The sequence below is a fragment of the Parasteatoda tepidariorum genome, chromosome 9 (assembly GCF_982258835.1).
Source record: "Parasteatoda tepidariorum strain Cologne lab strain chromosome 9, Ptep-v5.0, whole genome shotgun sequence".
Taxonomy (NCBI): domain Eukaryota; kingdom Metazoa; phylum Arthropoda; class Arachnida; order Araneae; family Theridiidae; genus Parasteatoda; species Parasteatoda tepidariorum.
Genome location: NC_141763.1, coordinates 100,859,459 through 100,931,547, shown reverse-complemented (window position 1 = coordinate 100,931,547; position 72,089 = coordinate 100,859,459). Strand labels below are relative to the sequence as shown.

At 31.1% G+C, this 72,089-nt stretch overlaps 2 protein-coding genes across 6 annotated transcripts; one reads left to right on the top strand and one right to left on the bottom strand.

Moving 5' to 3' along the window:
• Window positions 1-29,746: 29,746 nt before the first annotated feature.
• LOC107454274 (uncharacterized) lies at window positions 29,747-51,387 on the bottom strand. 5 transcript variants are annotated; one of them, XM_087152510.1, is made up of 3 exons: window positions 51,222-51,387; window positions 48,625-48,698; window positions 29,747-30,420 (listed from the first exon to the last, which is right to left on the bottom strand). In XM_087152510.1, exon 3 carries the CDS (start codon window positions 30,405-30,407, stop codon window positions 29,802-29,804), a length of 606 nt encoding a protein of 201 aa, XP_087008636.1. In that variant the 5' UTR covers window positions 30,408-30,420; window positions 48,625-48,698; window positions 51,222-51,387; the 3' UTR covers window positions 29,747-29,801. The 5 variants fall into 5 exon arrangements, with proteins under 5 accessions (XP_087008636.1, XP_087008634.1, XP_015926891.3 ...); XM_087152508.1 differs by lacking the exon at window positions 48,625-48,698 and having other exon boundaries at window positions 51,222-51,380; XM_016071405.4 differs by lacking the exons at window positions 48,625-48,698; window positions 51,222-51,387 and adding an exon at window positions 45,900-46,034.
• Window positions 51,355-70,900, top strand: eIF3h (eukaryotic translation initiation factor 3 subunit h). Its single transcript, XM_043043774.3, has 7 exons — window positions 51,355-51,630; window positions 56,223-56,379; window positions 61,333-61,500; window positions 65,437-65,536; window positions 66,181-66,330; window positions 67,560-67,695; window positions 70,644-70,900. The coding sequence occupies exons 1-7, from the start codon at window positions 51,451-51,453 to the stop codon at window positions 70,851-70,853; spliced, it is 1,101 nt and encodes a 366-aa protein (XP_042899708.1). The 5' UTR covers window positions 51,355-51,450; the 3' UTR covers window positions 70,854-70,900.
• Window positions 70,901-72,089: the final 1,189 nt, after the last annotated feature.

Below are 72,089 nucleotides of genomic sequence, written 5' to 3'. Positions count from 1 at the left end.
CTCTTGGACACGGGTTCAACGCGCTACCAACCAGGTTATTCCGGTTACATATTACATATAGTAATTACATATAGTAATTTCGCAATAATAGTAATATAGTCAATAGTACATTTTTGTCGATAATCGAAACAAATTTAGATTGATGTTTACTATTTTCATTTTAGTGTTGTTTTTAGGTTGAGTTAGAGTTTCCTTCTCCAATTGTTCCGAGATTGATGACAACTGAAATATCCTCCTTTTTTAATATGGTATTTGAATATTTTATATAAATATATTTTTATTTATCTTACGTTTTTTTACATTTATATTTTTTTAATTGACTGTAGAGAAATTAGCTGCATGGTAAGATTCTCTATTCATAAAAAAAAAATAAAAAAAAAATTTAAAAAAAAAAAAGCATTTTGATAAAAGCTCCATTTTGATACATTAAGATCTCCGCTGTGTCGTAGAATTTTGAAATGTTTGCAGACTTTTGATAATTGGACCCTTTGAAGCAGAATTTTTATTTTTAGAAAACACATTTTTAGAAACAAGTACTTTTCAAACTTCTTTTTTTTCCAAAATAACACTACGTAATTGTTTAAGATAAAAACTTAAGAGAGAAATTAAGTTACTGAGGAGTTTTGATCTGCAATCTGCGCCCAAGATTGCAAATTCATTGCTGCTGATCTATAAATCTTACACTTCATATCCTGTCTCGTTTTTAAAGTTTGGCATCAGTCTCCACGCGGGACGCACGATGTTGTTGTTGGCGTTTGCCATAAGGCAGAGGGGGTGCGATTGTTCTTGTTTTCCAGTGGCGCCATCTATGGCCAAGAATTCGACTTCTGCCACACCCGCACGTCACACCCGTTTATAGGGTGGACCCATTCTTACATCCATTCATTCATCCACAGATCGTAATTTTGACCTGAATCAGAGAACGATCAGCCTCCAATTCAGTACCCCCAGAGGTATTAATTTGTTATGGGAACATGGAGGAATTTGAGACTCGACAGATTTAACGTGCACCAGTCACCATTTTACTACACGGGGAGTCTTCGGCTGGCAGAGATCGAACCCACGACCACTTGGACATGGGTCCAAAGCCCAACCAACCCGGCTATCGCTGCCCAGGGCTAAAGAGAATAGAAAGGCTAGTTCACTCCGCTCTTAGAGCTGAAGCTACGAATTCCCTCCTCATGACGTCACTGTGTCCACAGATCTCGGAAGATCGCACGCAAAGATATTATGATAACTTTGCATATTTCTCTTTGTAAAAATAAGTTAGACTTTTTCTGGTTATTAGCTTTCAAACTTTACGTAACTAACACATTATTTCCATTCATAAACATAGTTTAAAAAAACTTTCTTGGCCATTATATTAAAAAAACACCATTTTAAACTTATAGAAATATTTTACTAGTTGGCGAAAATGATACTATAAATACTTTATTTTAAAAAGTTCAGTTTTAACTTTAATTATTAAGAAAAATGAAAGCATATATCGACACTTTTTTATCTACATATTCTTTCATAACAATAAGTTGAGTTAAATTTAGAATCTCCGATTTTAAAATATGCCGTTAATAGCAATTTGTTCATACTTAATCATTAGGACCTTAAACGCTAATACTGAAGCAAAATAATAATTTTGGTTCATAATGACATTAGAAATTTTACAATTGTTTATAGATATTTAAATTTAAGATGATATAATTTATAGATATTTAAATTCAAGAGAATATAATTTTTAAAAGAATCATAAATATTTAGAATAACTTCATTAAAAAAATAAGTTATGAAATTAGGAGAATTTCAACTGTACACTATATATTTTATTTATACTTTTTACTTACGTTTTAATTTTCTTTGACTTTATCCATTTATTAATTTTTTTCACATGCCTTTCTTTTTGAAGTAACAAGGCGTTTTCTATTTAGATAACGAATTTTTATAAAAGCTCTTAACGATAGAAAAAACGTATTATTGTTTTATGTTAACAGTGTCATTTCGGAGACCATTCTTTACATAGTTGTTCACTTACTTTAGGGAACAAGCGGAAAATTATATTTTTTCCTTTTGTTTTTCTATCAGATTTTTCGCAAGTTGCAATCGCGCAAACTGGCATTTCGATAATAGTTTTAAATTCTTGTAAATTCACTGCAAAAACTGAGGAAGTCATTATAGAAAATAACAAATGTCTTAGAATATGTCACAACAAGAAATACTCCAATATTAGTTAGAGCTAGTAAGGCCGAACGCTCTGTTCTTGAAGTAAAAATGCGAGCTTTGCGCCAAAGTGACGTCACTAGAGAAAATCGGAGGATTGGCGCGGCGAGAGTTACTTCAAAGGAGTGAACCAGCCCTTCTATTCTCTTTAGCCCTGATCCCGGCCTCGGGACGCACGATTCCATCTGCCAATGATCCCCATCCTTAAGCCATTTTGACTTCTCCCCTCATTCTCGGAAAAACGATTCTAAGCAATGACGTCAAAAACAAAATAAGTTTATGCGCATGTGCCCCTTTTGGGAAAACGCACAATGCTGATATGAATTGAAATATGTTGATGGATGCTGAAATTACTATGCCATTTGCATGAAACCACTCTCTTCTTATATATGAAGATATATATATGAGTGATTCTAGCGAAATATGACAATTCACTGTCCCTTGCTCCAAGATCCAATACTATAATACTAAAAGAACTTTTTTTTAAAAAATTAATAAATAGCATTGCTGTTAGCATTTTAAAATGACTTTGCACTAGCATTGACTGTTTTGTATAGTTAAAAAATTTAATTGAACTTCAAAATGTCATTTCCCTGAAATGTCCCAAACAATGTTTCCAATAATAACTAGCTTCAAAACTTCCCATAAATTTTTCAATACCTAATTTTTTTTTATCTCAACCGGTGTAAGCATTTCTAGAATATACTCAGAGGGTATTATTTACAAAAACTAGATGCCCTCCTATATGAACATGTCTTGTTGCGTGAATAAAGAACCAATTTTCTTGTTCAAAGTCTGTTTCAGAAATTTTTTTAAGATGAGTAGGTTTTTGTGTTGTCATTTTCCTGGCTTCTTGAAATCGTTAATAACATAAGCTACATAGATTTATCTGAGTTATTTTAAGAAATCCTGTTGTTTTCTGCAGAATATAAACGTCTTAGGCCAAAATATTAAATTAAGATATAGTTATACGTTATAAAATGACGATTTTGTTATTATCCTGGCTGTCATTTTGCTGACTTATGAATGCCAGAACATTGAAATGTTACCAGAATTTTTTTTAACTGCTAATACTGTAAGGAGGGAAAGCAAATATTAACCTAATACCAAGTTTATGTATGATTGTAATATACTTGAGTGTAATCAAAGTTATTTATTTATATAACGATTGATTATTATACACAAATTTCTTCTGTACATATCAGCAACAAAAAAAATTTTTTTCTTCCTACAGTGGATAAAAAGAATTAATTTAAGCAATTTATGGTCCATCTAACATAATGGCCTAAGTTGAGTTACTTACTAAAAACTTAAAATGACTGTTTTTAAACTTCTAAGCTAATATGTAATTAACTGGCATTCAAGATTTGGTGAATTTCTATTTTATTTTTTCTCTCGAGCGAATGTCAATAAACTACACTGCTGCCTGTGAGCTATTCATAAGTGTAACTAAAGAAGTATACAAAAAATTTTTTAGATTATTTTGAAGACTTTAAATTTGAAGAAATGTTTTGATCCGAATTGTTTAGAAAGAATCATCCATATATATATATATATATATATATATATATATATATATATATCCATATATATATATATATATATATATATATATATATATATATATATATATATATATATATATATATATATATATATATATATATATATATATATATATATATATATATATATATATATATATATATATATATATATATATATATATATATATATATATATATGACTGATATGATAATATGTGATGATATATGTATGACATACAATCTTTTAACTGTTTGAATGGGTTTCACATTTAAAGAATATTTATTTGTATTACATAAACTTATGTCCATACTAAATAAAATTCTGCACGGTATCTCGAGAGTTTAGGGACCAATCTCAATGTTCTCTTAATTTTGAACACTGATGCACTCTACACAATTCCTTTTACTACGTAGGATAATTGGAGCATTCCAGACCTTTTCTGCCTTTTTTTTTGCACTCTTAGTATCTATTAATCTGCACAATTAGTAGTAAACCATAATAGTTTTTCATTATCAATTCAATTCAATTAGGGCTGATACTATTAGTGAAATAACATCTACTAAAGGAAGTGTAATTAGCTGCGGCTATGTAAGAAAAATAATCCAATACAATATTCTAAAATCTCGAATTGTTTATAAATTTAACAATAAATTCGACAAAACATCATAATATATCTGCAAACAATTGAGATGGGTACCAAGCGTGCATGTTACTGAATAAAAGCTATTAAATAGCACTTAGGATATTAACATTTAACTATATGGACATCTAATAAAAAAAGAAAGGACACTTTTTGTCACTTTTAACTTATTTTATAATACTTACGAAAAGAAAACTTTCAATGATTTAAATTGTACAGCAAATTAAATCCTTTGAATAATAAGCATTAAATCGAAATTCTTTGTGGTGTCTATTTGGTATAAGCTCTCGTCTTATTCGATGTCTAAGTGTTTAAATAATCAAATTATAAGTGGAAATTTAAGACACATCGTGAATTTTAAGATCAGATAGATCATAAATCGTGAAATTTCTTTTACCGATAGATACATAAATAATCTGAATTCCCTTCACAGAGAATCGTAATTTAGTTATGAGAGAACTGAATATTTTGAGAATGGAATCTTAAATAAATTACTAAAAAGCTGTCATATTATTTAAACAAGGTATTTTCTCAAAAGAAAACTGCTTTTTTAAATGATCAAAAAAAAAACCTACTCCAGTCTAGTGATTGGAAATATATTTCATAAACTTTTTTAAAATTCTACCAATGTTAAGAGTACCGCTACCAATTTTCAACTCAGTACCCTTGCAGTTCTGAACACAATCCAGGAGACAAGGGAATTCCTGGATCAAGAATTGGAACAAATTTGCTTTCGTCGCGGACTTCAACGGCAAAAGGACTCTAACCCATGATCCGTCTATCACTGAGGATATTTCACGTCAGCACTGTCGTCGGTGTAAGACGGATGCGGAATTCGTATCAAACAACCACTGCTAGGATTCGAACCCGGTTCACCTTATTGGAAGGCGAGTGCTTTATTTTCTGAGCCACCGCGGGTCTCTTTTGTTCATTGATACTTTCATCGAAAATCAAAATTTATTTCCTCTATAATTGAGTATTTATTTCCGAAAGAATTCTTAATACATTACTGAAGAGCATTAGTATTAACTTTATCCAAACTATTTTTCCGAAACTTAAAATTGCAATGATTAACAAACCTCTACTTCAAACATATATTTGGAAATTTTTCATAAACTTTTTAAAAACTTTCGGAATTGTAGCCTTAGATGACGTGACATTAAAACATAATGTTTTGCAGAAAGTGTGCAATTCATTTTCTGCAGTTCTTTTTTTATTCTGGATAGTGATCTCTACATACATTACAATTTCTGCGTCACTGGTCATCTTTCACACTAACTTAGTTTTTGGTGTAATGGTCAGCTTTCTATTGATCATCGTTGTTATTTTAGCCATCATTTTTCGTTTCATTGTGAAAAAGGTGTTAAAGAAAGTTCAAATGATCAAGAGAATGAGTGGAGACATGCATTTAAACCATTATTGCAGGAAATCGAGTCAATTAGTGATTGTTTTATTCGTTTTATTTTCCATCCATTACATGGCTCATCTGTCCCTAGACTCGGCTTACGAAATTAATACTTTTGCACCATTGAAATTACTTTTCATCGGTCAAAGAAATTCATCCTTTTTTGACAAGCCCAACTTTAAAATTGTAGGAAATGTTTTTATTTGTTCGACTTATGCCTTTTTTCATCTTTTGCCATTTGTGGCTGGTGCCATCTGCCACTTAACGCAGTTGGAGAATTTAAACCTCATTCAATCTTTCAACAACAAAATTAAATCAGACCTTAGAAACTGTTTAACATGCGAAAAAGTAACATCAATCGTCAACATCTATGGACGAACAACAAATGCTGTGAAACAAGTTAATGATTTACTTGCAACTTTAATTGTGTGCTTGATTGGATATTGGTTTATGTCCATTTGTTTCTTCTTAAATTTACTTTTAAATTATTGTAGTACTACTTACCAATACGTGACGTATTCAATAAGTTTGGCCGTTTTATCGTGCCAATTAATAAGTTTCATTAATGCTTGTGTCAAAACTGGTAATGAAATCCTAAACATTCGGGAAGTTATAGATCGTGAGATGAGACAAAATAAAGATTTTCTGACGAAAGTATCTGGACTCTCATTTACGCATTCAGAATTCAAACGTTTAAGTAAAAATGTTTCTGTTACCCCATTGGGTCTTTTCAAGTTGAAAAACAGTTTCATTCCTGGATTCTTTGGATTAATTATGACATATAATATCATTCTCTTACAATTTCATGAAACCTCGGAAAAACACTGAGTGGAATGGAAGTTATCCTTACTTATAGAAAAATTGAACCCCCCCCCCTCCGCTACAAGTAGAACAAATTCTACAGTAAATACTTTAAAGTTACATCAAGAGTTACTCTGAGAGAGTCAGACAACAGCAAGAATTTCTAAAAACAATAGCCAGAAATTCACAAAACGGTAAAAAAATTACGAAAATTATTAAAAATTCAAAAGTAACAAAGTGAAGAAGGAAAGAAATAGTAATAATAAGATAGTGAGAAATTAAAAAATGTCGCCAGATATAAATCTTAACAAATATATGGAGTTTTTTATAAGATTTGATATAAGATTACCGTTATATACTGCAAACAAGCAAAATTTTTAAGTGATTTTTTTTTTTTTAAATATCTTTTTTTAGAAAGAAAAAAATATTATATATGAATAGAAAAACCCACGGAATTAGTTAGAGAAGCAACATATTATATTCTGCCCCATATTATTGAAAACTGTGACTTCTTCACGGATCATTGGTTAGAGTCCCTTTGCTGTCGGGTTAACCGTGAGAGATCTTCGCGTTCCTCTTCCGTCAAAAATTCTTCCACGAAGGATAGTTTGTCCCAATGCTTGATCCAGGAGTTGTCTTCTGCGTTGGATTTAAAATCACAAGTTTACCGTATTCACTTATAGAGAAAATTGGTATTGTTTTCTGGTCTAGACAGTGTTCGACAACACTAAATCGGGTCTGTAGTTCAACGAAAATACTTTTGATATGTATGCTATAATACTTTGTTTCTTATCAAGCATAGATAAGTGATTACAAATATTTATAGATAAATCCAGAAAAGTTTTTGAATCTCACAAAATATACTAAAATGATGAGATTGTTTCCTATTTTGTACTGGGTAAATTTCTATCTAATTTGTTATGGACGTAGGCAATATAATACAATTAAAGTAATCTTTCAACATTTACAATACAGATACGTGATTGAATGTAAAACTCATCTTGTTCAAAAGGAGTCAAAAATTCGAACCAAAAGAAAGAGCGTCTCAGACTTGCTCTAGGGGATAAAAGTCTGGAAAATTACCTGAAGGTAAAAATTATCATTTTCCGGAAAAGTTTTGAACAGATGATGTCTAGGAAGCATTGATGTAATCTCGCCGATTGTGCCTCCAAACAGCCCGCACAGCACTTCAAGGCTTTATTCCTGTATTTCAAACCAGTCATAGTCATATTTCTTTTATACGTAACTGCGAGTGCGACCCATCAACAAAAAGCTGCCCAGACCATTAAATCTCAGCTGGCATAATGATATATATCTTATAAACTGGAGGGCACGAAGTGTTTTCCTGCCTATCATCCATTAATAATTGAATATCAAATAGAACATGAATTATTAGAACCAAGAAATCCTTCGATGTGACAGCGGTTTTTTTCTAGTCTAGACAAGCTTTTTTTAATGCTCGCATAGATAGATTTGAAATTCTTATTGATTCTTATAGATTTGAAACACAAAGGAGTTTTACGTACTTGGAATCAATTATCACTATTGATAACAGAGTTTCTCTTGAAATAATAAAAAAAAGAACAAGCAATCTGGCAAGTCTATAAATTGAAAAGATTTACTTAATGCAGGTTTATTTCGAGAAAAAGTTCTTAATTTACAAAACTCTTGTCAGGTCGGTGGTCGTTGTTGGAACAACACACCTCAAGAGGAACGTTCTGTATTTCCACTAGCAATAAGGGACAGAAATGTCACTCCTAGTCAGACAGCTAAAGATCTTACAACCACTACCCGTATGCATAATTCTGCCAGAACCATCTCACAACGATAAAATCACGTTGGTTTGCATACACGGAAAAAACCTGCTCTGTGCATCCCGCTTTAACCACGCCATCGTCAAGAAAGATAACGTCAACGAATGGGTTTGGGCACAACCATCTACTCTGACCAATCCCAGTTCACTATGACGAGTGATTCTGACTAACAGAGAGGAGGAAACACATCAATAGGTTCATAAACGTGATCGGTATGGCCAATATGAGCAGACATCGTGCACAATGGATGAACATTGCTTCATATCTTTGAGTGAGGTAACGTTACATTGCGATGAGATTATTCCGGATCATCTTTGTCTTTTTAGGGCTGAAATAGGTCCAGACTCTCTGTTTATGAACGACAATATGCTACCGTACTAGTGAGCTGAGGTATCGGACACACTAGAAAGTAAAAATATTGACCGTATGCTGTGTATTCCTCGGACCTGAATCCTACAGAATATGCCTAGGATGCAGACATGTTTCACAAAGAACTCACCATCTCCAAAACTCGTAAGAGCTGAAAACCGCCTTAAGAGAGGAGTGGGAGGACTCTTCGATAGTTTAATGGACAGCATGAATACAAAATCTGCAATATCCGTCAGACATCTAACTGAGGTTCTGTTTTATTCTGGCAAACGAAGACTCACTTTTTCATGGCTGTTTGGAAATCATCTAATGAGCATCTTTTTTACTATCAACTTTATTATTTTTCGGTAGGTCGATATCTGAACAATTTTGCTTATTAGCAAAATCACATTGTCTCTACTAAATATGAACTTAGTTTCATTTCATCAATCAACGTTTATTTTTTATTATTTCGAAACTGTTCCTTTGCGTCAAGCAGTGTAATTCTAAATCTCAAATCTAGATCTTCTCAATTTAAATTTCACTTTAGTTTGTTTATTTTTTTTTTCATTTTTTTTTTTAGATTTGCGATAAAATTTGAAACGGAACTGGAGAAATTAAAGAAAAGCTGGTTTGAAGAATTGCGCAAAATGGTGATTCTTTAAAATGATGCATGCAAACAACTCAGTCAAAAACTTTCTAGGTTTTTTCATTTAGATTTTTTCAAGTGGGCAGTCGATCTGAAAAACTCGACTTAAACTTAGTGAGTTTCTGTTGTTAGTGGAGCGTTTCTACTGAATTGTAGAAATTCTCTGTTTTTTCCGAAAGTATCCGATATAATTCCTCTTCAATCATAAAAATGTCTTAAAAAAATCACTGTTATGTAGAAAAAATACTCAAACAAAAAAGGAATCTTGACTTAATAAACAAATTCTACGCAATCCCCAAAATACATAAGAATTATCCTGAAACCTAAATATTTCTATCACCACCTCTTTAGCATCAATCGTAATACAAAAAATATTTCCTTAACCAAACAATCAATCAAAAGAATAAGCGACACAGAAACGCTCGTTTATTATTCGTTCATTAGTCAAACCCAGTACACTCGTGTTATATAAAAACAAACCAAAATTGTTATCAGAATACAGGAAAAAACATAAGATAAAGCTTTTTGCGCCATCTGGCGGAAGATTTTTAAATTAAAAGCAAAATGTTTGGAAGAAAATATTTATGACCTGTTGCATAAATTGCTGTAAGAATGGGTTTTTTTTCTATTCGTTACCATCCGGCAGATAAAAAATTTCAAAACGAACCGATTAGTATAGGAGGCCATGTATATTGCGGAATTCACGAAGACCTTGGAAACATGGCATTTTGGTACTATTTACAGAAAATAAGATTAGGATGTTTCCTTCGAAATACCAAAACCATGTGTAGTTTTTCTTCTTTAATCTTTCTTTTACTTAACATAAAATAAGAAAAAAAACATCGAAAAATTTCTTATCGTTCTTTAGTGACGGAAGTGCTAGGAAAAAGACGACTTATGAAGGAGATAGAATGAATAGCGAAAAGTGTTTTGGAAGAAAGAAAATCAATTTATTTTTTAAAAGGTTAATTGGTATCCAGACTAAGAGTGCTCTACTTTCTACGTCATGATGAGAATTAAATATAATTGAATCATATTTCCAACATTTGTAAAAAAAAAAATTCAGAAAAGCTGTAATTTCGGCCGTTGAATTCTGTTTCAAGGCTTACATAAAAACATTTCTGATTTTTCTTGAAAAGCTCTTAATATCTGTAAATGCAACGAAAAGAAAAACTTCGTTTACAAGAAACTGAACATTCTAGTTAGTTGTTCATAGAATTATTTTTGCTTTATTTTCACAGTATTTTCTTTTTCTCACTTTCTTTTTAAAATTAAAACATTTACTCTACTATAGTTCCGAAGCAGTAAAAAACCAAATTTGATTTGATTTGAGACAAACACGAAGACTTTATTTCATAATGTCAATTGGAATTACCATTATGTTTGCAAATTTATCATTAAATTCATCAATAATATAAAGTGAATGTAATACATCTGTTAATAATTGAGAAAGGCACTAATAGTACAGAGTTCTGATCAATAGCTATTAAATAGCACTTACAATATTAAATTTCAAGTATAAGAACCATTTTAACTATCACGCAATTTTCAATTTACTATTTAGGATACATCTAATAATAAAGACCAAAGACATGTTTTAAATTTTAATTATTATACAATGCTTATGAAAAGAAAACCTTTAAAGATTTTAATTTTATGACGAATTCTGTCGCATTAAAAGCAACACGACTCCTTGAAAATTATTGGTATCAGCTTTTGTCTCGCTCAGCAATATAGTTGCTAAACAATACAGTCTGAATTATGCACAAAATTCTGGGACCTACATGATAGTTCATGAAACGTGAATTTTCTTTCATGAATACTTAGATAATCTTAGTTTCGGTCATAGAAAATCAAAATTTATTTCTTCGAGAATTGAATGTTTTTCCCCCTGAAGAATTCTTAATACATTACTGAAGAACGCTAGCATTCATCAAACTATTCTAAAAACCAAAATTGCAATGGTTAACAAACTAGTTCTTCATTCGAACAATTGGACATTTTTCATAAACGTTTTGAAAGTTTTTGGAATTGTAGCCTTCGACGACGTGACTTTGAAATATAATGTTTTACAGAAAGTATGCCATTCATTTTCTGCGGTTCTTTTTCTATTCTGGATAGTGTCCTCTACATACGTTGCAATTTCTATATCACTCGTCTTTTTCAAAATAAACTTCATTTTTGGTGTCATGAACATCATTGAGATAATCATTGATATCATTTTAACAATAATCCTTCGTTTCATTCTGAAAAATGTGCGAAAGAAAGTGAAAATTTTCAACCAAATTAGAGACGACTGGCACCCGAAGCATGATGGCAGGAAATCGAATAGATTAGGGTTTGTTTTATTCATTTTGCTTTTCATTCATTACATTGCGCAACTGACACGAGACATGACGGACAAAATTGATGTTTTGGTGCCATTGGAATTTGTTTTCGGTCATCAGAGAACTTCATACGTTTTTAACGAGACTTGCATTAAAATTGCGAGAAATATTTTTGTTTGGTCAGCTTATGGCTTTTTTCATATATTACCATTCACAGCTGGTGTCATCTGCTACTTAGCACAGTTGGAGAACTTAAACCTTATTCAATCTTACAACAACACAGCTGAGGTAGTTGTTAGAAATAGAATAACATCTAAAAATCTAACAGCAGTTGTCAATAAATATGAGCGAATAACAAATGCTGTGAAACAAGTCAATGATTTGCTTGCAACTTTGATTGTGTGCTTGGTTGGATATTGGTTTATGTCTATTTGTTTCTACCTTTATTTCCTTTTAAATTTTTGTACTGCTACTTTCCAGTACGTGACGTATACAATCAGTCTGGCTGTTGTATCATGCCAATTAATAAGTTTCGTTCAGGTTTGTGAAAAAATTGAGAATGAAATCCTGAACATGCGAGCAGTTATTGATTTTAAAATGGAACAAAATGAAGATTATCTGACGAAAGTTGCTGGACTTTAATTTACGGATTCATCGTTTAGACGTTTCAAAAAAAATGTTTCTGTTACCCCATAGGGTCTTTTCAAGTTGAACAACAGTTTCATTCCTGGATTCTTTGGATTAATTATGACATATAATATCATTCTTTTACAATTTCATGAAAGCTCAGAGAAAGCTCTTGTGACAAAATTGTTAATGAAATCCTAAACATTCGGGAAGTTATAGATCATGAATTGAGGCTAAATAAAGATTTTCTTACGAAAGCTGCTGGACTCTCATTTTACGCATTCAAAATTCGAGAGTTTTAGAAATAATGTTTCTGCTACTCCATTGGCTCTTTTTAAATTGAATAAAAGTTTCATTCCGGATTAATTACAACGTATAATATTATTCTTTTGAAATTTTATAAGAGCTAAGAAGAACAGCAAACCTAATTGACTTAATAACATAAAAATTACACTAAACACTACATGTAAAGCAAGTTTTACAATAAAACAGCTAGAATTATACTAAGAAATCCAGGAAAAAGCAAGAACTATATTAAGCAATTCAAACAGCAAGAAATCCGCAAAGCAGCAAAAGAATTACAAAAAGAACTTTCTTGCAACTTAAATCGTATGTTGGATTGGATATTGGCTTATGTTCATTTGTTTCTTCTTGAATTTACTTTTAAATTATTGTAATACTACTTACCAATACGAGACGTATTCAATAAGTTTGACCGTCGTATCGTGCCAATTAATAAGTTTCTTTAATGCTTTTGGCAAAATTGGTAATGAAATCCTACACATTCAGGAAGTTATAGATGTGGCAAAATAAAGATTTTCTGACGAAAGTTGCTGGACTCTCTCATTCACACATTCCACATTCAAACGCTTCAATAAAAATAATTCTGTTGTCCTATTGGGTCCTTTTAAGTTGAATAACAGTTTCATTGCAGAAATCTTTGAATTAATTACAATTTATAATATCATCATTTTTTTTATAATTTCTTGAAATCTCGTTTTAAGAGAGGCAGGGTCCTTAAATCAATTTAATACTAATCCATAAACTTAATTTAAGGTTTATGGATTCGTATCGGATTCATTTAGTAATATAAGAATCACAGGTATAAAATATAAAAGTAGCATATGCTTACAACCAACATTTTCCTTAAAATCTTTAGTCTGATAATGGTTTGTATAACATTCTTATAAAAGTTTTTACAAATTAAATTGCGAAAATCATTATCATTGAAATTAAATGTCATTGAATCCTCTTTTGCTATTATACTATAGATTGGTGCTCCAATTCAGTTTATATATTTTTCGTACAAAATATCTCCTTTTCCAATTAATTATAATGACTGAAATATTACAGTCCCTCCCAAATATCGGATAAGTCACAGCTAAAATAGATTAGTACTTATTTTTAAACCGATTCTCGTTGTTAATGCTGTAACGTTATAAAGTTTCTTTTATTTCTTATTCAGACTCATCCACAAGTCACAGAAGATGCAAATATCTCATTTTTATTTCACAATTTTGATCTTCTTGAAATTTCACTCTCACTAACTGGTACTGAGTAACTACCACTACTATTGTTAAACATCAATTCATTAGCATATAAGACATGCTAACTCGAATCAATCTTGAGATACTCTTTGATAGATGAAGGTTGGTGTAGTGCAGGGATGACGAACCAATGGCACGCGTGCCATTTATGGCACGAGACACAATATTTTGGGCAAGACACCGATCACAATTGTTATTACACTATGAATTGTTATTACCAAAATATCATTACACTAGGAAGCATATGTAACTATTAAATTAAAATTCGCAAAAAACAAACAAAATAATAAACAATTATTAATAAAAAAATTAACAATTAATGCTAAAAAAAACAATTAATAACCATAAAAAGCAAGCTAACAATAAATAACTAGCAAAAAAAATTAACAGTCCCGCTTAATCTAACATCTTACAACCTAATATAAGTTATTTGTCATCGAATCTGCAACAACAGAAGTCACACTGATGTTACTTTAAGTTGTTTTAAGACATGGCGAAATGTATTTTTTTTTTTCAATGTAAATAAAGAGTTTTGAGTAGATAGTATTTAGTATTATTAATTTCCCAATAATCACGAAGTGAAAATTATTTGACGGCACGTCTATGACCTCATTAAACAATTTTTTAGAAAAAATGGCACGTTGGTGTATAAAGGTTCGCCACTCCTGGTGTAGTGTGTCTACCACTACAAAAATACAATTCCAATTCCCTAGTATATTAGATATGTTAACTCGATTCTATACTGGGGTACCTTTTCATGGATGAAGGTTGACATGGGAGAAAACTACTAGCTCCGCATGGGTGACCCGGACGTGATGTGAACACACCAACCTTGACAGAAACGCCCACTTCGATGGTAGTCCACATTGAACAGTTGACTTGCTACTTTTGACTGCGACAGTATTCACTTTCTCGCTCTGTTGCTTCTCAGTCTCGATCACACACAACGTACAATGTATACACTCGACTGCTAAAGGTAACACAGGAGCGATCACACGGTGATCTTAATACAGCTCTCCCGGCTTCTCACAAAGCATCAATGAATCAACTAGTGGTGTCACAGGTAAAATTCTGTTGGGGGTGGTAATGTAGTGTATCTACCACCACAAAAATGCAATTCCAATTCTCTAGTATATAAGACGTGTTAAATCGATTCTATGTTGGGGTATCTTTTCATAGATGAAGGTTGACATTGTCGGTTTCTACTCTCCCCACAACTGCCATAATACACATTGTTATTGCACCTGCAGAGACGACAGGGAGATCATATTAAACTCTCTTTAAGCAATTTTGGACTGCCTTGCTGTCTGACGACCTTAAATTTTTATTTTCCTCTTTTTTACCTTACTTCCATGCAATTTCACTCGATTTGGTTCACTCTATTTCTTGAGAAACTCTGAGCAGGAAATTCTTAATTTCCGTTACACGCATCTGATTGAAACTTTGCTAACAACAACAGTTATTTATTTGAAACTTTACTCGCATAGCTGTTTAAATATTCCAAAACTTAAATAAATTTATCAGATATTTATTTGCAATGTAAATATTTGTGTCACCAGGTGGCTCTATTCCTGCTCGCTAAACTCAAAGATGATGCTTTTCAAGTACTCAAGATTGTGAGAAGCAAATTAAGTAACGTTTATAATATATCAATGTATGACAAAAATGAGATTCGAGCCAAAAATTCAAGATCATATGTCAATGGACACTTCAATAAGACAGTTCAAAAAGTCATTCAGTATCCTTGGAGTAATATGAGTTAACCTCGCAACGAACTCTCATATTATTATTTATGAGAATATTTAAAATTTATAAGGCAATACAAAACTCAAATGCAATCCATCCCGCACTGGACTGCACGTAAAGACACTGTTCTCGGTGGAACACCGAAGTCAAGCATCACTGGCTGCGGTCAGTAACTGGGTAGGTGTCCATTTAGATCAGCCTGCGTAGGGACAGAAGTTGGACGGTATCGGTTCTCATTAAACTGCTCTACCGTAAAGTCCTCGATTTCACACGCAGGTCATCAGGCTTCCGAAGAAGAGGAGCCATCCCCTCTGCAGAGGATCAAAATGGCGATGGCATTTCTTCGGATCCTCTTCAGGAATGTTTTCCAGACCGTCGCCAATAGCCCATTGTGGAGCTCTAATGCTACGTAAATAAACTACCTACCTACCTCAAATGCAACCCGAAATGTTGTTTCCGGGAATCAGTTAGGAGATCACAAAAATTGTCCAGAAAATCAATTGCAGAGTACTCAGGGATGACAGCCTTATGTGCACTAGAGTCATATATAACGAACTCATGCAAGCTCTCCTCAACAAAGGGTATCTTAGTTTCGAGCCCAACTGTTTAAAAGAGGGTGAATGAGGTTGATATTTGCCAGGTGACAAATGCTCTTCAAAAATAAAGCATTATTAAATAAAATTAGGATAATTATATATTTTAAAAACAAAATGATTCTTGACTTTTTAAAAATATCGATTTTGTTGGGGGACAAAAAGGGCAATGGTGAAAGAGAAATAACCACGAAAAATGTAATCAGAGTAAAAATGAAAAAAAGATTTGTTACTATTGAAAACAGAAGAGAGTGCAAAACTTCAAATTTATTGAAAATTTGAAAATTGAATATTAAGAGATATCTCGCTACTAAAAAGGCAAAAATAAATAAATAAAATCAGAGAATATTACAAAAATGATATATAATGCAGTCGCAGTAGACAGTATTCATGAAAATTAACTCACTGAAATGCATTTAAAATCATTAATTTGCTTATTCATTTCTCTGCATTTTACACGTTTTTAATAATTCATTTCAAAAAATACTTATCGTGGAACTAACTATATTAATGATTGCATATAAACATCGAAAGATGAAATGTTACCTTTTATAATACTTATACAATTTTTAGAAGTCGATAGAATTTCCCTTAAATGCTAATCAATAGTGATGCAATGCTTTTATAATAATTGATTTCGATGTAGACGCTATATTGATAAGCACATAAAAATACATTATGATAGTAGACATTAGATTACTGTCAGGAATAGACTGATGTTTTAGACTTTCTCTTTAGAATTCTATATTTTCTTAAAGTATTTAAATTGTATTAGAGAGAAAGTTATCTTAAGAATAACAAATTGAATATGTATTGTCTTTAACTTTAAAAAACTGATTACATATTTAAGTCTTTTAACAAAAAGGAAACTTTGTGAAGTTTTATTTGTGAGAAATGTTACCTTACCCTTATCCAAGAAAAACTTGACTGAAGGCATTGATATTCACCATTTTCTCTCAAATCAGGCCCTTATCCTAATTCAAGTTTCACTGAAATATTAATTTAAATCATTGATATTATCTCGCATCCTTATTGACAGATCAAATAATAGCTTGAAAAATATTATTTGTATTTATTTAGTTTTTCGTGAGAAAAAAAAAATGATTTCTGCTTCGACTCAACCAACTTTACTTCAATCAAATGACTGGAAATTTTTACTTGCCTTTCTAAAGTTATTCGGCATTGTGGTATCAAAAAAGGTGAATTCAAAGAACAGTTTTGTGAAAAAAATGGTCAACAAGTTTCCTGCAATACTTTATAAACTGTGGCTTGTTACATCAGTTGCTGTTGCTGTTCCAACAGAGCCATTATTTTTTAAGCACAACTTTATTTTTGGTGTAATGCATGTCATAGATTTTCTTACGGCCCTTGCTCTTAGCATCATTCTACGTATTGTGCTGAGAGAAGTGATTGAAAAAGTGGAGTTAATTAGGCAAATGAATAAGTTCCATTTAAAAGCATACAGCATAATGCGTAACAAAAAACTGATATTAGTATTCGTTTTACTTATGTTTCATTACATTATTTGTGTTGCTGGAATCACATTTGCATTTGACTTTGAGAGGTTTCTGAGAGAGACTTTCAAGGAACTGACAGATCCCGTCATATATGCAGTTAAAATAACAAGAAATATTTTGGTTTGCACTTCTTTCGCGTTCTTCACCTATCTGCCATCCATAGCCGCTGCTATTTGCTATTTAGCGCAAGTAGAAAACTATGCAGCTATCTATTCCTACAATTGCGCAGTTAAAGCTGATGTAAAAGATGAGATAGAAACAGCAAAACTTAAAAAATGTATTGATGGTTATGACCGACGGACAAACGCCGTAAAGAAAGTCAATGATTTGCTCCAATCTTTGGTGGCATGCTTGATTGTATATTGGTTCATCAATATATGTTTTGCACTGTATCTAGCATTGAATCCTAAGACAAACATTTGGAAGTTAGCAAGCTTTTTAATCACTGGGATCGTTTTCTTTTATCAGCTTTGTTCCTTCGTTAATGCTTGCGTTAAAACTGAAAAAGAAATTCGAGAAATGGAAGAACATCTAGCTTTGAAAATAGTGCAAAATGGTGAGACAATAGCTGATAAACTTTCACTACTGCATGTAACATTTGAGCGCTTTAATAAAAATGTTTCTGTTGAGCCATTTGAGCTTCTTAAAGTTGAAAAAAGTTTAATACTTGGATTGTTTGGTTTAGCTATGACTTATATTCTTATTCTCCTGCAGTACAAATAAATTTTTCTAGAAAAATTGAAAAATCACATTTGGCATTGATTCCTGAAGTAGATGCAAAGTTTGAAAGCTACTTAAGCACTGTAGATGTTTTTTCTTATCAGTTTATTGTTTTTGCTAATGATTGCAATAAAGCTGGAGAAGAAATTCTGATAATTCTGGAAATTAAAGAACATCTAGCTCTGAAAATAATGCAAAACTCTGAGATGGTAACAGATAAACTTTCATTTTACTTTATTTTATTACCGCCGTTGAAGATCCGACTCAAATTTGAGTTTACGGTTACCAATGTTCAATGCCGTTGCCTTGTCATTTTGAATCCAATCCAGAAGACAATGGAACTCCAGGATCAGTACCCCCAGAGGTGTTGATTTGTTATGGGAACTTAAAAAACTTCGTGATCTCGACAAATTTAACTTGCACCAGTCACGATTTAATACACTGTGATTCTTCGGCCTGCTGGATTCCAACTCCCGTTTTCTCGAACACGAGTCCAACGCCCTACCAACCAGGCTATCCCGGCCTGATAGACTTTCATTATTGCGTATAGCATTTGAGCACTTAAAGTGTTTCTGTTGTATCATTAAATCTTGTTAGCTTATGGAAGGGCTGTGGATTTGAATGCTAACTGCAAAGTAAACAAAATAATGCAAAAATTAATCTGGTGCAGTCGTATAAAGTAACCCAGTTTCAATTCCTCAAAATTCACTTTTTTTCCATTTGTCTTTCAGAACATAAATTAACAAGTTCTAAAACTTAACAAATATGTGTAGAAACTAGATCTAATATTGTACAGTGAGTAAAAAATACTATTTCAGATTATTCTTTATTACATCTATTCCTATTCTCCGAAAAGAATTGTTAAAAAATACTTTTTTAATAACATTCTACCCACCGATTATTTGGCAAAAGGGACAAATATTCGTGACATCCCTAATTAAAATAAACATTGAAAATATTTTAAACATTGCAAAACCCGCACTATTTAGGGCGGTAAACAATATCAAAATCAGTATTTTAGTTCATCTACTAAAGAACAAAGAATGATAAAATACGTATGCAACAAGGCTTTTCACAGGGGAAGAACACTTTTAGCATCCAGAGAATGTTTTCAATCAAACGAATGTTCACTAAAGCGAATGTTTTTACCATATTTCTTTTATTTTTTAATGAACTATGATAATATTTCATAATAACTTACGCTAATTTGTTTAAAAAAATAAAGGAAACATACTGGTTTTCAATTTGTAGTCTCTTAGTCGATTGAATAATCCCTGATAAACACTGATTTTAATTTAGTTATATTAGGGTTAAATAAATTTAACGTCAAAATCGATTCAGGATGTCGAACCCGTATTGAAAATAATTAATTAATTATTCGGACGTAATTAGACTTTTTTAAATAAACAATAATTAGGTTACAAAATTTAATTTCAAGTTGAGTGTAAATTTTTATATTTTATATATCTGTAACTGTGAATACAATTAAATAATATACGGTGAGGTTTAAAATCAAAATATGATTATATAATATACAAAGATTCGAAACCCAGAAAGCAAAATTAAAGGACAACCAATGGGTGCCGTAAGGATTTTGAGAGATTTAGCACTTTCACTTCACGCTCACGTGTGTGTGTTCCGCGCAAACTTTGTAAGAGAACCGAGATTGTTCCGAAAGAACAGCACTGCACATAATATACTTATTAAAACTATTGAAACGTCTGAAAGCCAATGGTAAATTGCTCATTCTTTCTAATGGTTGAAGAAAGGTTTTTGAAGGAATCGAACCCTTTACGGCATGCACTCCAAAGAAATTGATAGATTGACATTAGAAAGATTTAGAAACTTCATAACGCAGTATTATGCATGTTCACGTACGTGTGTTATACCCCAGCTCTTTAAAGTACCGGAAATGTTCTGTAAAAACTGAGCTGTACAGAAAATTTATAGATGACTCTGTAAGATGCTAGGTGAAATTGCTAAATCTGTCTATTCATTAAAAAAATTAAGCATGATTTCAGAATAATCAAATCCGCTCTCACTTATTCTCCAGAGTGATAGGACATTAAGAAGATTTAGAGCTTTCGGGAAACATAACTTAAGAATATTCCGCAAAAGTTCTTCAGAAACTGCTTCATTTTAATCACGCATAGAAGTTCAAGAAAAAGAATAAGAATCGCAACAATAATTGTATTTCCCGAAGGATATTATTATTTATTTTTTTCTAGCTGGATCTTTTTTATTTCACAATTTATTTTATTTCATTTCAATCAATACATTAATTAAGATTAAAAAAAATTGCATTTAATTTATCTTATCTGAATGAATGTCAACAAACAAAAGTAAAACGAAACCCAATATCGAACAAATATTGCACCAAAATCGTCTGTTTATGGCTGACAAACCGCGTGATAATCAACTATTCTCAAACTTACATAAACCACTTGAGATTTTTAATGCGCCTATCAGAGGAAAGATAAACCTCTTGTCAACTTCACAAAACAAACAAAAACGCAACCCTTTTCATATAACAAATTATTTTCATATCTTATCCATTTTGCCTGAAACAAAAAGAAACAACAAAAGTAAATCAACTATCTCTTTAAAATTGCACATCTTTGTTACAAAATTTTTTTTTAAAAAAATAAATAAAAAAAAAAACGACAAGTGACGTAAAATCAGTTATAGCCAATGGGAGATGATTGAAAGATTAAATTGTAATTTGAGTGCGGTTTTTATTTATCACAACGTTTAGGTATTTATGTGAGGTTCGATCAAATGACATTAGACAAATGCCAATCATAACATGAAGTCTGCGTGGGGTCAGGGCGTCACCATGTCGCCGACCTCCACCTATTATCTATAAATTTGTTCATGTTCGTAGAAACAACGCTAAAGAATTCAGGGGCATTGATAGCTGTAGAAAGATTAAAAATCGCTGAGTAAATATTATAGTTTTTACGTCTGATATTACTTTTTGCGACATTAGCGATGTCGTTGTTTTGTATTAAGACAAAAATATGTCTCCAAAAAAGTATTTGATTTTTCAGTTTTTATAATTTGCTGAAAAAATACAATTGAAATTTATCTCAGCTACTGGATTGTAGTTTATATATCGGCAAATTACAAAAGCTAACATGAAGAATTATACGAATACTAGAATTGCGTGAGAACGTCAAATCATACTACTGATAGAGCTGCAAGAAAACATCAAACCATACTAAAATTAATAACATCAAATAATAATAAAATTACATGAAAACATCAAATCATTCTTTTGCAAGATTTGATTATGAGAATCCCAAATGATTCGGAATTCTGACCCCCAAAATATAGTAGCCGCAGTCTTGAAGCAAATGGACCCACCGGAATAATAAATCTTCACGTTCTAGGACTCATTCTTAATGGTTCGAGAGGGCGACGTCAAATATACTCATTAATTAGAGTAAATGATGTTTTAAGTTAGGAAATTTAGTGACAAAAACATACTCTCTCTGATTAAACATACCTTTTTAGACGGATTCGGATTTGTAACCCCCAAAATGTAGTAGTTTCAAACTGGAAATATTGCTTTGATAATTTGTTCAAGAGCGCGGTTTAAAGTTTGGATCCTTTAATGTTAACTTCAGTTTTTGCGCATTTCACTATGTCCCAAAAGGTTTTTTTAAGCGATTTTAAAAATTGTTGCATACAATTATAAAATTTATTAACAGTTACAGTTTTTGCGCATTTCACTATGTCCCAAAAAGTTTTTTTAAGCGATTTTAAAAACAGTTGCACACAATTATAAAATGTATTAACAGTTACAGTTTTTGCGCATTTCACTATGTCCCAAAAAGTTTTTTTAAACGATATTAAAAATTGCTGCATAAAATTATAAAATTTGTTTTTCTAAAGATAATTCCATGCAAAATATAACTTTTAGTAAATATTTATTACATTTTATTATTTTATTTAATGATAGTCGAAAAACTTTAGGAATGTAAAGTACAGTTTTTTCAACATTTGATACAATTTTAAATGGCAAAATATAGAATTTGCGCAAAATCGACCAAATAGTTCCTGAGAAATAAATAAAACTCATGTTTTTTTTAAATTGTGTGCCCTACATCCATAATTTCATAGTGTCTACTTTTTGTAACTTAAAATTCATAACTATAAAAGCAAAAGTAAATTTAAGTCGTAGAGAAAAGAATGTTTCGAGTAGATTTGTGATTAACAATAATTAATTAGCTGTGTGAAAGGTTACCTATTGTGCGACTTTGAGAAGAACTCCTCCAGACTATAAGTCTGGTGCTGTCTGCTGCTATGGTAACAAGCTGAAGCACATTTCTAATGTGGGTGCAGTGGAGGAATGAAGGTGTCGATTGGTTCACTCACGCTGACCTATGTCAAGATCAAGACAAAACTACTCACCCTACACCCCTAATTGAAGTGACTTTTTCTCGTAACCATGGTACCCGCCACGACGCGCGACTGGTGTCTGGAGGAGTTCTCAAAAATCTTCTGTAGAGCGAAACTAAAGTCTTAGTGGAAAGTTTGCTTTCAGCTCTGCAGAAAAAAGAAAACATAGGCAGTCAGACAGCAGCCATATGTGGCAAATTTGTTAAAATGTAAATTAGTATTCGTTTCTAAAGCGCAAATTAAAAATTTGTGAATGGAAAAATCATTAAGAATTTTAGCCATAATATTGAAATTTTATATTTTAAGCCGATGGACACACTCTTTTTCTCAAATAGAGAAATTAGCGTTTTTCTAAACCTAGATTTTCACTTAAAAGCATCTTCGGAAAAAAAATAAATCAAAAGTAGAAATTTAAAAGTCTCTCTACATTTGCTTACAATATACACGATCGGGAAGAAAGTGACGGGACAACTGTAAAGTTTGGTGGAGGAGGATTGATGGTATGGGGCTGGCCCACTGGTGAAGGTTGATGGTATGATGAATGCCGATGGATAATGTGATATTCTCGACAATCATGTTCTTCCTGCCTTGTGGGCAACGTACGGTATGGATGATTGCTTGCATCAAGACGACAACGCAAGATTCCATGTTGCAAGGAGGACTCTTGATTGGTATGTGAACAGCAACATTAAACGCATGGAGTGGCCGACGCAGAGCCCTGATCTTAACCCAATTGAACATCTCTGAGACGAATTGGCCGTCGGTTGAGAGCCTGCACCCCACTCCCCAAAAGCAAACATGAACTATGGAACTTCCTGTTAAACATTTGGAAGGAAATTCCTCTTGCCACTATGGCTAATTTAGTGGAAAGCATTCCCAGAAGGGTTGCAGCTGTGATCGCAGCCCTACCTCCTATTAATTTTAATAAATATGGGTTTATGTCGTTATAGTGTCATGTCCCGTCACTTTCTTCCAAATAGTGTATATTAACATCGAATCCCTTGATTAAAATAACACTTTTTTGACCGTAAAATTATACTATGTAACAATAAAAAAAAACGAATTTTAGAATTTAATGGGCTTACCATTTTGAAGTTTGTGCAAAAATGGGCATGATATCTTTAGATAGAAATACGTGATTGCAACTAGCTTCCCCGAAACATATTCTGGTTCACCTTGGACTTTCTAAGGTGGATCTTACATCAGATCCTCTTTTTGTTGCAGATTTTTTTGCTGTCAGTCACGTCCAACAGCTCTCTGACACATGTCAGATGAAGAGGAAAAGCATCAACAACAAGAATTTGAAAACATAGAATCGGAAGTAAGTTCTCCCATTAAAACTCGAACTGAGTGTTAACCATCGAGTCTAAGAACTTGGAACTCACAAAGCAAAATTGAAGCTTGTATGGAAGAATGTTAACGCGAAAGAAAAGCCTTCGAGCATTCAGATGCTACGAAAGCAACGGAATGGGTCAGCAAGAAAGTATACCTAGTCGACTTTGATTAATTCTACTTCATTTACATCACACAATGGGCTATTTTATTTTATTTTATAATCATCGTTGAACAGCCGACCCAGATTTGAGTTTACGACTACCATGTTCAACTCCGTAGCCTTGTCATTTTGAATCCGATCCAAAAGACAAGGAAACTTTTGGATCAGTGCCTCCAGAGGAATTGATTTGGAACTTGAAGGACTTTGTTACCCCGACAGATTTAACAAGCGCAAGTCACTATTTAATTTTTACTCCCGTTCTCACGAACATGAGTTCAACGCCCCACCAGCCAGCAATGATATCCCTGCTCCCTGCCCACAATGTGCTATCGGTGACGGTTAGGGAAACATCCCTCAGGGTGTTCCGAAGAAATACTATGGCAAATTTGTTCCTCCCTAAAATGGAAGAATTTTCTCCTCTGGTAGCCCGACGAGCAGCCCTGGAAGTTGATATCCTTGCGATAGAACAGTTCAAAGAGGACCGGTACCACGCACTCTCGGTCCCTATGCAAGGCTGATCAAAGTGGTCACCCACCCGCTTACTGGCAGCAGTCAGTGCTGCTTGATCACGGTGTTCTACTGGGAACCGTGTCCTTGCGAACAGTCCACCTCGAGACTTATCAAGAAAGCGTGACTTTGTGAACTGCTATCATCTGTGGCATCGCAGGCAGGATTGCAAAGAAATTAGATCCTGCGTGAACTGTGTTATTTGAAAAATTCGGATCAAGATGAGCTTCAGTGCTTTGAGAAGAACGTGTCCCTGCAACCAACGAGCCTTGTACCGAATCTAAAGAAGAACGGTATATTCTGCAGACTGTTGAACCTAGTCATCCATCTGACTCAGCATCGTCCTTTGATTCTAAGAATGCTCCAGGCTATTTACCAGTCTGGTTTAAAACACTTTTATTTCCAATTTTGATGACTTTTTGTACATTTATTACTTATTGTAACATTTTATTGTATTGTACATTTTATTTATTGTAGCATTGTAGTTGTAGCATTTTATGACTTATTGTAAAATTTTATTTGTTCGAGAGTAAAGCTTTTTAATAAGAAGATCGTTAGATAGTTGTTGTTGTAGTAGTTCATTTACGTCACACTAGAGCTGCACAATGGGCTATTGGTGATGGTCTGGGGAGCATCCCTGAGGATGATCCGAAGACATGCCATCACAATTTTGATCCTCTGCAGAGGGGACAAAGATCGTTGATTAATAAAAAGTTAGTTTTAATAAGAAGATAGTGGTCGTCTCACAGCTGTCGACCTGCTCCTCAACCAATCATCTTTCTGCGATGGGTACTGCAGCTCTGTGGCTTTGCATTTTGTGCTTGGTCACGGACACCCTCTGCCCATCCACTCATCTTGTGGTGCGCGATTCAGGGTCTTAGTTCATCAGTTGCCCCCTCCTCAACGCATCACATACTTACGAATGGTTCAAGTAGTATCACCCACCAAACGCTCTGTAGTATGGGGGGGAACGGGTTCGAATCCCCACAGTGACCATGAATGAACCGGGGTTCGATCCTCGACTCCACTAACACCCAACAAGTGCATGCAATATGCGTGCTCATAAAATCTTTGAAATCGAAAGTTCTGTGGTCGATCGCTAAGCAGTGACATGGGTAAAGGGATCTGAAGAAAATTTCCTTCCCCTTCAGATCTAATGTGATAGTATGTCTTCATCCTCATGGATTTTTCTCAGACCGTCTCCAATAACCCATTGTGCAGCTTCAGTGCGATGTATATAAGTATTACCTATCTACTTGACAAAGACTTTTGAATCATACTTATGTTATCGATCACACTTGTCTGCAAGTATGCATACCTATAGCAAATACTAGCCAATATATCGCAAGGTCAGAGGCACGTAATGAAATTCAAATGAATCACAATTGAGAAAGAAGGGAATCGAAACCAGTTTGATTATCAGGTGAGAGTTAAAGATGTTTTCAATGGTCATTTTTTCTCTCTCTTTTTGAATATACATTTGAGACTCCGACTTTGCATATATTTTTACTTGAAAATGGCAGTGAATTCAAAATATCCTGCATAATTTTTAAAAATGTAAGTATTTGTTGGTTAAACTAAAACAATTAAGTATTTTTCCATTTTGCCGGCGTAGACGATGTAGTTGCCAATGCAAAACCAAAGCATCCAAAGTCACCGGCAAGCAAACTCAAATTTTTCTCTTTGGGAGGGGAAATGTCTATAAAATAAATAAATGAAAAAAAATTCTAAAATAAGTAAATAAATAAAATAACTGAATTTACTTGCGCAGGCGAAATGAAAAAGTACCAACAATTGCATAACAGCTAGAACGGCAACGTTTAAATTGCTTGACAAGTAAAAATGATAAAAAATTTAATTTATATAATTTAAAAATTGATTTTTGAGATATTTTCCAAGAAAATAGGATTTACAATGGATATATAATATTTTGCATACTTAGATACATTAACAGAGAAATGCGCTTTGCTATCAGAAAAGCCTAATGTTCTAAAACTTTTCTTCACAAATACATATTAGAAACACTCTTCTATACATAATGTTATGTGCTGCTAAAATGAGATAGAACATTGCTGAACTAATCACGTCTACGAATATAATAATGGTAGTGTTTTGAAATTACGATCTGTAATTAAAAACAGGAAACTGAAAAGAATGGTGGCGACATCTGGAAGTTGATAGTGGAAATTTAACTACAAAATATACCTTGGTTAAAAATTTAATACTTTTCGTTAAATGTATTCCAGATTTCACGAATAATAAAGAAAAAGAATGTTTTCATACTTATAAAGGTTTGTTTTACCTCAGTTATAAATAGTAGTTTAAAATTTCCTTTCGTAATAGGTTTTATTTAACACATATTTTCTATTTCTTATGTAAAGTTATGAATGCAAAAACCTATATAGTGGCGACATCTAGAAACTTAAAATCGAACTTGAAATGCAAAAAACTACACCTGCTGTTACATAGAATCATAAAAACTAAAGAAAATGTTATAAACTTCATGAACATTTTGTATTATTTTCAAAATTTGAATAATTTAGGAGAATAAATTATAGTATTTTTAAATTATCGTTTAATTTCATTACCTTTAATAAATCTGGTGGCAACACTAGACTTTAAATATTATTGAAAAATACAAAGAGGATAACCATGGAGATGTCTCCATAAAACTTAGGCTGTTTTAACATAGGAACGTTTTTCTTTTTTCATATATATATAACCGTTGTTGAACAACCGACACAATTTTTGGGGTTTACTATTACTAATGCTCAACTTCGTAGCCTTGCCATTTTAAATCCTATCCAGAGGACAAAGGAACTCTTGGATCAAGTATTGGGAGAAATTTGACCTCGTGAAGGACTTTTTGATGAAGCTAACCCACATTTGCGTTACATGGAGAGGAAATCCACGTAAACCTATCACGGTTACTCTGATGACAAGGGGACTCTGACCCATGATCCGTCTACCACTATGGGCGTTTTACGTCAACACTGTGGTTGGAGCGAGCCGTGTGCGGAATTAGCATAGACCAGCCGTCGCTGGGATTCGAACCCGGTGTACCTCATTGAGCGAAGAATGCTCTGAGCCATCATGGCTCATACAGTTGTAGAAAAACTTTTTCATGAAATTTAATTATAAATAATATTTTTTCATGAACAATTACTATTTACATCCACGCCACTACTTACATAATTAGAACTGCATTCATTTAATGTAAAAAAATGGAAATATGATAATTACCTTTTATAAAAACTACGTTAAGTAATAATTCATAATTTACAAGAGGAAGAAACGAAAATCTGATCGAATCACCAGTGGAAAAAGTAGGAAGCGAAAACCATTAAAACCGCTTTAATTCCCTGATGAAATTCGATTTCTTACATCGACTTTCAACTCCTCTCTGTTTCACACGGCAATAAAGTAGGTTTTTATACTTTCTATTTAATGCAAGATTATGAAACAACAAGCAGACAAGTCCAGACAAGCAGACAACACAAGTCCTTCCACTCTATACTGCTTCCCCATAGGATTGTACTGTTCCATATCTCTTTGATGGAGAAGAAAAGTGTATGTATATTCGATTTTAGAAATTGAAAATGAAATATTATCTTTCATATAACAAAATGTATTTAAGAGCATTTCAACCTCACGCTTAGTATTAATATTTTACGCATTATTGTATTCATTCTTTTTTCTTTAGTAGTTGGTATAATTTATATCCGTAGGTGGCAATGAATTTCACAAAATTTAAGTAAGAAAACCTGTCAGTTAACGAAATACTGGGTAATGGCCCTTTATATATATATTTTTTTTTTAAAAAAAGAGCGCAAGAAATACAAGGTGAGTAGACTCCTATCAAATGGCATGTTACCTTAAAAATCATCATTGTAGGGAAAACCGGTCAAGAACATACCGGGAAACTGTCCTTAAAGAACATCAGTGTCAAGAATATAGGGTAAGAACACGCATATTAGGCACTTAATTTAAAAAAAATATCAGTCGTGGGAATACGGGGGATTTCTTTTTTGTTCGATGAGTGATTTCTAGTCAATGTAAATAGGTAGAGACAGGTTTATGTAAATAGGTTTTTTTTCTTCTTTTTTTTAAAAAAAAAAACCAACCCGGGTAGGTTATATTGGACTTTTTACGATATTACCTTGTTTAACACTTTCGAGATGTAATTTTTAATTTAAAACAGGGCAATTTCAATTTTAAAAAAACTTATATAATTAGGTTATGTGTTAAAATAAAAAAAATTAATTTTAATGTAGTGCCATCTTTTCATGCTATATATAATAAAAAGACTCTTGAATTAATTCTTTCCTTGTGTAAAAATAAAATCATAACATCGGGATCAGAGAAATACGCTGTTTTCTGTTTTATTTATTTATTATTAAACATTCATAACTTATATCTTCATTTTTTAGTTATAAAGTAAGGCTTTTGCAGGTCAACTAATTACAGAACTACTATTCATTTAGCAATTTTCTTAGTAGTTTTAGGAATTACTCTTTAGGCTGTATATTTATAGTTAGTTTTGATTGGAAAATTCTAGAATCAATATATTGCAGATAAATATGAAATCCCTTAAATTTATTTCTCTTTTATCTAATTCTTTATTAATCTATTTTGATTAGGTTTACAAAAAAGCCCATTTGAGCCCGGGTTTTATTGGGTGGTTTTTTAAGAGAACCCACACGGGTTTCTTCGGGTTTGTGGGTGGATCAAAAACCCTGGGTAGAGATTTCCCGCACACACTAAACAATCCTAGAAGTTACGACTTCATCGAATACGCTACTAAACCACGGTTTATGCATGTCAAAAAAATCAAGAATGAAAAGAAAAACGATAGAAAGCAAATTTTTTATCTTTCAAAGCACTCATTATATTTTTTTATTACTAAATAACATCCGAATCGTCATCTTCATCCGCGTCACCCCAGTCTTCATCAGAAGAACAGTTCTCTGGACAGAATTCTTTTCGCTTCATTAATTCGTGCATATTGTCCAACAACCAGGCCTTGTAAGCGCAAACCTGGGAAATGGAACAGGGCAAATTCCTTTGATGAAATCCGCATGAATCACGAACGTGATACTTCACAAGTTCCGTGTATTTGGGACATCCGAAATCTTCGATGTTCTTGAATGGAATCTTCAGTCGTTCCAGAATGTCTCGCTTGGTCCTACCACCCCCTTTATAAGCAACGACACACTTGTCTTGACTTTTGCATTTTTCGTACACTTCCGTGACCTTTGCATCCAGAAGATCTAAACTAATTGTATTTTCTCCTCTGGCCGGACAGAAGGAAAGTCCGTGAAGTTTGTTTTCAGTGAATCGAATGGTGGAGCTCTCTTTTGGAGTCAAGCCTGTTGAAAAGGGGCGCAAATTAAATCGATTCACACCAATTTTACCAGTATCTATATTTATCCATCCGAATTCACGCACCAGGAACTTGTTGTCGAAGTTGAAGCCTTCAAAATTGACTATACAGCATATCTTGTCCATTATGTATCAATAACTGAAGGAAAAAATATAATAAATTGAATTAAATAAATTTAAGGCACTAAAATAATTACTTTACAGTTAAAAGAATCCAAATTTGTTACGCTATGAAGAAAATATATTAGGAGGACCGGAAAGTAAAGTCGTTACGGTGCATTAAACATTCGTTAGTTTCAAAAACCAATTTATTTTTTTTTTATTTAAGATCCATTTTCAATCCGGCATTGAAAGGTTGTTGCTAACGAGGGTGAATACATTGCTGATAAGAAATAAAATCTTGATAACAAATATCAAATGAACTGAAAGAAACGACATTACTTTCCGGTCCCCCTAATACAAAATTGGATTAAAATTCACGGTAATCACTCGTTTCGCTGAGTTTTAAAAACCTACTACCGCAGTCCCTACAGTAGGAACCCTTGCAACTTACCACAACACTTGCAATACCCATAACCTTTATTCGTTAAGCATTACTGGAATCAAAAATCGTTTTACAATTTTCGGTCGGCCAAGCACAAATCCCGTATATATATATTCCTATATTGGTTGGTTCTAATGCCACTTGCCACACCGGCAAACCTGCTTGGTGAAACCGAGCAACTTTAAGGCAGAGCGAGCGTTTCTTGTTTTTAAGTGGCGCCATCTATGACCAAAAATGCGACATCTGCTACACCATACGTCGCACCCGCTTATAGGGCAGACCCATCATACACCCACAGATCATAATTTTGACCTGAATCAGAGAACGATCGATCTCCAATCCAGTACCCCCAGAGGTTTTGATTTGTTATAGGAATACGGACTTTTGCGACTCGACAGATTTAACTTGCATCAGTCACTTTACTACACGGGGAGTTTTCGGCCGGTGGGGTTCGAACCCACGAACTATCGGACATGGGTCCAGCGCCCTACTGACCAGCCTATCCCGGCCACGTATATATATATAAATTTCTTGAACTTTTTATTTTCGCGACAAAGATCCAAATTATTTATTGACATATTTCCCTTACACCTGTCTAACTAGAGAGTTTCCCCATTTCTTTAGTCTCCCGAAACGGGAAGAACCAAATTCTCACATTATTAAAGAAGCTTCTAGTTTTCATGTTATATTATTGACCAGATGGTGTGATTTGAAAAATATTAAGAGATCCAACTATGTCGGAATCCGAAGAAAAAAATGAAGACGATGTATAAAGATCAAATAATGCTGGACGAATGGCAGTTACTTACTTTTTGCTCGACAGTCAATAGTGACATAATTATTTATTACAGAATAAACAAAACGCATAATCTACAAAAATGCAAAGTTTCTAGATTTTTAAGAGCCAGCATGGTATGAAATGGCAATAAGTTCAACATTGTTGTGGTTTTGTTAGAATAACAGGCAAAACCTGTGGTTTTTTTTTCTCTTGACGCCTTGACAGTGAACAGTTCAGGATATGTAGCTCCCTGCTTATGAATAAATTAGAGCTTTATTAATAATCTGAGCCGAGCCCCTGTGGCTCACGGGATAGAGTACTCGCATCCCAATGAGGTGATCCAGGTTCGAATCCCAGCAATAGCTGGTAGATTTAAATTCTGTACCCGGCTCGCACCAACCTCTACTCTCACGTAAAATATTCTCAATGATAGACGAATCATGGGTTAAAATTTCATTAAAGAAGTCCTCTACGAAATCTAGCTTGCCCCGGTGAAGTTCCGTTGACTTCGGGGTTACGTTCAAAAATTACAAGGCTACGTAAGTTGAATACTGATGGCCGTAAAAGCAAAAATCGACTGCTCAAAGCCAGTTATAAAGTCTTCAGTGTCTCGCTTGAAAACAAGTTTCGTCTCAAATCTAAGATCTTGCTCTTCTTCCTAAATATCTAAGGTAAAGCCTTAGTGGCTCGGGGAATAGAGCGTTTGCCTTCCAATGAGGTGAGCCGTATCGAAACCCAGCCATGACTGGTCGATACGAATTCCGCATCCGGCTCGCACCCACCACAGTGCTGACGTTAAATATCCTTAGTGGTAGACGAATCATGGGTTAGAGTACTCTTGCCTTCAGGTTAACAGTCGAAAGTTTTCGTGGATTTCTTCTCCATGTAACAAAAATGCTGTTAGTTCCATCAAAAAGTCCTCCACGAAGGCAAATTTCTCCCAATACTTTATCCATGAGTTCCTCAGTCTTCTGGATTAGGTACAAAATTACAAGACCGGGGAGTTTAACATTAGTAGTCGTAAACCCCCCACCCCCAAAAAAAATTGGGTCGGCTGTTCAAGGATTGTTATAAAATAAAACATATGATAGAAGTAAACCCTTATGTTCTTTCGAAGCGAACGATTCCTACTAAACTATCTTGATAAATCTCATCCATTTCACGAAATGTCAAGTCACATTCATTTCACATGGTTGATTTTCATGCAATTATAAATGAACCTTTTTTATTCATGCGGTGTAATTTTTTCATGACTGTAAAATTTCTTGCAGTACCATTCAAATCTTACTGAAAACATCTTTCTCTTCTTGTTCAACTTTGCTTATTTATCAGTTTTCTTTCTCTCATCTTCATCGGGGATGACATTTGCTAATTGCCATTTATCCGCAGGTCAGACACTATTTAGACAGCAACAGTAGTTTGACTGAACACCCTCTGGACGGGAAATCTGCTGGATTGAGGCAGATAGGAACCCATGGCTTTAGTCCAGTCAACTTCCGAATTTGTCGTTCTCGATGGTTCTCAAAAGTCGACCATCTCTTTAGATTCGGTTTAAAACAATAGTAAAATCTGACCTGAACATTTTCCTAGACTAGGCCACAGAAGTAATCCAATCTTCGTCTGGTTGCAGCTCTAACCGAGGGATAGTTACAGTTTTCACAGGCCTTACCCTTGCCAAAAGATGATCATCAGTCGTGGTTTGCACTCGAACATAAACAGCCGCAGAATAACCCTGATGAATGGCATCGTAAAACGGGTGTACACTAAATTTCCTATCCACATCTCATGAGAACCATCTTGGAATGGATATTTCTTACGGGAAACCGAGTCCAATGTACCATGGAGAAACTTCCTTATCCCAAGAAAGACTCTTTTTCCATTACTTCTGCAGAAAAAGTTTGGAAAATAAAAAAAAACTGAAGAAACTAACCCGAATGAATCAAAAGCCTCATGGGCGACGGAAAAAATAGTTCACCTGTAATCGTCATAAATTTTAAATTCTCCAGCCAGACAGGAAGAGGGGGATGACCTACTGACCACGGAAGAGTAACTACATAACCATCCTACTTCCTTTAAAGTGATGATGTTTAAATAAGATTGTTCTTAAGTTAGAAATTTTTTTTCTACCATAGAATTTTATCGCAGGGTGAGAAATACCAATCACATCAATGTCCCACATCTCGGAAATGCTTGTTTCTTTAGAAGTAATGTCACCAGTATGAATTTTCCTGTAATATCTGCACCAATTAATACTTTTACGGGACCTGGAGTATTTTCGATATCATAAATAGAAAATTTTATACCTTTTAGTCCATTCATCCAATGCACATTCCTTGTACACCTAGAACTTCAAAATTGTAAAGAAATTTAACCTTGCAAGCTTCCTAATCCTTTTTTTTATAACAGTTATGTTTTCTTCGCGAGATTTCTTGCCGCCAAATAAAAAATGAGAAACAGCTTCTTCGTAATAGGACTAAATCTCATAATTAAAACCGTTGGATTCAGAACGTGTGACTTCTGGCTTCCAGAGTCAATTAAAGGTCAAACATTAGAAACTGAATAAGGTTCTTTTAATTTTACTACCAAAGTTTGAAGAAGTACTTTTGGTAAGTGGGACAAACTGGATAAATTAACAGACGATACAGAAGAATCTCCTTCATTAACACCAGCTACATTTTTTTCCACTGCCAGACTCCTTATTTGAATATACTTGTGGGCACATAAGTGTAACGCGTCTTTTAAAGGGCAAAATACTCTGCACAAAAACCTTTCATTGTTCCCTACGGTGATCCTTGATCATCCCTTAAAATAGCAACCTTTCTCTTTGAGAATTACTCAAGTTCATTTTCGGAGGATTAAAATGGCTCACGAATTCATGCTGCTTCGGATATAAGGTTCTGGTAGTTAACATACTGGTATAGCTCGTTCACCAGGAGTAGGCACTTGGCTCCGCCTTCGTCACGTGGTATGCGACGATACTATTTCGCTATTTTTGGGAGAAGGTTGTGAGCAATCCTGATCAATCTTGCTATTTGGCGATCGTTAGGCAAAAATATTTATTTCGCAAACTTTTTAACAATAAATACTTCATAAATTTGATGATATTTTGCACCATTTTTTATGATATTTCTTTCTTTTGAGAGAATACTTTGTCCTTTATGAGTCATTTCGCTGGGAGAACAACAGTTTTTAAATTTAAACTATATTTAATTAGCTAGAGTAACAAAATGTATAATAGTCGATAATAAAGCAAAGTAAGTGACTGAAAAATAATTCACTTTTTGTGTTTGGCGCAAATTAAGGGTTGTCTCAATTTCAACAACGGAGATGTTTCTCTTCTAACTCCCGCGCTGAAATGAACTCTGCGTCCCAGGAGGTGGAGCCAAGTCTCAACTTCTGGTGAACGAACTATAGCTGTCGGCATAGAATCAGGAGCTGAACAGAATTGCTTTTTAGATATGGGTTTGAGTTCAAAACAATACATAACCAGGCTTATTCTTTCCCCAGACTCAACTTACGATTTCAAGAATGAGAAAAGACTTTCCAGACGTTTTTTGGGGTCAATTAAGGCTATAAATTGCGAAGTTTTTGAAAAGGCTACTAAGAAATCGTCTGGTCAGCAAGATTTCACCTGCTTACCCCTCATTTTTCTTTCATCACAGGAAGAATTTCTAATGTTCTAATATGCGACAATCAAATAAAATTGTCTTGAGTCTTTCAGTTAAAGCATTTTTCAAAACTAATAGCGGCAACTCTCTTAAATTTAACTGTAGATTGAATCAAATATTCGTCAGCTCAATCAATGTTTTCATCTGAATCAATCTTTTGTAGCCAATCCTTGACATTTCCATCAAATCGTCTTAACTCTAGTTTTGTAAATCTTCTTTTACTATAATTATTGACACTAAATCATCATAACAGGAATGAACCATTCTTTCACCAACAATCTCCGATATTTCTAGAAAAGTATTGAAACAGTTATCAACAGAAGTTCTAAATTTTGGCATTCAACTCGAGCAGTTTGTCATTCTTATTTAAAATAAAAACGAAATCCTCAATTTTGCTTTTTTTGATTTCATTATCCGAATTCAAAATTTCATCAACACACTTCGTAAAAGCATTTCTTGTTAACCTTCGTCGAGTTTTCGTTATGTTCCAATTCCTCTAAAATCTGGCCTTCAATCATATAGGTCACCGATTTGGAAGAGTCCTCCAGTCCTGGACGCCAAAATTTTAATTTATTATGTAGAGAACACACCGACGCTATCCTAAATTACACACTCTTAATGCAACTGTGGGCCATTAAACAATACCAACTTGGTTATTTCAATTACATAAAGTTTCAGGCGTGTGTGCTCAAAATAGGCTTATAAACCTTTGTCAAGTAGAATACCAACCTTCATCTATCAAAAGGTAACTCAAGATTGAATCATGTCGTCGCTTTGAAACTAAACCGTGGTAACACAAAAAAGCAAGTCTCTCAGGAGAGCGATTTCTAACTTTTCAGGAATTTCCTCCGCAGGTTGACTCGCAGCTATGGCGACTATTGCAAAATAGTTTACATTAAAAAAAACTGCTTCTTTACATTTTTCAATGAGCCAGGCCTGATTCTTGTAGCATTTTTAATTTTGTGATAATTTCGAAATAAGTTAAGGAACTTTGAGTTGCAACCCTTTTCTTTAAAACTTTTATTAAAAGTGGAGAGTTATTGCAAAATACAACGATGTTCTTCAAAATATCAACCCGAATATTGCATATTTCATTTCAAATTTTGACATGCAACAGTGTTGGAAAAAAATCGCTCTCCTGAAAAACTTGCTTTTTTGAGTTACCACGGTTTAGTTTCAAAGCGACGTTATCTCCTCCAAGGTTTTGTTGCAACTGGCACACTATTCCCTAAAACCAAGATGGCGAATCGCGCCAATGCGATAACGATTTATCTGCTCTCTAAATTAATTTTATGGAACTATGAAGATAACACATTGTTTTTCTAATAGGGTGATTTTTTGTACACAAAATGATCCAAATATCTCATTTTTCGATTTTTTTTTTTTTTTTGAGTTACTAGGGTTTAGTTTCAAAGCGACGATGTCTTTATATACTAGTGAATTGATGTTTTATACGGTAGTTACGCCACATAACAGCCTTTATATATGTCAGAGGTTATTGTAATTCTAGCTGTCAATTTCACATACTACCGTTTTAGCCGATCTTTTTTAAATTTGCTTTCTAGCCATTGTGATGTTTTTGTCACTTTTACTGTGCTTTATTGTTTTAACTATTATAAACTTTGATATCTTTTAACTCTAACTATAAAGGTCCTTTGACCTATAGTTTTAAATCCGTTCAATTTTTTCATGGGTTATTATGTGTTGTGTCAGTAATTCATTCTTATATAGTGATCCTTTGACCCTGTTGAGTAACTTTTAGATGGCAATACGCACAATTAGTGAATATGTCAAACTGTTTTATGTTTTCTTATACAATCTTACGCCTGCCATGTGCATGGGCTGTTGCCATGTATTTTATGTATTGTAATGATTTTTAGATTTTAATAAACCCGTATGCCCTAAATTAGGGCAGGTCGGTGTAAAATTTTCATGTCAGATGTTATAGACTTTCATTTTCATAAAAGTAACTTCACTGAACAAAAACACTAAGCATTCCAAATTTTTCTACATTAAAAAAAAAAAAAAAATTATGCAGTTTCAAAAGCACTAACTTTTGCACAACGTAGAATCAACACATGTTAACGGGAAAGAAATATATATACCATCCTTTTTTAAAAAAACAAATTTACTTAACTTTTATTTTAGCTTTTGGTATTAAGTTATAACCTCGCCAATTTGAGCGATTTCTCACTTGAAAAAAAAAAAAAAAAAAAGATATAAAACAGACGTTGTTCTATTAACATAAAATTTTGACGAATTGAGTTAGGGTTTCTAAATATCATTTACCAAGTAAGCTTACAAAAAAAGGGTATAAATTTGGAACAATAAAAATTTTAAATAAAAACTATAATCAAATATTCACTAACATTAATGGAAAAAAATAACTGAATCAAAACAAAAAATATTGAAATTACAAATACCTCTTTTTTTTCCAGCCAGTACTGAAATTCAAAGCATTAACTAATAAACAAAATTGACCTTTTTAATGTTCCTGCTGATGAGATCTAAAAATATCTGATATTTTTTGTTTATCTCATGATTATCTGATCCAATAATTTTGATTGGAAAAGACTCTGGGGGTTAGCCTATTAAATATGAACGTTTACCGTACAAATTGATTTACTCCGTAAAAAACGTAGAAAATGCGATGAAATAATGCTTTTTTTAAAATTCTTTTTGTAAAGTCAATTTTTATTTACAAATTGAATCGTTTAGAGGCATTAATCTTTACAATTGGAGAGATTTATTATAAATATAAAAAGCTACGAATGCATCACGTAGTTTATATATAGAAATTTAAAACAGATGTTATTAAAATATAATTTTGACAAATTCAGTTGGAATATCTAAGTATCATTTACTAAATAAGCTAATCGAAACCAGCTAATAGTTTAAAACTAATTAAAAACCTAGTTACTTAAATAATTAATTTACTAATTTCAAACACTAAAATAACAAATTAGTTTTTAAATGCATTTAACGAAAGTGTTTCTAATAGCGTTACAAATAATCATTAGCTTAGCTAATTAATCTCTACGTTTTTAAGCGTGGAGAAGCGTTTGCGTTTCTGAGATATTTAAATAAGACTTTTTTCATTAGTTGCCAAATACGATTCACTATGAAATTATGGAAAAAAAATATATTTAAAATCTTTTCTCGCGCATGCGCAGTGCAAAAGAATTACTTTAAATACTCACATCTTGCGTAGTTTTAAGCGAACTTCTTAAAATTTTAAAACAAAATTTTTGTATTTAATTTTAAATTGCTCCAAAAACTTGTTTAAATAATTTTACTGAATATTTTTAGAGTTGCAGCAAAATAAAACGAAAGACAAAAAAAAAAAATTTCTTTTTTAGAAAAAAAATATCGATATCTCTGAATATTTAAGCTAGGCTTACGAAATTTTAGCAGTAATTGCAAATAAAAACCAAATTAATTTAAACATGTTACAAGCTTATTGCTTGATTTTCTGGCATGGGGTGTTCAAAAAAGTTGTCTTCTTTCATTATTTATTGCCGGTCCCTCAAACCTCTGAAAGCTTTAAACCTTATTGCTAAGTTTGAAAAATCATATGAACTAAGCAACTCTGAAGTTACAAAATAATCCTTAGAGTATTTCTTGAAAAAAGTTTAAAAATGTGAAAAAGTGAAACTTTTATCATTGTAGGGCATTGTGTGTGTATATAGTATTATACGGATACCCAAGTTATCGCTAGAGAGGCTAAAATATTCCAAACTTATACTTATGTTGGTGTTAATGTGATTTAATGGCTGTTGGACAGATTTTGAATTACTACTTAACTTCTATACATAGAGACAATAATTGTTACATCAATTCTTCATTAGATGGACATTTCTTAAAAATTCCAAGCGGGCAGCAGTTTACATTAAAACTAAAGCGATGGAGATTATTCTAAACTGATGTTTGAGCTATTCTAAGCAATAGTTTTCCAGTAATGTCAGAAATAAATAGTTTAACAAATAGTTTTCTAACCCTAAATTCAAGTACAAATGCCTAAACTCATAAATAAAAGCTATTTTCGTTTTTCTATTAAAAATAATCAATCGGGAGAAACACAGATATAATTAGGAATAAATATTACCTAATGTATGCAATTATTTTTCTGTCTTGCATGAAAAAGAAATAAAAACATCGATTACTCACGCATAAATTTCGACTACTGTCAGAACACTATTAGTTATTAAGAACTGATATTGAGCAAATGTTTGTACATGGTTATTTATGTAAAAAAAAATTTTAAAAAATTAACAAATAAAAAGTGAAAGGGTAGAAACTAAAATGAAACTTTTATTTCGATAAGATAGAGTTTATGTTATAAACTATGGCCAATTGGCATAAATTATTATAACAGATGAAAATGCCTTCCATTTTTCTCATTGTTCTTAATTTAGATAGCTTATCTTAAAGAACTGTTAGGAACCTAAACTGAAAAGATAAAACTAAGTTGCTTCGTTAACATTCTCAACATCGCTGAAATGAAACCTTTTTCTAAACAATAAAATAAATTAATTTTAACGTATTTGTTTTAAGGCTCCGTCCTCTCTCTTTTTTTTTAATTAATGTACGTCAATATTTTCCACAAAACATTTTGTTAATATATTAATCATAAATAAATAGACGAATACCTAGGTTTGAAAAATACTCATTTGCATTTGAAAAAAAAAATGAACCTAAGGAATACAGATTGAGATTCAATAAGAAATAATTTTATTTGTTGAAGAGACAAAACCATTCAAATAGTGGACGGTTTTTATAGTTCTCGATTAAGTTTTTTTATTTTTAAAAATTTCACAATAAATGTTAAGATTTATATCTTGTCACATGAAATCTCACACTTTTTTGCTACTTTTGATTGACAACTACTTAAGCGCGAGATTATGAAATAAAATAAAGATCTCATAAGGGAAAAATATATTTTCAACAACAATGAATAAATAGTCAATATTTAAAACAAACAACAAAAAATCACGGAAAATCACTTAAATTTGCAATAACTTTCGAACAAATTGGAATTTCGAAATAAAATTCGCGTTAAGTTCTCAAATAAAAATGGCTCTTTCAGCACACCGAATTTGCATCTGAGCAAGCTACAGATCAACTTAACATGGTATTTTTTTTTACCTACAGGTTTAGAGGTTGAATAATTCGTGAACTATTTGTCGAAACTTAATTTTTTTTTATTCTATTGAACTGCTTGTACATTATTCTACACATCTTTGTAATTTTAATTTCTAAATCGATGCAGTTTTTACACACCAAAACTAAATGTAACGTTTAAGTTAAACACCCAAAACATCGGCGGCCCTTGCAATTTTTTAATACAAATAGATTTTAGCAGAACAGCGCGGTTGACAATTTATTTATTTATTTTTGGCTATGGAACCCTGAATGATCGGCCTTCTCTGCACGAATAACCCTGAAGTTAGAAACGAAGTTAACTTTATTTAATGATATTCTTAAATGAAGACTACTCATTTTTGGAGCCGTGGTGGCTGAGGGGATAGAGCGAGCGTTCGCCTTCCAATGAGGTGAACCGAGTTCGAATCCCAGCGATGGCTGGTCGATACGAATTCCCCACCCACCCCAATGCTGACGTAAAATATCTTCAGTGGTAGATGAATCATGGGTTAGAATCCCCTTCCGTCAGACCAAATGCGGGTTAGTTCCATCAAGAAATCTTCCACGAGGGCAAATTTCTCCTAATACTTGATCCAAGAGTTCCCTTGTCTTCTGTATTAGGTTCAAAACAACAAGGATACGGAGTTAACCCTTTCAGTCCCAGTGATTCCAATTGGAATCATTACATTTAAGATTTTTTATCTGCTTACCTAAAACTCAATTTGATTTGAAATAGGCGGTATTTTAATCTACAAACATTCCTCTAGCGAAATATATTTTTATTTTTCACCTATAAATGGCGGCACTACATGTGTTTGTGATTGAAATGATACTTGTTTCGGTTTTGTTCAAATCCATAAAAGTTATTGAAATAAAATATCTTTTTGAGGCATTTTAAATTAAGGAATATTTTTAAATATTTCATTTTTATTTATTTAAATGTTCATAAATAGTATTTCAACAATTTTTAACAATTTTCATTTTGAAAATTTATTGCTTTTATTTATTGAAAAGTTATGATTCCAAATGGAATCAGTGGGAGTTGAGTACAACTCTATATCATTCTCTAATGCGTTGTTTATTTTGAATTTATATCGTTTTTCTTTGCTCTTTCTTATTACTTTTTCAAGTTTTACTAAGATTTTGGGATAAAAAAGACTTATTTCTTTTTGTCATTATTTTTCCTGATGCCAAAGCAAAAAGCAGAGGCTTTATCTATTGATAAAGCGGTTCATTTGCTTATGAATGGAGACTTGTCTGACATCGAAATAGAAGACTTGGATTCAGATGAAGAAACTAGTGATAATGTTCTAGGTGATATATCAATGGAATCTAAAGTTAATTACAACTCAATTGATGCACCCAGGGCCGGATTAACCTATAGACCCACTAGGCACGTGCCTAGGGCCGACGAAATTCAGGGGGGGAAGGAGGGGAGGGCCCAAGAACGGCTATGCCCAGGGCCTACGAAAGGTATAATCCGGCTCTGGAAGCACCCCAATGCATAGCTGTCTTAACAATACTAAGAACTGTTTTAAAACATTTCATGTAAAATAAATAAGTAATACTGAGAAATAATAAGGTTCTCATCTAACCATATCAATAATGATGAAAATTGGTTCAATTTTTTTCAATGTGTAATAAATATAATAGTGCCAAATATTTCTTGCAGAATAGTTATAATTTATTTAGTTATTAAAAAAGACCCCATTTATATAGTTATAAATCTTTAAATAATGCATAATATATATTCAAAAACTTTTCTAGTGATTTTCGTCCTTCACTACTTTATTCCCAATGATGCCATTTGGAATCATTTAAAATTTTATTGAAGAAATTTAAAAAAAAAAAAAATTCTGTTTGTTTTGTTCTTTTGAATGCAAAATGAGTCTGTTTTACAAATTTCAGAATTTTTTATTGAAAAATAAATATTTGGGACTGAAAGGGTTAAACATTAATAGTCTTTAACTCAAAATTGGGTCGGTGTTTAATTCCGGCTATAAAAAAAAATATGAAGAATGAGACTTTTTATCGTTTTATCATTAATCTTTTATGATTTTCGTTGAAATGAAATCTAAAATGAACAGCTATAAATGTTGAAAATGATTACCAAAGGAAACATATTTCTTTATTAACGAATTTAACTAACTAAATTTAATTTGAAAAATGCGTTCAGAAATGCTAATTTGTTCATAAATGCGATATCAAGATATCAGAATTTTTTTTTTTTTTTTTTTAAATTTATAAGTATTTTCCTCTTAATAATTACATGAAGGCAATCGAAATATTAAATAATGGACTGTTGATTGAATATAAATATAGGTTTAAAAAACATTGCTGGTTTAAAAAAAATGTTTAACTCTCGGAACCCTTTAAATCCTTCCACGGAACACCATTTGGGAACTGAGGAACTCCGCTTCACCCCCCCCCCCAGCTACTAAAGCATTTTTTTTCTTACCCTTGCAATTGAACAGAAATATTATTTAATTATTCCGAAATTTTTTATTGTATTAACACATATTTAGTTCCCGATTCGATTGAGAAAAATCTATAAACCGAATCATATTATCGGTCACCACAGCAACTTGTTGTTAAAATACTTACTTAATTCATTGTAATTATTTAAAGTTGTTAAATGTTTAGAGCCAAGGAGATTGTTTAGCAACAGGTTAATAAATCCTAGAATTTCTTTGCAATCTTAAAATTGTATGTGTGTTAAACGGGATAAAGTTTTGAATTAAATGTAAAAATAAAAAGTAGAATAATAAATTATGCTTATTTACTACTTTCAAACGGTTAACTAAATATACTTAACAAGTGTGAATGACCGAAATGAGTTCATTATTACATAGTCGCTTCGGTAAATGTCTCAAATATATAGTACTAGGTCAAGTTAAGAGCCCGGTATGCTCTATATCAGGGGTTTCCAACTTACATGAGGCCGGGGGCCACAATTAAAAACACAAATCAAATGGCGGGCCGCAACTTTATCAAAATTATTTGTAGGCATCTTTTATATTTGAAGGAACATTAAATATTACTGTCAGAGTTTTACCAAGTTGTACAAAACAAAAGTATTGAATTACAAATAAAAATAAGAAGTAGATTTTTAAAAATATTTAATTGTTAATAATAATATTTTTAAAAATATTAAATAAATAATAGAAATTTGGGCTACAATAACTTTAATGTGCACCTATGTATTAAACAATTAACCCTTTAACGGGCCCTTTATTTCTAGTAAAGGTAAATTAAAGTATTTTTGGAATTGAAATTGTTTTAAGAACAGTAATTGATATATAAAAAAAGGAACTCATTTAGTTTATAAAAATGCCATTTTTTTGGTGGTAAATATATTTAACGTGACCTATTAGGAACTTACTGACTTTTATTTTTCTTTATTTATAAAATAAATTCCTTAAATGCTACAAACTTCAAAATGAATTATGTATTTTATAACTTTTATACTTTTTTTAAAAGTGAAAAATGGTTACCAATTTTATTCAAACTCACTTCAAGAAAGCTGAAGTTATTGAAAAATGGAAACCTAAATTATAAGTGGTAAAACGTTGTGGTAAGTATACTTACCACGGCCTTAAAAAGGGTTAATGTGCAAAAGATATCTAATTGTTAAGGTATTCAAACTTACATAACATAGTAGCACACAAAATATTCTATGAGAAAATTGAGGTTTGTCTGTTGCAACTACCAGAGAATAGATATTTACATTTTAAATTTACAAATGTGTGTGTAAATATTTTCGTCAAAAATGAGTGGTTTCAAACATTTATATCGGAGAATTTCTTCCAGAAATTTTCTGATGCGCACATGCTAATTATAATAAAAAAATACAAAAAAAAAATTAAATAATAAAGAGCAACATACACGATTAATTTTGTATTTGAATAAATATTCTCTTGGATGCAAAACCTGAAAAATAAATTTCTTTGTACCGTTGGTATGTTAAATTTCACAGAAACGAAGAAATTAGGTTTTTATTAACGAGAAAAGTATTTTAAACCCATATAGATTTTTTACGAAAATTGTCTGCAAAAAAATGACAACTAATATATTTTAGTTCGTGGGCCACAAAAAAAGGCTTCGCGGGCCGCCAGTTGGAAACCCCTGCTCTATACCAATGCTTTTTAAGGTTCAGTTACACTGCCCGGTATACATTTGCCCGGTATGTCCTACACTGATGTTTTTTTAAAGCCAAGTGCCAGCCCAGTAAGCATTGAACCGGAACACCGAACACTGACGTTTCTCCTAATCTATCCTCAGCAGAAATATCGAAAAAATATAATAATATCAATGAATAAATTAATATCAAATCGAATGTAAAAAATATTTCGGACATTCACTAAAGCGACTATGGGATTGCTGACATTCCCCGGTGAAAGTTGACATTCTTTTGATTTCGGTCATTCATGGCAAAATTAGCATAAAATATTCGATTACTTTGCAAATTTAAAAAAAAAAATCACTTTCAAATAATAATATAATAAATATGATAATTTATAAAGAATAATATTTAAAAAGGACTATAAATAAATATTGCACGTATTTAAAGAATAAATTAGTCATAAATAAAGAACTAATAAATAATTTACAGATTACTCAAACGAGCGGACGTATATTTTAAATCACTTCCCACGTCCAAATATTTCCCTTATGATACTATGATCCATAAGTGAATATAAATCATTTTTCTAAGTAATCACTTTTTGAAATAATATTTAATATTAAAAGTATATTGTTATAACAAGTTCGGGGAGTTCACAACTCAGGGGTCTGTCTAGGTTTTTCTGAGAGGTACCTATTTTGTGAAAATTTAGACATAATTTGTGAAAAATTAAAAATTATATTTAAAAATCAACACAAAAATATGGTAAAAATATGGATTTATCGCTTCTTAAGGGATACAAAAATAAAATTTTAAGAAAAAGTATTTTGTGAAACTACCGTTTTTCCTAAAACTGAATTTGTGAAACTACCGTTTTTCCTAAAGTTGAATTTGTGAAGGTACCGCTAAACGGTAGTAAATTCGGCCTAGACAGACCCCTGCAACTGTAATTAAATATTTTTGCTTCTCAAATGAGAGGACGTAGATTTTAAATACAATTTTTTCATGCATCAATAATTTTGATATAATTTAAAATTTATGTATTAACAAAATAATTATAAAAATAACAGAATCATTATAAGAAAACAGCTTTTAGAAAACAGACGAATAAATTACGATACATTGAATAAATACGATAACGATGGATTAAAAAAACAAACGACTTAAGAATTTCTAACTATAATTATTTTTTTATTATTTTGAAATAACAGCTTTTATGAATCATAAATAAATCAGAAACGTTTTAAGACATCAAAAACAAAGAGATAGATTCCATGTTAAAAAGTTAAGTTTTTTTAATGGATTAGAATAGAATATCAAAAATAAATTCAGTTTGAATTGAAATATAGTAATTATGACAAACCAGAAAAATAGTAATCCACCGTCTAGAATTCTTCGCTATAAAATAGAAGATATTTTCATTTTAATGAGAGAAAACTCATCACGTTTAAACTACGCACGTGCAGTGGAAACTGAAACTAATTTTATTCTTGTTTTGTTGCATTCCTATTTATAAACACCTGGAACTTCTCTTTTGCATTTACGCTCTTCATTATTCCCAGTTTCTTATTTCTTTTAATATATATATTCCCTATGAGTAAGAGTTTCTTTTCAAAACCTTGATATGTCGAATTTTTTTCGAAATAGAATTCTTTCGGAAAAATCAAAATTTAAAATTATTTTCAACCAATTCTTTTTTTCATAATGCATACTTATTTTAGTCTTACTTTTGAAAATATCACTGTTATATTTAGACTCATAGTCAACTATCATTACATACACATTTAATAGTATTTATTTCTATGATTCATGACTCTACTTATTAGAGTAATATTTTAGAATATACTTAATTCTAAACTTGTTATCTCGAAATTTTTTTAGCATCTCTTCGACTTTGAGATATCGAGAGTATATCGTATATATACTCTCTGTATATATACATATATGTATAAAAAAAAGTTAAAAATATCGAGAAAACATGGGGAACAAATATAAATGTTTTTAAAAGAGAGGAAAAAATTTATAACAAATATTTTAAGCAAAATACATCCAGATTGACATATTTTGCTTTAGCTATATTAAAACAATATTAAAAGGCACTCTTTTTCGCGGATATAATTGTGTGAGCTGATGACGAAATTATATCTTTTCCTTTTTTTTTGCTTTCCAGTTTTTTACATTTTTAAATATTTTTTAAAAATATTGCAGTTTTAATAATTTTTTCTATTCTATTTCTATTTTTTCTATTAATTCTATTTTAAAAATATTCATATATTTTTCAATATTTTCTCTATATTTTTAAAATATGTACTTGTAGCTTATGAGCAGCAAATAAAACTTATTATTTTTCTTCATTCATCTCGCTTTTCCTTCATCCTTTTGTTTTTATTAGTGTTTATATCGATGTATATATATATAAATTAAATAAAAATTGTTTTAACTCCTCAGCAGCAAGAATACATACCTCTGAAGGAAACAAATATAGGGTTTTGTGATAGGGAACAACAAAAGCCATGTTTTGTATTGGCTGAACCCTACACAAGCAATAAAAACATGAGAACTCGAAAGATAATGAAAATTCAAAATCGAAATATTTTTTAATCAGTGCATAGCCAGACTAAATCCAAGTGAACGTTCACATATACCACCACATCAACAGCCATCCTTCCAAACTAATGGATTGAAGATGGTGCGTCATAAATAAATATCATAAAAATTTTTATAGCCTATAGTTCAAAAATATTAAAAATTTATAATTTTTAAAACCAAATCTTATGATATCTAAGCAAGTACAGTGAGGAAAATAAAAAAAATTTCATTTACATTTACAAGAATGTCATTTCAATTAATCCTTATCTCTATTTATTGCTTTGCCGATATACACAGAATCATAGTGAACAGCATAATAACTGCGCAGTAGAATATTCATGGGAATATTTGCAGGCAAGAATTTAGTGCCATTTAATGGAGTATTTTTATTTATTAGGCCAGCACGTCAGCCATTGATTTTATCATATCCTCTTTGTTTACACCCAGCACATCAACTATTTGATTCTTTTTTTCCAGATTTCTTATATTTATGAATATCTTCTTCTCTTTATCCCCACCAACTCTAAAAATTCATTACTTGTAATCACTGCTGCAGTGGTTTCTATCTTTCTTCTTGTCTCAGATCTAGCAATTTTTGGTTCCCTTCTTGGTGTAGTTTCCTAAAGACCCCGAAATACCTCGCGAAGGCAAAGCAATGAAAATCTGCACTGCTTTGGCTGAACATCAATTGTCAGTTGTCTTTGCAGTAGAATTTGGGGGTGTAAGAACTGAGCATCTGTGGTTACAATTAAAATATATATTTAATAGTTGTTATACTTAATAAATATGAACTGTCGTTTAAGGAAATGCGATTATATTTATTAGCTATTTTCTATACTATTTATAAGAAGAAATGACAATGATCAGGAATTACCCCTAAGGGGCATCATTTGATATAGTTTCCTGTAATCAATTTTAATGTTTACAGATGTGAAATAACCAATCAAAAGCTTACAATATTTATTATTAAGAGAGGGATATTTGCAGAAATGTGCACCTTTAGAAACCCACCTTTGAAATGGAAAATACAGAAAGCAGTTTAAAAGATACTTATTTTGTTAGATTAAACAAAACATTATTATTAAGTAAATGCAGTTATACTTTAGTAAAGCGCACAAGGATACTTGTCCCTATCTCAAATTTTAAAAAAAATTCCCTTTTTTTATCCTGAATTACCCCAGGTCACTCTAATACTTTTAAAAACTGTATAATTTGGAAACTATTTGATTGATTTTGTTCAAATTTTATATTTTGTCATCTAAAACTACGAACTTTAGAATAGTCTAAAAATTTTTATAGCCAACAGTTCAAGAATTTTTTGATGTATAATAAATAAAATCAAAAAATAAAGGATATTATTAAAAATCATTTTCTATATGGGATTATCCTTGGATAAACAAATTTTGTAATTACGTAAAAAAATTTTCAATTCCCTTGAAAAGTTGTAAAGATAGGGTGAAATATCCAAAAAAATGAAAATAACATAAAGGGTAACAAACTTTTGTTCACTCTTTAGGGACCCTATTTTCAAAAGTACAAAACTCCACATACTTTGGTGGCTTAGAATCCAAATCTGTAAACGAAACAAAAAACTATGTTGATTGTGAAAAGGTGAGTCTTTGTGTCTGTTTTTATAACTTAAATTATCATCATCACAAATTAATAAGCCTATTTAAGGTTGAGTGTTCAAAGTTAGAGTCGTAGTACATAAAAATCTGATCATTCGATAAAAAGTTATTTTTCAATGCACTAGTGTCACTGAACAGTAAAATTACACTAAGATAGCACAACAATCTTATGCAATCATATAGGTTGACTTTTATACCAGAAATAATAATACATAGTTAAATACATAGCTGCCAACAAGGGTAGGAAAAAATCCCGTACATTTCACGAAATATTATAAATTTCATTTTCCAGGTATGATTGAATGTCATTAAATATACATAAAATGCTAATTATTAGTAAATGTTAATTATAGTAAATGTTAATTATAGTAAAAGGCATTTAATTCAGTTAAAAGAGTTTTTTAATTAATTTAAAAAGGGAGTTTTGAATAAAAATTAACTGAAAATTTTAGGACAAAAAAAAGAGTTTTAAAATGATTTTGACAAATGAGGCTGCCTTCATTATGTATTATTAATACTGATTTAAATATTCTAACAAACAATAATCTATTACAACAGGGATTTTGTTAGCAAACTTACTCAATTTTAAAGAATTTTTTAAAATGTACAAAAACCAGACAAATTTTTATCAAACCAGTAGACCAGGAGAACCTGGCAAAATCCAGTAGTCTACTGGAAAATCCAGAACAGTTAGCAGCTATGTTAAATAGCTTATCAATTTGAGTATGGCATTATTAAATCTGATCACTTCAAAAGTTAGTTAACATTTTTGACTAATTAATATCTTAAGTATGTAGAATTGCACATTGCAATTTTAAACCAGGAGAAAAATGTGACGAACTATATAAATAAGACGGGATCGAGTATGTCCCAAAAAAGTGGGATAGCAAGGTATTTTTCTACCTTGGGCAGACTCATAATAAGCCATCCTTTCATTCATTTTTACATTCAGTTTAACTCCTTGATAAAAGCACAGCAATATACCACTTAAATTATAATGCTTGTTATAGCAGAGTCTGCAATTATTGACATGATGTAAAAAACATTTCTGGAAGAAAAGGCACTTTTTTTCTTTCTTATTTTTTTAGGAAATAGTTTATTAAGTTACAACAATATAAGTTCTGATCTTGTCCTGGTCATAACACACAGAATTTGTCTCTATTATCATTTCTGGAATAAATCGTTATTGAATATTTTGACTAGCTAGTGTGTTTAAATTTTAACTAGAATTCTACTTTGGATGACAATGAAAGCATCAATCATTTTCTGAACAGCTAATCAACGTCTAAGACAACCTAATGCTCATCAAAATTTAGAACACTTTCAAACAAGCCAGTGCTCAAGATTTCAACATCTGCCTGATGCTAATCCAAGTTAATATTGTCTTTTAAATAATGGGAGAAAAATTAATGGCTATATTATTACCGAAATTTTTTCCACTTGTAAGAAAGAACTCAGAGAAACTATCAAACATAAAATTAAAATAAAAATTTTAAAAACTACTTTTTTAAAATAATATGAATCGAAATTTTTTTAAAATTTTTACGAGACCTGAATTGGGTATGAAAAGGCCTCAGAAAAATAAAATTGTCTTTAATTTAGCCTACTTGTTAAATGTAGTTTGGGATGGTGATCTGTGGCAGAATAATCGCAAAGTTTTGGCAACTTCCGGGCAGCGGCCCAGGAGAAACTTTAAAAAAACATCGCAGGAAGGGACCAACTTGAAAGATATAAAAACTCATAACCATCCCCAGATAAACTTCTACATGCTTTTTTGTTTTTTCAAAATTTTAAAGCCTAATTAGCACCTTTGTAGTTGGCGCGACAGATCACAATACAGAAATATCCAAAGGTTATTTGAATTTGTCATTTTAAAATGTATCTGAAACGTTTAAAAAACTCGCTATTATTTTCACCTGTGTATTTTTGATAAATTAACAATTTTATGTTAGATTGCTTACCACTTAATGTTAATAAACACTGCAAATTTAAAACAGAAGTTGATTATCAATCAAAAATATAAATAAAGATCTTGCTTGCTTTTACAATTTTAATTCATCTTGTTAACTGTGATGTCGAAATAGACAATTAAAAGACATCCATTTTATTTACAAACAGAATATTAAAATCGTTCTTAAAACATAAATTCAGATACGCTATGTTATACATGTATATAAAAAATATGTTATACATGTATGATTTAGAACAGTGTTCCCCAATCCCCTCGGTAAAATTATCAAACATTGACAGGTCTGCAAGTGACGAAAAGGTTGGGGAACACTGATTTAGAAGACCTCAGGCAAACCTCTACAGGTTTTTTTCTTTCTTTTAAATTGCAATTTTTAAAATCCATTTGGCATCTTGGCAATTGTACTTGGCGCGACAGATCACGATACAGAAAATTCCCCTTATGGGAAAAGTAAATGAACCATTCCTAACAAACATTACTTAGTAAAATTTAATATTACCTGAAAACGCTTTTATCATAAGCAAACTTAAAAAACAGAGAATAACACTTTAACAACTACTTTAATATATAATTTATTTTAAATAATATCTTTTATTTTCATAACTTTCCTTGAAAATATTATAACCAACGAGTAAGATTATAAAAAACTTTTCATTTTAAGGAATAGCTGCTTATTTCTTCTCGACTATATCCCGACTGTATCTTGAAATCTGGCCGTAACAGAGCGTATGGGAGTTCAGGTTCAAGCGAGAAAGATAGAAGTTGTATACTCAACTCAACTCGTGTCGTTCTATTTCATTTTCTTCATCGTGTTTGTTGATGATCAAAAAATTATGGCTGCTGCAAGAAGTTCACGTCATGATCCGGATTCGGATAGTCCTATAGATTATGTTCAGATCGATGGACTGGTATGATAAATATTTTTTTTTAGCTTGATATATATTTTTTCAAAATTAGATAGAACTTCCCGGACTTTAATAGTCCTATTCAATTTGTCCAGATCGATGGATGGCCATGATTTTAGAACTGACTACAGACCGTCTCAAAACTTATGGTACATACGCTAAAGGGGTATAGACAAGCACAAATCACGATACAATCCATGATCGGAACGCAAGTCGTTAAGTGCTATAGCTCGTAACGTGCTATTTCACAAAATGATGGGAAACAAGATAGAGATGGAATGATACACTAAGTCCACATCTCAGGAACTGTTCAAAATTGCTGCCCCAAATATTAACACCGTCTTCACACCTGTTGTATTATTTGTTAACTATAATGATAAGTAAATACTAAGTATTTCAAAGCCTAAACATCTTTATTGACAGGCGAAATAAACTTCGAATATTACAGCAGACGAAATGAACATCTTTATTAACAGGATGTCACATGCCATCTCCCCTTTTTTTTTTAAATTAAATGCTATAATACAAACATTATTAACTAAAATAATTCAATAGGAAGCATGTAAAAATATCAAATTCACTATGAAATGCATGTAAAAGAAAACCAGTTCAATTTATCAGATGGTAAATGAGTCACAAATTCAGTATATTGGGTGGTGCAATTGTTGAAATGTCCTCGCATTACCGTTTGCAGCTCTTGGCCTGTAATGCATCTCGGCCTTTTCCCGATTTGATCCATCTGTAACATTTTTTCTGACAATGGAGCCGTGAGACAAAAATATATCCCTTTTATGATCTTGGCTAATAAATGCCAATTTTTGGTGAAGAGTAGCATGCTAGGAACTAAAAAATAACAGGAGATCCACTCAAAAGGTATAGCTTTTACTTAACTCTAGGCAATCAAAAACATACTACCTTTGATAAATATGCTTTGGTGAAAGTAACTAGCATGAGCTGATGGCGATAAGAAAATATCTGACTGGGATGTGATTGGTTAAAGTGAACGGGTGCTACATTGTTTAATACTGTATAGGGTAACAAATTATCTTATTAGACTGAGCTACTACATAGGGTCCCACCATGAGTTATTAGGAATAAAACTGAGATTACCAACTGAAAAGTGAAATATTTTATACTTTCAGTGGACTAAAAATAATTATATTGAGAATACTCTATTAAAAAATTATTCTATTACATTATTAAAAATATTAAATTGTTTTTATTAAAAATTGGGTTATAATTCTTCATGTTTAATTCATATAACAAAACCTTTTCTTTTTGCTTGAAAAACATTTCTAATATATTTTAACTATGTCTTATTATTTTTTAATAAAATACTTGTGATGCAGCAAGAATATTTGGTTATTCTTGCTTTTATGTCATATCTAATTATCAGGATGAAATAAACCCATTGGTAATTGGTAGATTACATACTAAAAAAAAAAACTAATAGAAAAGGGGGAAATTTTAAATAAAACTATACACCAGTGTTCACACTGTGATTTTTTTTATTTCTATCGTATTTTTTTTTATTTATATCGGATTTTCTTTTTATTTAAATCAGATTTTTTTTATTTTTATTCAAATACACGGTAAGAACTTTAATTTATGATTAAATAAATGTTTAATCAAAATTAAATTTAAAGACTAGCTGAAATAGAGAATTTAAAGAATACTTCAGGGGTCTGTCTAGGTTTTTCTGAGAGGTAACTATTTTGTGAAAATTTAGACATAATTTGTGAAAATTAAAAATTATATAAATAAAATAAACAGCAATATGGTAAAAATATGGATTTATCGTTTCTTACAAGACACAAAAATACAATTTTAAGAAAAAAGTATTTTATGAAATTATTCTACCGTTTTTCCCAAAGTTGAATTTGTGAAGGTACCGCTAAACGGTAGTAAATTTGGCTTGGACAGACCCCTGTATTTTAATTATTAAAACAAAGTTTCAATTAGCAAACTATAATTTTAATTTAAAATTGTGATTCCTTTTTTTACACTAGATTTTTAAAATGACAAAATAAATGTAACAGATTGTGTTTTTAGATGTAGTCATTCATCAAAAAATAAATACATATTTTATCTATATATTTTTACATTAAAATATTCATTTTTAATTCTATATCAAAATAGATAAGTTTAAGCTAAAAAGAGAAATTTAAAAATCTATGTACTCATTGGAATTTTTTTTCACAAAATTTCTTTATAGAAAATCAGATAATGTCAAAGGTACTGTAAACATATTATGTGAAAAAAAATACCAGTTAATAATCCTACTGCTTCAAATAGACTTTGAAAGGGAAGAATGACACTATATCAGGAAAAAATATCTGAATTCATCAGCCTTTTTTTTTCTTTCAATTTTTGGCATATTAGGGTAATTTCTTTTTAATATGACCTTAAGCTTTAGAAATATATATTTTCCACCAATAAAATATATTGTAGATTTTAATTCCACGCTTTTTCATTCAAAAGGTAGAATTTTAATTAACATTATTTGCATTATTTTTTTTTAAAAAATCATGTTTATTAATTACTTTCTGCAGCTATGCAAGTCTATATTAAGACAGCTTTAAATGTTTACTTTAATCTGTACTTTCAATCTCAAAAATCAAAAGAGTTTTAAAAGTGTAATTTCAAATGTGTTGGAATTTAACGCACACCAAGAAATTAATTTCGTTAACTAAAATTAATGAATACAGCAATTTATTTGAAATAAATTTTAAAACTAAGAAAAGAAAATAATAAAAGTATCTATAATTTAAAACACTATTTTTTAACTTTTAAAATCAATATATATATGTAAATTGATTTAAATCAGGGTTGGCAAGTTTTTGACACATGACGGTTTTTACAGTCATGTCAAAAACCCCTCTGTCAAAATCATCAAAAACCCATAGTTTTGGTAAAACTGTATTTTTATTTGAGTTTAACTGCTTATAATTTAAAATTAATTCATTTTTGGGCAATAAAATTCGAAAAAAAGTTGTTAAAAGATATTTAAGAACAGATTTTTGCATTTTCCCAACACGATTATATCAAACCATACTATTTGGAGTAAAATATTAGGATACTAAACAAAATTTTTAACATTTCCAAGCATCATTTTGTTTGGCATATTACATTACTGAAGAATGTCAAGATTGATTATTTTCATTCATAAAATCTTGCTTTGAGAAACACATAAAAAGAAAGCCTCGTAAAATAAACTTTTTTTTATCAATTTTGCTTTCAATGTTTTACACAAAAATGAGACATGCATGGCAATGAAAAATGCGCAAAATTAGTCACTTGCCCATAAGCAGAATATTTTCAAATGTTCTGCAACAGGACTTATTCATTTACACAAATGTTCTGCAAGCATTTCACAGCGAAAAAAAGTCAACTTTACATTAAAATACTATATTTTCACTTATTAAAATACAGGATCATACTCAGATACACTACATTCTTTTTTAAACCAAGGCAAGCATTCTTGATTTGTTACTTTTTCAATCTCTTTTGAAGTACAAAATTTTGTTAATGACGATGATGATGATGAATTATTAATAAAATGCCTATGATATGAAGGTCCGCACATTAAAATAAGGGCTGCCTTAAAACTCTTTCGCAGGGACAAGTGCCCAGATGGTGCACGATTTGCAAACACAAACATTCGCTGGTCTGCTTTGTGGGGGCGGGGGGAGGGGTTCGCTGGAAAATGCTGTCAGTTATTCAAGATACAAATTGTTCTGCGACGAACGTCAAAGTTTTAGGCACTTTCTGCTTCTGGGGTCACTTGCTATCGTATATTTCGGCACAGTGACCCCGACTACTGAACATGTAATTTTGTTTGTAATTAAGTTTTGTTTAATGTGCTTTTTCAATTGAATAAAAGTTTTTAACTTGACAAAATAGCACTTATTCTTGATTTAGAGTTTGTTAGTAGTTAAAAGTTTTGAAAGTTTTGTTTAGCTTATTTCTAATATTTAAGAAATGCCAAATTTTAAATTCTTCTTTTTAGTTCTTGAATTTATTAATAGTTCCAAGCTTTTTTGCTTGTTTGTTTATTTCTAACAATTAAGAAGTGCAAAATTTTGAATCCTTTGCAAATCAAGCTGTAATGATAAAAGTAAGTATCGCTATTTTCAATAAGTATATTACAATATTTCTGTAATGAATGTATATCCTTCTATAAGAATACATGTATATAGTTGCAAAATCAATAGCAATAATTTACAACATTCATTTATAAAGGCAATTATGTGAAAATAATATATTGCCCGCTATATGCCATAAATTAAAGAAAACTGTAGGTTTTTGATGGTTTTTAGATCAGGAACATGGTAGGTTAGCTCTGATTTAAATCGACAAACCCTGCTATACACACCTCTGGGCAAGCCATTATATGCCTTTTTTTTTTAACTTTAATTTATTCCACATTAGAACTTAATAGAACTGTAAAACTTCATTTGGCACCACCAGCCAAATATCATAACTTCTTGCTTTTTTTCCTATCTTCAAATTTGTTTTGATGTGCTATGTGCGTAAAATTGATTTTATTATTTATTGAATACTATATGAATGAAAGGAGATATTATTTAAATTAGGTGGTTCTTAAAATAATAAAACATTGTCATGAAGAAGGGGCTGGAGTTACTGATGTCGCACAAGGAGTATTACTTGGTCTTGGAGTTGATAATAGGCTTGAAATCACAAACTGTTTTCCTTATCCCAGGCATACTGATGAAGAAGATTTTGATGAAAGTAATTTCTCCAGTTATTTGCTTTTTTAAAGTAGTTCACTTATTTTTATTTGTATGACTGTAGAATCATGATTCTTTTAATTGTTATTACTGAGTAGCATTTTGTCTGTAGCGAAATCGACATTTTAGTTACTAATTTAGTCTGTAATTTCTGAAATTATATGCATATAAAAACTTGATGCTAGCCATTAACTGTTTTTGGTAAACCATTTTAATTATTATTTTTTATAAGAAATATTTAATTACAGTTCGGGAATTCCACGGATCAAGGAAAACCTTTAATTGTCAGGGAAATTTATTTAAACTCTAAAAAGCAGGGAATAGTCGAGGAAAGTTGCAATTTTTTGCAAAGTACCTGGAAAATTCCTATATCATGTCTGGAAAATAACCAGTTTTAGAATTGTCAGTAACAGTAATCAGTTATTGAAATCTTTTTTTTCTTTCTTTTTTTTTTAATGGCGGGCTCTTGAAACTATTGTCCATTGGCCACAGAAAGTGCCAGAACTGGTAACTCTCTTTTCGTTACCCAGTGGGCAACTGTGGCGAAGCCACGGCGGTGGAGCAGCGTCGCCCACGTCACACTACCACAACCCGTTTATAGGGTGGGTAACATTCACCCACAAAGGAGAAAGGACATAGAACACAGATAGAGAGAAAGAAACTTCCATGCCTTGCCTGGGATTCGAACCCAGAACTTTTCTGATGCAAGGACAGTTCCTGCCCATAAACAGGCCGGTCGGCTTATTGAAATCTGAATTAAATAATTCTACATCCAGGGTATCTGCGCACCTAGAAAGTCATGAATTTCTATATTGAGCAAAATTTGTCATGAAATGTCATGATTTTTGCTTCTTTTTTTTTTTGAAAAAATCGTGGAAAGTCATGGATTTAGGTCTCCCAGTCCCAATTGCGCCGATCCGTGCCAATTGTGAAAACCTGCGCCTACATGCTCCAAATTGAAGTAGTAGGCTTAAATTGCGCCGCTCTGTGCCGAAAGGGATATTTTCCCCTGGGTGTCGCCAAGTCACAATTTTGCGGCAACCCAGCTACTGCCATGTGGGGGGTTGCTCTGGATTTAGTGGGAAGGATTCTTGCACTCTCATGTGCAACTCTGCTTCATTTTGCAAGATATTCTCAATTTCAGATTTCATTTTTCACTCTCTGAATTGGAACCGAGACTTCCCCCGAATTATCGGGGACCAGCTAAACATTGCCAAATTTTAATAGCAAAAGAAAATTTTACTTCCCTTGTTAATTTCATCGTTATTGAAGTGCTATTGTCTTCGTCAATGGCAAGTTAATGGCCTTCTTGCTCTATTCTATTTATAAAATAGTACCTATGATCTTGGAATTAACTTGGGGACCATTCACTAAGTGCATGTTTTCATGTTGATCCTCAGAGCAGTCAAGAATCACAAAGCTTCAAAACCTCAAAATTTCCATCTCCCTTTTATTCATTTAATTAATAAAGATAGAATTAATTGAGTTTCTTAAACGTAAATTTTTATCTGAGGGACCATCCACTAATTGCAAATTGTTTGTAAACATTTTTTTATACTTTATTACTTTTCTTTTGCTAATATATTTTTTTTACTTATTGCATTTTATTATTGTGTTATTATATTACTTTCAAAATTTTCAGTGTTCTTATTTTGTTTTAGGAAAAACTTAATAATATTTAGAGGCAAGATTTTAAATAAGTATGAAGAGAGGGGCTTTCAGAATTTTTAAAGCAGCAAATATATCTTAAGTTTTTCAGATTTGTCATTCAAAAATACTTTAACTCATCTCATAAAGATTTGATTTAAAAACAATTGATCTAAAATTTTTTAATTATTATAGATTTGTTAAATATTATGAGTGTAGGGACAATATAATAATTTACTTCTGACAAAAAATTTTTAGCTTCAATACTCATTGTATTTGCATTTTAAAATTATTTAATTTTTTTAATTATTTCATTAATGGAATACTGTACTAGGTAATCAATTTTAATTTTAAAAAATTAGGGGCCATTCAGTAATTAACATTAGTAATATAAATTTATTAAAATTTGCTTAATTCTTTACATATTTTTATAAATTCGGTATGATCAATATTAATCTTGTTAATGTTTTGTTGAATATACTACTATAAATAACATTTATTTAAATTTTAAGAAAAATATACTCAATAACCTTTAATAGTTAAATTAATTAAAGTTTTAAATTACCTTTTACAGAATTAAATAAAGTAATTATTAATTTAAAAAATAGTATGAGCCACTCAATATTGAATTTATTTAAATTGCTTTTGCCAAAAGCTCATTTTTAAGAAATATTTTGGCTATATTAGATAAATTTTTAGGTCTTTTCCAAACTGAGACACCATTGATTCACTTGCTGTATGATGAAATGGTGTCTCTAGTTTAAACATTGTTAGGGCGTTTTTTAAAGAGTTCTGCTTTTCTTAGTTTGACAGGAAAGCACTTAAAATCTTTGTAGGTAGAAAATGCAGAAATTTGGCAAAATTCAAATTTAATAGATGTTGCACTAGATACCACAAATGCGATGACATCCTTATCTTCTTCTGCAAAAAAAAAATATATATATTCTATGACCTAATAATTCTATTCCTCTAATCTGAGGCTAAGTCGAGGATAGCAGAATATTTAACAGTATTGGAAGATCCCAAAAAGAAACTTAATTTGTTTATGCAAGGACCTTCAAAAAAGTGTAAAAAATAAGATATGTTATTAATGAGCAAAAAACTCTTGTTATTAAATTCTTGTTTTAATTTTTTTTTATTAAATATGCTTCAAATTTTGTTTTGCTGCTCCAATTATTTTTTTTTTTTTTTTTTTGTTGCTCCAATTAATCTAATTTCATCCTGTTCCAAATATCTGAATTCCTAACAAAATCACCACTCAGGCATATTTTATTAGAATATAAAGTTATTTTATTATGTTCTTTAAAAATTATGGTGTTCTTTCAGAAAATGAGGGAAAAAAAATATCATTTCTAGAGGGATATCTTTTAAAGTCTTCTGTGATTTAAGAATTTTTATTATTTATTTTTTTAAAAAGTTTATTAATTTAAAATTCTAATTGAAGCAAACCAGTCATTGGCGAATTTTTTTTATTCCGAAATGAGAACAGAAAAATCAGGAGTATTTCTTTCCTTTCAGATGAGCAAGAAAAGTTTCTTTAGAATATTATTCTACAGAAGAAAAAAAAAGTCATGAATTTGAAAATCTAAAATGTAGCAGATACCCTGTACATCTATTACAATTATTTTATAAAATTCTACTTTTTAGTGACACTTCTTTTCCGTGTTTCCATTCTAATTCTATTATTTCTTTTTGCTCACAAAATCTAATATTTAACATTAAAAATTAAAGAAACAGTCTTCTGATGAAAAATTGCATGGTATAGATAAAATATACTATGGGTTTTTATTGTAACATACCTAATGTGTCTGGAAAAGTCAAAGATTTTTTTTTTCTTTCTGAAATTAAGTGGGAACTCATTGTACTAATTTTTTTGTTGTCTGCACTGCAATATATTTTAAATTGAGTGTGCCTTTTAGTCTCTTTTTGTATTTCTTTTTTTAACTTCATGGAGCCTAAGATTCAATTAATTTTAGTCTCCTTTAAAATAAATTCTTGTTTTGATATCCCAATTAACAAGGATTTGTTAAATATTATGAATATAGAGACCATATAAAGCTCAGATTTGTTAAAGTATTATGAATATAGGGACCATATAAATAGATAGTTTAGGTTACAAACTTTCTATTTATGATAAACTTATTAAGTATATTTTGATTAACTTTCTTCTTATATCATTAAAAACTATTAATTTTCGTTCAATCTAGTGGAGGTACTTCTAAAGAACAGATCTGCTTAGAAATTTTAAAATTCTATTTAATATAAATTGTTTTCTGAGGTAGGTGGGTATATGGTTAGGATTAACTAATTCTTGTAAGATAGGGATATTTCTTTTTTATTTCTGCTTTAGAAAATATCTAATGTTCTATATTTATAATTAAATAGCTAAAATCAATAATTGACTTTTTTTATTCTTGCCTTAAATTGTAATTTTAATGAGGAAAGCAAAATTTCTTTAAATTCAATAAGGAGAAGCATGATAGGTGGAATAACAATATAAGACATTTTATTCAATTAAAACAATCATTAAAATATCATAATCATACAACTTTATGAACATATTTAAAGATATAGGTGAGTTTTTACGCAAGTTTCTGTCTTCATATGGCCGTTTTTCATAGAAAACAAAACAATATCCTTAAAGTAACTCAAAACACTTTAAATTACCATTATAATAGATATTAGTTTTTACACTCTCGTTTATATTTCAAAAAAAATATTTCATTTTTCTTGCTTTTTGATAAAATCGTATCGAGTTCAGCAAAATGTACTGTAGCCGAAGTGAAACCTAGTTTTGATAGCCATGATTATTAATTTTTTAATTTAATAAAATGAAGAAAATTTTGGCATTTGTTTTTTCAAATAGGATTATGATATATTTATTTAAGAATTTGTATTTCTGAAACAATGTTTGCATTTGTTTCTGATTGAAATATATATTATTTTTAGAAATATACCTACTTTTACTCTAGGGTAAAGTGGGTATCTCAAAACATGTTCTTTAGAATGCATTACTGTAAGAGAAAACAATCAAATAAAATAGATACTTTATGTGTCATATTTAATCTATATGAATCCAATGTATATAAAATGCATCAAAATTTCCAGTAAAATGTTTTTAATAGTTCGATTTTAGAGCCTCCTTTTTTAAAAAAAAAGCTTGATTTTATACCCACTTTTCTTTACCCTGCCTGACATTATAATTTTGAATAAGTTTTTAGTGAGCTATATTAAAATGTCTTGAATGTATATACTCTATTAATTAAATGTTTTTGTTTATTTTTTATCTATTTCTGTTGCTTTCTAGTGGAATATCAAATGGAAATGATGCGTCATTTAAGGCATGTCAATGTCGACCATCTTCATGTCGGTTGGTATCAAAGTACCCATTTTGGGAGTTTCTACAATAAGCCCCTCTTGGAGTCACAATTCAACTATCAGAGCTCCATCGAGGAGTCAGTTGTCTTGATTTATGGTTTGTGTGCTACTAACATTAATTTATTATTAAAGTAATTCTTTATCTCTGGCTTGCTATTTTTATTATTGTGTAGTGTAATATATTTCACGAATCTGATTGTAACAATTGAAGTGTAGAAATCAGTAATGTGAAAAAAACTTTAGGATAGACTCAATTTATTCCAATTTATCGATAAAAACTGCCTGATTGTTGTTGGATGCAACAATACTAAAGTTAGCCTCATTCCTCAGATAAAGTAATCTGGAACTTTTCCTTATTTTATTTTTTTTTCCATCTAGAACTCTTTATTTTCTATTTTTTAAAGTGTATGTTATAATTTCCTAACATTAAGTAAGTATCTATAATTATTCAAAATTATGCATTCAAAGAACAAAAATGCAATAAAAACATTTTATAATGAAGTGCATGTATGGTCAAACAGGAAAGGAAATTGTTAATGAGCTTATTGTTATATAATGTAGTTTTTGTATTCTATTGACTGTAAAAATATTTAAGCTCCTCTGTTTAACATATTTTAAAATTAGGTATTACACAGTATATTACGCAGTAATTGGCCGAAAATGTATCATATTTCTTTAAATTTTTCTTTTTTTTTATAGCTATTGTGTCAGTAGGTTGCATAAATTATTTCAATCTGTTTGTAATCAGTGTTTTAGATTTCATAAAGTTTTTAGTTTAATGATCCTTTTTTTATATATATACAAAATTTATTAAATTCCAAACTACTACTAATTAATCTATAAACCTTTTAAAATATTGTTGCAAACAGTGAATCTTGCAAAAACACTTATACGGATCTTGTTTCTGTGCAGGCTGCTTTTATTCAAAAGAAGAAAATCAAAAATGTTAATTAGAACTGGTGTTGTTGTAACTGAGTTGGCATTAAGTGGGAAGAGGAGAATGAAACTTTATCCAAGAAAAGAATGATGCCATAAATGCTAAGTTCGGAACCAATTTAGTTTGAGCTTGTTCTAAAATGAGCCCTTGGTTTAAAAAAAGATTCTGCATTTGTGATGAATTGATTTCTGCTTGACAAAATGTTATAGAGGTTAAAGGCGTAGTTACGATAGCAACATTTTTATTCATGTACTGATCGTTGATGGTTTTTTTTATTAAACGAATGTGCATGTGTGTGTTTCCTTTTCTTGCTACTTAAAAATGAATAAGCCTAAAAAATACTTCTACTCAAGTTAAAGAATGTTATTTTTAAGAGTTTTCTGTTTTCTTGTATTAAATCTAAAAAGGGCACTTTGTTTGCTTTGTGCTCGAATTATAGTACGGACATTGTTCTGCATTCAAGATGAAGTAAGCAAGAATATGTTTTTACCAAAATTAAAAATATTAACACTTTGTTCATTGCTGAAGGATATAACAGTGCTATTCGAGCTGAGTGTTTGTTCAAGTCATTCAGAGATTCATAATCTGCCCCTACTGGCATTGTTTGAAAATGAATTATTATCAGCTTTCATTTAATTATTTGTTTAATCAAGTAAAGGTTTTAACATAATCTTAGATTTACACGGTGCGCCTTAACTAAAATTAAATAAAATGCTCTTACACCTAGAAAATTAGTAGAGATTCCGAATTTACAATGTTCTTAGATAATAAAAATCGAAAAATTAAAATAATCTGTGGAGAGATTTTTAAAAAAATCCACTTTGAACATTTTTGCTCACGAAGTACGATATTTCAAAAATGTTAGCTTCATTTTATACTTATAAATAGGAAAAAAATAACTTATTTGCATTAAATATTAATAATAACCGTTTATAATAAATTTTATAATTATTAGAAGTTTTTTAATTGTTAATTATAGTCGATGAACCACTATTTAAAAAACAAAAATAATAAAAACTTAAATCAACTTTAGCGACTCAAGAACTGTGAAATAAGCACAAGCACTGCGACTTTAAAAATGGCAGCTTCCATTCGTGTGTGTACACGAAGAAGAAAAGCAATTGAACCAGGATAAAAAACAAAACTTAATATCACAGCTCATTCTGTCGACGATTATTTTGATTTTAAGGAATTTCCTTTCGTTTGTATAAAAGGTGATGAAGTCTCGGATGCTCCTGCGCTTGGAGTTAACTGCAAAGATGTTCCTACTTTTGTTCAGTATGTGGAAAATAAATGAGATGTACTGGATGTTCACTTAAAAATGGGTATTGATGGAGATGCTGGATTTTTAAAAATATGTCTTTCTGTACAATCAAATCAGTTGAACTTCGAGTGCAACGGTACGCGTGCTAAGTATGATGAGGGGATAGCTGCAAGGAAATTTAAGGATTCTTGAGTTAAACGACTATTCATTCTAGCAGCCGTTTCGAGTGCACAAGAAAATTATAAGAATGTAGATCAACTCATTTCAACGTTGAATGTAAATCCTTTCCACTGCCCAATTGCAACCGATTTGAAGTTAGCGAATATCTTAGCAGGTATAATGTCGCACAGCACCTCATACCCATGCACTTATTGTTATGCCAAGAAAGATGAGATAAGCAGCTGTGAGAGAATCACCGAATTGAGATCCCCCGAAAATGTTTAATCGTATTATACAAGTTGGCTGACTGAAGGAAAAGGTTCAAAAAACAAAGCAAAAGATTATTTCAATAGCATTCATCCACCGCTAATTGCAACTGTTGGAGGCAAAACATTCCTAGAAATAATTCCACCGCCAGAATTACACCTTATGCTTGGTGTTGTTAACACTGTTTTCACGAATATGTTGAAAGAGTGTGAAAATGAATCGCTGACATGGACAAAAGCTTGTCACGTTCAGCGTGAAATCAGACGAGGATGTTATGGGTTTAAAGGAAACGCATGCAAAACACTTTTGGATAAGGAAGAACTTCTGCACCAGTTTAAAAATCTAGCAATACTGAAGTACGTTAAAGTATTTGACAACTTCAAAAAAGTGGTTTCTGCGTGCCTCGGAAATAATCTTGACCAGAATTACAAAGCATGTATAGAAGCTTTCAAAAAGAGCTACATGGACTTAGGCATCAGCGTTACACCAAAGGTTCATGCAGTTTTTTTTTTTCACATTAAACAGTTCTGTGACAAAAACGGTGAAGGATTAGCATTTTTTGGGGGAGCAGGCGATGGAGTCCGTACATTTTGATTTTTCAAAGTCTTCCTGGGAGATTAATAAGGTTGCTGCAAATCACCCGGATTATTCTAAACACCTTTTGAGCGCTGTTTGTAGATATAATGCTTTACATGTTTAAATTGATGTAATTATAATTAAATTATGTTACATTTTTATATTTTATCAGTAGTAAAATGCTTAAATAATAAAAGTTTATAAGAATTATAACTGAAAAATCATTATTATATAATTTTTTTCCTTTCTATTGATATAAAACAACGCCAGATTTTCCAAAATATCATACTTCGTGCGCAAAAATGTTCAAAGTGGATTTTATTAAAAATCTCTCCACAGATTATTTTCATTTTTTGATTTTTATTATCTGTTAGCATTGTAAATTCAGAATCTCTTCTAATTTTCTAGGTGTAAGAACATTTTATTTAACTTTGGTTAAGGCGCACCGTGTTTAGTCTTTAATATTATCAGTGGTATTATCAGTCTTTAATTTTATCATTTCCTAAAGGAACTTTTTTGATTTTGAAATGTTGGCAGGCATGAATTTATTTTTCTTTTTTCAACTTGAAACTTTTAGTTTTTTTTTTTTTTTTTCTTAATGTATAATTTTTTCCCCTTATAATTTTTTTTTCTGTTCTCATAAGAGATTAATTTAAAACATTTTTTAAAATTTATTCTCAACTATAAATAATTTAGTTAGTAACCTTAAATTAATAAAATGAATATGCACACAGCTTTCTATTTTTAAATGTTTTACAATTGTATAATTAAATATAACCTGTTTTAATAAACAGTGTCATAGCCTTTAAACACTTATAATTGTCTTGCAGATCCCATGAGAACCAGTAGGGGTTTCCTGTCTCTTCGTGCATATCGTTTGTCTAATACTGCTATGAAATTATATAAAGAAGGAGAGTTCACTCTAGATATGTAAGTATGCTGGTAAACATTCAGCGATTTAAAATTTGACTGCATTTCAATAAAATGTTATAAATTCATGCACTCTTGGAGAGCAAAACATTTTTATACACCATTTCTTAGTTTCATGCAATTGTTTATTTTAAAAGTTTAAAACTATAGTTAAAGCTTAATATTAAAAAATCAAAGAGAACTTGAAATTTGTTATAATTGGAAAATACATGGATGAGTTTCTTCCCCATTTTAATGAAGTTCTGCTTCTTTTCAATTTAATAAAAACAGAAGTTCGGCCATTTCAAAACAGAATCCCATCCTCTCTTTAAAAAATTATTCATTTTTTACGCTTTTTCATACTTAAGGAATACTTTCGTACTTGATTTAAATTTACTTTTGTTTGATTTAAAATCACACATCAAGATACTTATTCCCACAAGTTGGAAAAAAAAGTGCATCGCTCACACATTGCTATTTGTGTTTGCAAGCTTTTGCCTCAATAAATATCATTTAGAAAACATCATTTATGTTTGCAAAAGTTATGAACTTTTTTTTTGCTTCAATTTTATTAGGTGTATTCTTTTATATTATTGTATTTTTGTAATTCCCCTTTAGTTATTTATGAATTAACACACTTACAGCCAGAATTAAATCTGTTTTAGGTTAAAGAATCTCCATGTATCTTATTCAAAGATGTTTGAAGAAATCACAGTGATAATTCGTAATTCTCATTTGGTGAATTTGTTGATGTGTGAAATCGCTGATTGGATGCCTGAGGAAGAGAATAATCAATTTTTGGATATGGGGACTGCGTAAGATACATTTATTATAGTTGCTTCATTTCCACATTATTTAAATGTTTTCTTGGAAAATATTCTTGTAGCAGTTTTATACCTTGAATTTTTAAGTGAATTCTATTAAATTTAATTTACAATAAAATAAACCATTTTGAAATAATTTTACATATCATGCAACTTCAAGGGCAATCATGGGCATAAAATTCTTATGATTTTTTTTTTTTTTAATTAACTAGGATTTATATTCTAAAGAAGTCTTAATTATTTGTTGAACTTTTAATGTACAGATATAGTAAAGAGAAGTTTTTAAATAAGTGTTTAAATTAAATGTTTTCTTTTTGTACAAGGTAGTTTCATGTGCTTATAAGTTGATAGATTTTTTTCAATTGCATCTTTATACTTGCTTAATCAGGCATAAAAAGTCTTGTCCAATACAAAAAAGGGGTGTCTCCAGGGGTAAAGAATGTCATGAAATTTGACAAAGTGCCGGCCTCTTGGCAGGCAGAACAGTCTCAAAGATGTTCTCCATTAATAGCAAATGCACTCAGGAGAGTCATAGTACAAATGTTCCTGTAGTAAGTCTTGTCCAGCCTGAAACGCAAAACTCTATTTACCCTAGGGAGGGCAAATGAAAATATCAAAAGGGAAACAAAATATCATGAGTTTATTTATAACTCTACGGGGGAGGTTTCTCGCGATAATTACTTTGCATTTTGATATCTTGAAAACATTCTTTTCAATATTTGAAACTCCTTTAAATTCTATGGGTTTAACTGGTTCTCGACTAACTTTTCTGTCAATTAAAAATTTTAGTGTACCAATCGAAATGAAATAGAATTTGTGATGAAAAGTTTCTTCCCATTATAGCATCCTCTTGAGTATATAAGTAAATTAAATTTTTTCTTTGTTCAAAACATCTTTTTTTTTTATGATTTTGTTTATTGGTAATTTCTGATTTTTTGTTCTTTTCCCACTCATTCGCCTTCTATTATATTTGAATGAAGGAGTTAATTAATTACTTAACCTACTAATATTTCCCGAAAGCTATCTACTAACAATGAAAACTGAACAGTTCTTTGTCATTATATATATATTTGTTTGTTTTTTAAACATTTAGTCTTAATCAGAAGATAGCGTTTTAAAGTTTAAGTAACTTTTCACTTCCTGTATTTCTTATACTTTTGTTGTAACCAGTAAGAGCTTTTTTTTGTTGCTTTTCTTTATAATTTTCCTAATTCTTTCAGGTCTGTTCTTGAAAAGAGCTTGCAAGCAATGATGGAATGTGTTGATACAGTCAGTCAAGAAACAAACAAATTGACCAACTACCAGAGACAAGTTATCAAGCAGCAACAGGCTAAGAATCAACACTTGCAGAAAAGAGTATGGTTTATTTTATTTTATCCTTTTAGAAAATCATTTAAAAAGAAAATTTTACCGTCATATTTATAATTGCAAGTGCTGAATATATTTAGTGCTTTGATTTTTATATTATGCATGCACAACCTGCGGCCCACGGTTGCAACCTGAACAATTATTTTTAAAAATCAGCAATTTAAAATTCCGCATTTAAGTTTTTGACGCACCCAATTTCAATGAATGTAGTTTTCTGATCCCTTTTTATCCGTGGTTAATACTACGGGTTTATGCATAGTTTTGAAAATCCCAATATTTTTAGTGTGACATTATAATACACGAATTTCGAATTTTAGTTAGCGCTTTTGACACTCTGTGTGTGTCGATTTCATCGCAAATCCAGTGACTTTTCGATACTTGTTATTACCCATTTTCATGTGTTTCTGAAATTGCTATTTTTTGAAAAATATATTTTAAAGTTTTACGACATATAAATAAGCTCATTTTCAAAGTGCTTATTTGCGAAAACTCTATCGCAAATCTGAATTACTTCTCTTTGGCAATTATTGCTATGTGTTTCTGTTTCAAAATTTCGATATTTTTAGCATGATATTATTATGAATTGCGAGTCGCGAAAAGCTCGTTGGAACATCTATGTTTCAACGTTGTTTATTTGTGCCAATTTTATCAAAAATAAAGTTATTCTTCAATTGTTATTTCTGCAATTTTTGCTACACATTTCTACAAGGTCCAGATATTTTTTTACGTGCTATTGTGACACTTTAATTTCAAATCCCGCATTTAAATACGTCACTTTTTAACAAGCGTTATTATTGTAGATTTCATAGTAACTACTAAGGAATTTTGATAGTTCTTTCGGTAGTTATTACTGCGCTTTTCCCCGTGATTTAAAAAAATCCTGCTATTTTTAATACTATAGTTTTACGGATTAAAATAATCACTTTTTACATGCTCTGTTTGTGCCGATTTTAGCATAAATGTTACAAAAAATTTTTTTACTTTTCTTGGCAGTTATTGCTGTATTTTTACTTGTGATTTTGAATATCCATATATTTGAACGCAATATTACAACTTTGGAAATTCGATTCTGTTTTTAAAAATTTTGTAATTTAAAAAAGTAGTTACGTATTTTAGAAAAATCAACTAATTTCCAGAGCGAATAAGAAAAATTTAAAAATCGGGATGTGTGAATTTATATTAAACATGGATCCCTTTAGCAGAAAAATATTTCAATCCACGTGCATAATTCTATAGTCTCACGAGCATGTGCAAGTTTAGCAACGCATTCCCAACCAATTCTCTTTCGTAATCACATTATTTAAAAATCACATATCGCGATTCCCGCATTTTAAAAATCATATGTTTTGATTCTTCTTGCAATTTAAAAATTACACATCGTGATTCCCGCATTTTAAAAATCATATGTTTTGATTCTTCTTGCAATTTAAAAATTGCACATCGTGATTCGTATTCAGGCAATCTAGATATAGTATTTTGTATTGACCTTAAGGAGTTTTTAAAATCATGCATCGTTACTCCTCTTGCAAATCAGGAAACATGCACGCTTTTAAAAACCATCCGTTGTGAGTCTTCTCGTAATTTAAAATTCACGCGTCTCGATTTACGTTCTCGCATCACATTTTTTATTCAAGCAATTAAAAATCACACATCCCTGTTCGTATACACACAATTTAAAAATTAAGAACGGAAGGGATTGGGACTTATTCCCAAAACTGATTTAGTTATTTGTCCTAAGTTGCCCACACAACGAGAGCTTCTGTAGAAATACTGTTTTCCAGAATGAATTGGGGCTGTTCTGGATTGTTTAGCAGTCTTTAATCAAAACCATTAAATTTTCATTTAATGACCCAATAAAATTATCAAATCATCAAGCAGATAAAATTATCACAATATTTGAACATTTTGCAAATTGCAGGCTAACCATTATAAAAATTTTTAATCCATTTTCTACCTACATGGACCATTTTGTATCATTTATGATCATATTCTGGGAAGTGATTTGTTTTTTCTTTCTCAGCCCCTTCCTCTTATAATTTATTTGAAATGTTTTAAAGTTGGAGTATATTCTCTACTGAATTTTGAATCTTATTTTGCCCTACAAAGGTTTGTTTTAATTTTAATCGTGCAAACTTTCTTCAATTTAAAATATTTAGATTTTATTATTTAAAATATTTAATTTCTTTTTAATTTAATTCTATGAATATTAAAAAATTTTAATGTTAACCTTTATTTTTAAATGGACTTAAGTATTATGTAATGTGATAAAAAGCATGAATTTTCCCATTGTTTTTTTTTTTATTGCAATCAGTCTGAATTTTTTTCTTATAATTGATTCTGATTTTCCGATTCTGTTTTTTCCCTAACTAATCAGTTTTACAGTTTTTAATCTTAAACATTTAAAAGTATTTAATTTTATGCAAGTATATTACAAGGTTGACTGATAAAAAGAATTTAGTGGCTAGAACAATGATGTTTATATAACTATTAGTACTTATAATTGCTCTCAACGTGTCTGTCTAAATACTTGGTCATGCTTCCCTTCATTGGTCAATCTGCTGTGTGTGGCCCTTCACTCAAAAAAGCTGTTCACCCCTATCTTATATTAATATTTTGTTGTTGCGGATTAAATTTTTTTTCTTAACGTGTTACTTTATTTCTTAAGACTAATAAGTTTCTTACTTTTTGATTTACCAAGATTGACAGGTATGCTTCCTCCTTTTTTTTTTTTTTAAACAATAGAGATATAAAAAAAAACTGGTACAAGCTTTACTGTAAGAGTTTAATTATATTTGAATACAGCAATAGAAATTGAACGATGAAGAGGCCGTTTCTAAATCTAATAATAACCTTAAGATTATTTTTAATTATGTTCTTAACAATAGAAGACGATGCACAATGCATAAAATTTATTTCGAAATATTCTTTTGTTACAGGAAGCAGAGAACAAGGCTCGAATTGCCAAAGGTGAACCTCCATTGCCTGATGATGACATCAACAAACTCTTCAAAGCTATTCCCCCTCCTTCTCGATTGGATGCATTGTTAGTTGCTGGACAAATTGACAGTTACTGTAAACAAATATCACAATTTTCAGCTCAGAATCTGGCTAAATTGTTTATGACTGAAGCATTGCAACAAAAGTAAATGACTGTTTTATGTACAGTTAGTATTAAACAATTTTAGTATTATAACTGCATTTGTGATTTTTTTTTAAACATTTTTATGGACACTTTTGTCACTTAGTAAACAATGAATATTTAATTTAGCTAAATGCATCATTTCTTAGCAGGGCCACAGAATAAGGAAAAATCAGATAAGCACCACCTGTTAGTAATATCTTGATCTTGATTTATCTTTCATTTATTTTCAAATCTTCTGCATGTATAATTGTTTTGTAATATATTTTATATATTAAAATAAGGCATTACTAAAAATAAAAAAATTTATGTGACTGCTTTGAAAAAATACAGAAATTGGATAAAGTGAGGGAATTTTTTTTCTGAGTATTTGTACCCCTCTGGTTCTTTCTAGTAAATTTCTCCATTGCCATGCAATACTGTAAATGAAGCAATTATCTTGTTTTATCTATTTGTCTTGCCTTTTTTTTATTGCAAATAAGCATCGAATTAAAAAATACAATCATTAAAAATATACAAAAATAAACTTTTATAGCATGCTATAAAATTTTTGATTGTTAATGTTTATTGAATTTATATTAATAAAATGAAAAATTAAAATAATAATAATAAGTTATTAAAATGCATTGTGTAACTTTGTTTTGAATGACTATTTAATGTATACATATAAAGCAATGTTAGGCCGACCACTGACTTCTTCCTGACAAAGAAAGTTATTTCAATATTTTTTTAGAAATCCTGCTGCAGACTTCCAAATGTCCTTTTTATTGACAAAATATCTTATCATTTCTCTTCTTGACAACTTACTATTTAAAAAAAATATTTACTGTTATTAATGACATCAAAAAAATTTGCGCTTATGAGCGGACTCCCATCTTCTGGTGCCCACGGCTGAGTAGTGAAGAACAGGGGTGATTGTGGTCCGGGGGTACCCCGGAATTCCGGGTTTTTCGTCTTATCGTTCCGGGTATAAAATCGGGAGATTTACCTTTCAGTTTCATCAAAAAATCACAAATTGAATAGAAAGTTCGCAAAATAGCGATAAACACTCTTTTGTAGCAACCCTCAGGCAATGATTCGTACTACGCTGGTCCGAGGCTAGGAGCAGTAGTGGAAGGGGGTGAAGAGTGTGAGAGAGGAGAGGAAGAATTCGTTTCTTCTCCTTTTGCTTGTGTTGGGAAAGGCATGACGCTGGAGGGTGGATTGGGGGAAAGGAGAATGCGTGACGTTGTTGCGGGGAGGG

What these genes read in the sequence shown, in the direction of transcription:
- eIF3h (XM_043043774.3), top strand. Translation starts at nt 51,451, where the DNA reads ATGGGAGTTCAGGTTCAAGCGAGAAAGATAGAAGTTGTATACTCAACT. An exon ending in TGAAGAAGATTTTGATGAAA is followed by an intron (nt 56,380 to 61,332) that starts GTAATTTCTCCA and finishes GTTGCTTTCTAG; the next exon opens with TGGAATATCAAATGGAAATG. An exon ending in GTCAGTTGTCTTGATTTATG is followed by an intron (nt 61,501 to 65,436) that starts GTTTGTGTGCTA and finishes ATTGTCTTGCAG; the next exon opens with ATCCCATGAGAACCAGTAGG.
- LOC107454274 (XM_087152510.1), bottom strand. Translation starts at nt 30,407, where the DNA reads ATGGACAAGATATGCTGTATAGTCAATTTTGAAGGCTTCAACTTCGAC.